General features: G+C 46.3%; 4 protein-coding genes across 4 annotated transcripts in view; 1 reads left to right on the forward strand and 3 right to left on the reverse strand.

Annotated features, from left to right (window-relative positions):
• Positions 1-2047: 2047 nt before the first annotated feature.
• On the reverse strand, positions 2048-25167 carry LOC310799020 (UPF0606 protein KIAA1549; the record flags this gene model as incomplete). The annotated part of the gene is made up of 20 exons (XM_083661591.1): positions 2048-2272; positions 2967-3121; positions 3275-3402; positions 3485-3537; positions 4357-4635; positions 5406-5553; positions 5932-6170; positions 6756-6961; positions 8184-8353; positions 9257-9462; positions 9829-10013; positions 11356-11533; positions 12602-12753; positions 13233-13292; positions 13629-13833; positions 16074-16373; positions 17042-17124; positions 19028-20365; positions 24603-24664; positions 25076-25167. 20 exons carry the CDS (start codon positions 25165-25167, stop codon positions 2048-2050), a joined length of 4464 nt encoding a protein of 1487 aa, XP_083517717.1.
• A 6274-nt stretch (positions 25168-31441) lies between these two features.
• On the reverse strand, positions 31442-48709 carry parp12b (poly (ADP-ribose) polymerase family, member 12b; the record flags this gene model as incomplete). Its single annotated transcript, XM_083656425.1, has 8 exons — positions 31442-33544; positions 36613-36733; positions 39758-39926; positions 40502-40628; positions 41508-41615; positions 42954-43212; positions 45490-45625; positions 48390-48709. The coding sequence occupies 8 exons, from the start codon at positions 48707-48709 to the stop codon at positions 33399-33401; spliced, it is 1386 nt and encodes a 461-aa protein (XP_083512551.1). The 3' UTR covers positions 31442-33398.
• Positions 48710-49279: 570 nt separating this feature from the next.
• kics2 (KICSTOR subunit 2) lies at positions 49280-55275 on the forward strand. The gene is made up of 3 exons (XM_083632355.1): positions 49280-49793; positions 50225-50513; positions 53832-55275. Exons 1-3 carry the CDS (start codon positions 49559-49561, stop codon positions 54649-54651), a joined length of 1344 nt encoding a protein of 447 aa, XP_083488481.1. The 5' UTR covers positions 49280-49558; the 3' UTR covers positions 54652-55275.
• A 9226-nt stretch (positions 55276-64501) lies between these two features.
• The window catches only part of LOC310791888 (SLIT-ROBO Rho GTPase-activating protein 1-like), a gene marked incomplete at both ends in the record, with an annotated part of 63380 nt that continues 55792 nt past the window's right edge, over positions 64502-72089 (reverse strand). The window contains 5 exons of the mRNA XM_083653566.1: positions 64502-64945; positions 65691-66036; positions 68424-68555; positions 70352-70532; positions 70995-71074. Of these exons, the coding sequence (XP_083509692.1) occupies positions 64502-64945; positions 65691-66036; positions 68424-68555; positions 70352-70532; positions 70995-71074 (1183 nt within the window). The remainder of the gene's footprint in view (positions 64946-65690; positions 66037-68423; positions 68556-70351; positions 70533-70994; positions 71075-72089) is intronic.

The raw sequence follows: 72089 nt of genomic DNA on the forward strand, positions 1-72089 counted from the left end.
TGCATCAGCTCCAAATCCAGACATCCACAGGTGTTTTTTCCTTTATAATGGCAGCTCACGTGTGTGTGTGTGTGTGTGAGACACACATGTAACCCCTAGTATGTCCGGGGTGTGTGAGAGTGTGACTGAAGAGGTGCAGACGTGTCCCAGTCATTGAAATAGCACCATAGGTTCCTGTAGGCATGGTCTATAGTCCTACAGCTTGACGGACAGGTGCTAGGTCCAATCAGAAAGTCACTCGCTCCAGTCGGTGAAGAGTTCTGGTTCGCTATTGGTCCATGGAAGGGATGTGTTGGCACCTTTTTGTCCATTCAAATAGAGCAATCACAAATAAAATATTTGCTATGTTTTCTATACAACACCATATCCACTTTTATATATTATAATACCCATTTTTCGTTTAGATTCAAAAATATCATTTAGAAATGAAAAACAAATAAAACCGTGACGCCTCGTACGGTGCATCTTCTTCTACCGTTTATCATCATCACAATGGCCTGTGCTTGGATGGAACAATGGTCGGACGGCACATGATGCCTCACTCTTTGCTCACTCTTTACTCGATGTGGAACAACTCTTCACTTGTTGAACTTTGATTGCAACACCTTTTAGCAGCATGCCTGAAGACAACATTAACGGGCACATCACTAGTAGCTAAAGCCTCAAACTTAATAGTGGAAACATGCCGGAGAAGCAGCCATGCAGCCGTACAACCAGCAGATGGAGACAAAGAGCACTTATTTATATCACCAAAACCTCGCAAATACAGCCCGGCAGCCCCGAATAAATTCACACCCTCGCCTCCTTTTGGCCAAGGCCAGCATTACACATGACTATTTCTTTTTTGGGTGGGAAGAGGAGGCCAGGGGATGCATTATTATTATTCGGGAGCATATGGACACAGCAGCATTACACTTATTACACAACCTCTCGCCTACGATTGCCATGCTTCTCACGCTATCACATCAGTTATTGCAGTCTGATTATTTGTCTTCTATCTTACGTTATTATCCTATTTTCTATGGTTGTAATGCATGAGTGGTGTCCCAGCTCTCCCCACCTCCAGAAACACATCTTTTTACCCACCCACTAGTCAGCACCTGATAAGAGTAACTAATATGGGAGTGTTCCGCCTCCTGGAATATGGTAATGTTACACATCGGTGCATTTTGAGAGCAAAAGCGCTAAAGGGAATGCATTGGCATATATATATAATTTTTTTCATTACCATCTATACATGAACACAAGAGCGAGCAGCTATGCTAAGCAACGTCTCCACGGAGATCAACGAAACACGGCCCGGCTCAAAATCTACAGAGAGCTCAAACACAAGAGGAATACAACCATAGAACAGTATTTTGGTCTTTTTTTGGGGATCAAAATAAAGGATTTAAAGTATACTTTCATATATAGCAATAAAAATAAGTAACATCTCAATACTCCAATAACTCTAACATTAATATTGTGCTCATTGGGATTTCTATCTTTGTACACATATATTTATAGTCATTTTTATAGCTATTTTTGTTATAGACATTTTTCTCCTGTATTCGTGTCCCCATGCCCTAGGAACTGTGCGCCGCCTCCAGCTGTTGACAGCGCAAGACCGCACCAATATGTTTAATGAATGGAGACCCCATCACCTTGGCTGATAGATGTGTGCAGAAGGCAATGCGTGGTCAATGACTAGATACTGTATGAGGCTGACCTAGCACCACAGAAGGTCAGGAGGGGATGGCTCCACTCCAGGAAGCACTTCAATGGAAAGGTGAAGAGAACGATCTCCCATCCGGTGAAACGCTGAGCTGTAGAATGAGACACTTGGACAGAGAGAGACCGAGAAGACCCTGTAAAGTACCGGGAAGTAGTCCGTTTTTTCCAGAGTAATTTGGGCATAGCGGTACAGACGTGTCCGAGCCGATTCGCTCACAATCATCCAGAGTAGCTTGGGGTTTCAATCCAGTTCTGACAGTGGTGGAGAGGGTCACGGTCTGAAACCAGTTCTGCCTGCTTCAAGGGTTCCTGATTGACAGAGGTCCAGCCCCGTCTAGGGGTAGCTGGACACAGCAGCTTGTTTGTGAGCGAGGCGTCGCAGCTCCTCCCTGATAGCCTTGATGAGCGAGGCAGAGCTGTGGGCAGAGGGAGACGCGTCCTCCGGGGGGTACTCCGGTGTGGGCGAGGTCAGGAGCAGAGGCGGGTGCGAGGGGTCCCGCAACGAGGAGCTGGGCATCTGGAACACGGAGGAGGAGGAGAACTCAGGGAACGACAGCACCTGGAGGGAGAGAGAGAGAGAGAGACGTTGAGACTGTAACAGGAACAACTGCCAAGAAATCTCTGACGACAGACCAAGGGGTTAGCTGGTGAGGTTTCTGAATCCAAGTACCCGCTTTACCCACCGACAACATTTTGCTTAGAAAACTACAAGAGAATACAATAGCATAACAACCCACCTTTTGAAGAATATAACATTAAAACATAAGAAATAGAGTGAAAGAGTTGCAATTAGTGCCTCCTGAGCAGATTAATTTTAACGTTTCATTTATTTTCATGATTTATGCTTATTTGTCCTATTTCCCCCTTAAGCTCAAGTACCCTGTAGTACCTCAATGTACCACAGTTTGGGAAGTGAAGCCGAAACTGAGAGATCCCCGGAATACAGGAAAAAGGCGTCTTGTGCCGTATAGACGCTGGACATTCCCACTAGGAATATGACGAGGAATATGTCCGGCGCTGCAACTTTGACGATGTAGTTGGATCCTAGACCCATCCTGACAGTGAGTACGGGTCAGGAAACCTCGCCCCATTGAAAGATTTCGCTCATTTGTGTAAGGCAGTGGTTCCCAAACTGGGGTACGTGGAGCTGAACCGCTAGTTGTAACTTTCTGCACCCAGTTCGGCTCCGCCCACAAAATACGTAATACGCTGTTTACAAAACATAAAAGGGTCTTAATATGCGATGGACTCACGCTCTCTCTGCTGGCTCCAGGTCTGGACAGGTCCTGGTCTGAGTGCTGCTGGTTCCAGCTGGAGCCGGTGGGGCCCGACACGCTGCGGCCCACCCCGGGGTACGCACTGATCTGGCTGGACAAGCCCACCTGGGTCAGGTGGTGGAGCTGGGCACCTGGAGGCCACAACGTTCACCACGGGAGAAATGAGTGCACGCACACTCCAACGTGATAACACGTCAAACACACACTCAAGCACATGTACCGTTGAATACAATCTTTTGATCCGTAAAACACACACACACACACACACACACACAACACTGTACCTGTGCTGCCCCCTACTGGGCGAGGTCTGGATGAGGAGGGCGGGTCCTCGTACTGCCCCCTGCTGGAATACACCGGCTCCTGTAGCTGCTCATTGGTAGATACGTACCCTCCCGAGCCCAGACCTTGCCTATACACAGAAAATCAACAGTGGGTTCATTTCAGCCTGCATACCTAAAGCTGGCAGAATCCCAGCATGCATTGAGACTCACCTCTGCATCAGGCCTTGGACTGACGTGGGAGACATTCCTAACTCAGCGTATCTCTGAAGGGAGAGAAGAGAAAGACGTCAGAAAGACGTCAGACACGTTCTGGAAGCTACAGCATCATTAGATTATTGCGAGTTAAATGTAGCCGACAGTATACTGTATGTAATGAGACTGAATGACTGACCACTCCCACACTACTGCAGAAGCTTGTTGCTTCATTGATCGAACACTAAAGCCACTGTAATCAGATACACTACGCAAAGCTATGTGACTATGTGGGATTATTAAATGCCCACGAAGCTTGTGAATGGATAGTGAGTCTTGGTTTTTTTCTTGGCCCTCTGTTTGCCCTCATATCAATTTACACTCACAACTAGAAAGAAGAAAGACCCCTTTCTATTTGATTCCAGTCTAGGTGTGGCAGTACAATAGTTCTGTGAAGAGAGAAGCCAGCACTCCAAATGTCTTTTCATAGGATTTAATTCGTTCCTCAAACCTGGGCAGCAGACAACGAACGTTTCAGTCAAACACCTTCCTCAGCGTGGCAGTACAATACACACAGGTGGACATTTTAATCTGTTCTTTACACACAGAGGCAAAGGCTCGTGTTTGTGAACAGGTATACCTGGTATACTTTCATTTTAGAAAGTCTGGATGGATGGTTTGAACACTGCCTTTGAATTCAACTATGTGTGATTATAGTGAACATGAAAAATATGATCAGCACAGTGTGCTCAGTGCATGCCATACTGACATTTGAAGAGTAACATTGCAACCTTCAATAAAGAATTGTCTCAAAGAAGAAGAAAAAAAGATGGGGGGGGAAATGGAATCACTTGAGGTGCAGAAGGAATACGACAAGAAGGCGAACTCACGGCGGAGAAGGGGCTGTGAGAGGGGGCTGCCGGGTAGGAGCCCCACTGCCTCCCCGCCGGGGGCCGGGTCTGAGGGGAGGGGCTGGGCAGGGCGGGGGCACTGCCCTGCGAGGAGGGGGACACCAGGGCGAAGGCGTCGTCCAGCAGACAGTGCATCTGCTGCCGCGCCTCCTCGATGGAGGGCTGGGGGGGCATGTAGGGGGGAGGGGCCGCGGCCGAGTCGAACACCTCGTCGTTCGGGGAGGGGCTGCCATGGTCCGGGGGCAGGTCGGGGTCCGACTGGGAGAGAGAGAGAGAGATGAGAGAGAGAGAGAATTCTCTTGTTAAGCTGTGACCTATGACCTCCCGACAATACGACTTCCGGGGTCCAAGCGCCAAGCCTCTCTGCGTTGTCAATATGCCGCAGTGCTGTGTGTGTGTCCCTCATTGTTGGAATAGATCCGAGACTACAAAAACGATTCAACTGTCATTCTACCGCTGTCCTTGCGATGAGAAAGAGAAGAGGAAATGGCTGCAGTTAATAAGGTAAGTTACAATTCGGAGAAAGTGCGTAGAAAAACAAAGTTTGGCGCTGAGTCTAAAAAGATGATCTCTAAAAAGTTATGTTAAATTAAAAAATGTTTTTATAAAAAGATATCTAAAAAGATTCACGGGCTCCGCCATAGTTGTTTTGAATGAGGCGAATGAGGAGCGATGTCGTTTTGCCACAGAGGTGACGTGGGTGGACGTCTTAACAACCGAATAAGTGTGTGTGTGTGTGTGTGTGTGTGTGTGTTAGGGTTAGACCAATACATTAGGCTAATACATTAGGATACCGACCACTCAGAGTGAACCAAGACAAACTCCTATCAACTATGTTGACATGGCAAATACATTTATTGAATCTTGAATCCTGATTGAAACCTTGATGCCTTGAAAAGCGCTATACAAATGCAATCAATGATTATGATTATTATATCAAAGTTTGTATTGTATCACAGAGTTTTTAGATTTTTCTTTGAATATTTGTATGTATTTTTTTGTATGTGTATGCACAGTGTATGTCTCACCATGTATGCCACGTTGTTGAGCCCTGGGTATTTCCTGTATGTTGCACTCTGATCGGTGAGCAGCCGGTCTCTGTCCGTCAGCCGGTCTGTATCAGGCAGGCTGCCAGGTCCTGGCTGACCTCGCCGCCCCCGAGGAGAGCGCCTCCCTCTGGAAGCACACGGACATACAGCTATTCAGAAACTAACACAATGATGCATTTGGCGATACTGAGTCAGAGCATCAATTATTTTTCTCCCATTTTTCATGTGAGATTAAAACGCTGGTGCAGTTTCCTCCAGTTAGGCAAGAGGATGTTCTTCTTCTTCTTGGTCTGTTTGAGAACAGTCAATCACTGCCCAGTTTAAACAGTAATTCAGCTGTCTTTGGCACTGCCCACACTGGCTCTTCTTTGGCCAACTGGCTCGTAGTCAAAATATACAGAACTAACTTTGACAATACACTTGTGAAGAAAAAGTGTTTTCTCTGCCCAGAAGACAAAAACACACAAATTCAGACACAAAGAAATGAATCACACAATGACATCACCTCTTCCTGGAGTCGGTGGGGGTGGGCGGCGAGGGCGCCTGGTCGGCCTGCAGGATGCAGTCCATGTGGTCGTGGGCGGAGCTGTAGAGGCGCTGGGCCACCCCTCCCTGCACGGGCCCGTCCCCAAACGCGTCCAGGATGTCGTCCATGGAGGGGAACTCGCACTGGCCCCGCCTCTTGGCCCGCTGCCGCAGCTTGTTCCTGTGGTGCTCGATCTCGGACTTGTGCCTCAGGGCCACCTGCAGACGTGCAGACAAAAACAGACGGACTCATGGGAATTTGGTAATAAAAATGCAATGAAGTGTGAAACTTGGAATATTGCATAATTATCCATAATTTGGATGAAATTGACAAAAGTAGGCCTAATTATGCGTGGGACCCTTTCGTCCCTCATCGTTTTCACTTTGACAAACATGTCGAAGAGGCTGTCTGAGAGAGCCAAGTCATAAAAAAAACTAAAGCATATCGATCCTAACACCTAAAAAAAAAAAAGTATATACATACATATATATATATATATGGTGGATGAGTTGAGTTCCCTCCACCTCCCTCCCCTGATATGTGAAGCGCTTTGAGTGTCTAGAAAGGCGCTATATAAATCCAATCAATTATTATTATTATTATTATATATATATATATATATATATGTAATATTTAATACACATAGACACAGGCTGGAAGCTCCATGCCAGAATCAACAGAGAACTGATAATACAGACAGGCACGCCATAATCGATAACCCCCTCGGTGCCTGAGCATGTGTTCATGTGTGTGTGTGTGTGTCTATAGGGCCATATGGAATCTTTCAGTGTGTGTTCTCCCACCTCTGTGTTGACCCTCTGGGTGAGCGTGGGGCTGGGCTGGGACTGAGTGCGGGGCGGGGGGCTGGGCCGTGGCTGCATGGCGATGAGCTGCACCTTATTGGCCTGGCGCCGCATGCCGTCTGACGAGCCGCGCGACACACGGTCCACGTGCTCAAAGATGGAGGACGAGGACAGCAGCTCGTCAGGGCCGCTGCCGGAGGCACCCGCTGAGAGGAGAGAGGGGGCAGGTATTGTAAGGAGTGGGGTAGTCGTGCTGCATTCATGTCATCGGGGGGGGGGGAACGCAGTAGAAATGCGCTTTTTGCTAGAAAATACTGTTCACAGCTGTCACATGATAAATAGTACTTGGGAACCTTGTTTTTTAGTGAGTTATTGAATTCTAACATCACCAGTAAGGAAATACCTGCAGTCAAGTGTCGGGAATGATGTTAATTTAGATTTTCTTTTTTTCAAAAAGTCAGCACTTCAACAGCACTTTATTCTCAGAATCCTGACTTAAATTCAGAATAATTTTTTCACATGTGGCCCTAATCTCTTTAAATTGCGTGCGGTGTAAAAGAAAGTAAAAATAATAAAACCAGGTGACCCCATTTGAATTCTATGTGATCCCACCTTGGGGTCGTGAGCTCAAGGTTTGGAACCACTAACATACATATTCATATGGAGAGAGAGGTCTTGACTTACCGATCTTGCTCCTCCCTGTGGTCCAGATGGTGAGTGAAGAGGAAATGACAGTCAGTTGGATAAAGAACAGAAAGACAATAGCCCTGTTCGAAACAGGTCCCTAATACAGAAATAGTGGACTATATAGTGTGTTGGCCATGTTGTACTACTGTCCAAATGCTTAACTGTTAATTTGATTCACTACAGTCCACTATAAAATATCCACAATGCACTGCATTTCCTAGTGATCAGAGAATGTACCCTACATTTTCTCCCATATACCACAATGCAATGCTGTCGTGTTTACCACAGGAGAAGAAGAGTGAGGTAGAGTCCGAAACTCATTTGATCGTTCCCCATATAGTTCACTATATCAGAGGTTGTCAAAGTGGGCCTTCCCAGGGGGGCTCCAAGCAGTTTCAGGGGAGGTTCAGTGAATGAAAGTGAAAAAATATTACTTTAGTTACCGGTATTACATTAGTTATCAAAACGTATATTCCCATAAATAGCCTAAATGTGTGTGAGATAGGCTACAGTAGTTTGGGGGAATTTTGCTGTTTTTCCCAACTTCCCAGAGGTAGAAACGAATAAATGCCACCAGGCACTTTTGGTGTACCAAAACCAAATCATAACCATATAACCTTAACCAAAACCAAATCATAAGCCTGTCACCTTAACCAAAACCCAAACTATCACATGCAACTCACATGCCCTCTCCTCCAATTCTCCTTGACTTATCAACATGCAAGCCCAGCAGAATGAAACGTGTCAGCAGCAGGACAGGTGAGATGAGAGAAAGTCTCTTGCCGTTTTTGGGAGTCTTTCGATGCTGCTTCCCCTCGCTGGGCGTGGCCGCAGGTCTGGTGCTTTCCTCTGCTGATTCTCTGCCGCTGGATTGGTCGCTGCCTAACGAGTCCCCGTCAGACGGGCTGAGCCTGGAAGAAGAGAGAAGCGTGTTTTTTTTATGGTATAGCTGCAGTTTCTGTCCTGTATTCTGTCGGTGTGACGTGTAGGTGTGTGTGTAAAGGGTGTAAAGCATAAATTGACAGAACAATCACATCACTGATGGAGCTTCTTTTTATGGGGGGGGGAGTAATGTTGGCAGGTATGTAATTGCGGAGGTCGTCTGTGATCATAATTCTGACTGAATCTGCCATGTCTGTAATTTGTAAAATAAAAATTCCACCGCAAGTTAACGCTACCTACCGATGATATTTTGCCAAACACAGAGGTCATGTGATAATATTAGTTGCGTGCGAAAGCAACCAGACACTTTCCAATCAATATTTCTCCAAAATAGTGCACAAAAAAGCTAGCTGATTCCTGATGGCAAATGCAAGCAATATTACCAGCTGTTTTCTAGTACTTTTGTGGTGACAGAGTGGGCCAGCCAGGGTTGGGTTTATCTAACTTTCAAATCAAAATGCAATCCTTAGATTTCTTAATAGGTTTGACATGACACTTTTCTTATGCCAACAGTTTTTTAGTACTTCATATCCGGGGGATAATATCAGAAGATTTGAGTGAAATACACACTCGCCTTGTGTGAATGCACCACAGGAAACAGACATGGGGGGTAATGTCTAAATCACATGAGGTCCCCAGGTAATACTCGTCCTGTGGGAATAGACCCTTTTCACGGGGGTCATTTTGTGTCGAAAAGGCACAATAAACACAGGTGCAAGCAAAACACTAATGAGGGTTTCCAAATTCCAATCATGGAAGTTTGAAACCCTCATTAGTGTTTTGTTTGCACCTGTGTTTACCCTGCCTTTTTGACACAAAATGGCCCCCGTGAGAAGGGTCAATTGGGCAAAGAGGGAGTGTGTGCCGCTGACCTGCCCCTGCGGCGGCTGGAGCGGACTGCCTTGGTGGAGGAGCCCTTGGATTTGGGGGTGTTTAAGTCTCCACCGTCGGAGGGCGTGGCCTCTTTGACGGGCAGAGGGAGGGGCCCTGGCTCCTGGATGACCATGATGTCGTCTTTGCTGTGCTGACCCAGATGCAGCTTGGCAAAGTCAAAGCCCTTCACACTGGGAGCCTGTAGCTAGAGAGAGAGAGAGAGAGAGAGAGAGAGAGGTACGCATTCACACACGTTAGGTGTGTGTGTGTGTGTGTGTGTGTGTGTGTGTGTGCACCAGTGGGCAAGCCCACACCCTTCCCTCTGATGATGCAGAAGTGAATTGAAAAGCTGTAGTTCCTCGAATGGCCACTAGGCGCCGGGGGCAGTAGGCATTGCCCCCATGTTAAAATGCCCAACTTTGTAACATGATTAAACATCTTTCCAGTTAGGGGCGAAGCACGGTTTTGGTCTATATTGACTTTTGATACATGGTCCCATCTCTAGTGTGTGTATGTACAGAAGAAAAGGATGGCCTGATGCCCTGATGGCCTGCTGGCCTGCTGGCCTGACCTTCTGTCTCTGCTGGATGGTGTTGATGGCGTCGGGTTGGAACTCCAGCTTGTCGGAGCCACACAGCTTCCAGTAGAGGAGGATGATGATGAAGAGGGCCAGCAGGACGGGGACCAGCACCCCCACCACCAGCCACACGCTGCTGCTCTGGGTCTCAGAGGGCGGGATGGACAGGGTCTCTACGGCTGGAGAGGAGACAGCGGCCAGGGACGGACTTTTCAACTGAACTCATCAAGTCATTTTTGGATGTACATTTACCTCACGTAATAGCGGTCCATATGAATGATATGAAGCATGATATCTCTTCTCCTTACACTTGTGTGGCATAGAAAAGGTTGCCCTGCCACCTAGAGGCGGGGATCATGACTTATCATTCAAAAGAAAAGACGCCGTTTGGATTTTTACTCTACAAACTTGATCACCAAAAGGCCTTAATGATGAACTCCCACTAAATGTTCTGCTCTGATTACTTTAATGATGAACTCCCACTAAATTTTATGCTCTGATTACTTTTACATTCATCCTTATTTTTCTACATGAAGTAACTATTTTGCCCTTTTCTATTTATTATAGTATATTTAAGACTATCCTTTTTAACTCTATGGGTGCTGTGTTTAAGCATGTGTATGTCTCGGCAGTTCGGTTAAGGGGTGTGCCGAGTCGGTGTGCCGAGTATTCTTGAGTGCTAATTGACATGATGTAGGCCAGGGATACTCAACTTGCTTTTCCCGGGGGCCACTTTCGTGAAATGATAGAAGGCCAGGGGCCAGTTAATAAACAATCAATATACATTTTTCTGTAGCGGATTGTAGGTGTCAGACGGAGTTTAGTCTGACAATGTTGTGCACTACAGATAGTTACTTAGGTGAAGTACATACATAAGTGCCTGGGTAGCGAGCAGACGGCGGTATTTGACAATTTAACAGTTAAATCATAGATTAATGAAATATATTCCACAAATGCTATAACAGAAGTGTATTGGCCAGAATTACATGAACATTTGGACACTTATTCAGCGGGTATCTTGCATGTCGCGTTCAGGTGCACTGTGCCCGCGGGCCGCCAGTTGAGTATCACTGATGTAGGCTATTAGTACTCTGAGCTCATACCATACTTGGTCTGTCTGCACTTTAGAGACATTCAGAGCCCTTTTTGTACTTTATTCTCTTCTTTTGAATGTGTATGTGTGTATGTATCACATACCCAAGTGTTTACATGTTCCCTGTATTTATCTATATTTCACTGGGATCTGTCTTTGGATGTATTTTTGTGTGTCAATTTATTATTATGGTCGGGCACCTGCAGTGTCTATTAGGCACTGATTTGTGCCATGGGCTACAACCTAATTGCTTTGTTCCTATTGGTTGACTGTTCTCTTCTGTTTGCCTATATAAACAGGCCCTATTGTTTTTGTATGCATATGCCAGATGAAGGTCGCTTGACTGAAACGTTGTGTATCGTGTAATAAAAGTCTTGCCAAGTGAAGTCAGTGTGCGGGAGTCTTTCTGAACTAGAAGTCAGACTCACGCTGGGCCAGTGGCCTCTGGACTCGGTGGCCCAGGACGATGGCGGCTCTCTGGAGGTCCAGGCGGTTGAGGGTGGCGGCGGTAGCTTCGGCTGGGACGCGCTCTCCGCTCGGACCCTCCACAAAATACAGCACCTCCAGGGGGCGCTGGACCCCCGACAGCTTCGCTACGCGCACCACCTGGGAACAGCACACGTTGTCAGAACACATGCATGCTGGAGAGATGCATTAGAGAATTAGAGAGCAAAAACAGACAGAGAGAGACAGTGAGAAAAAAAGGGAGAAAGAGGATGAATGTGCACATGCCATTATTATAGTTATTATAATTATAAAGAATTATTATAGTTTTGGATTTTTCATTCGTTTTTATTTTATTTTGTTTTTAATTTTTGTTTTCAATTCAGTTTAATATCAGTTCGTTTCCAGAGTAGGTTTGCTGCTTTCAGATTCATTTTTATTGTTTAACAATGTTCCGTTTTATTTGAGTTTTATTAGTTTGAGCATTAGTCAGGGACAAGATTTAATACACAACACTTTGTGAAGGCAGTTGACTCAGTCATGTAGACCAGTAGTTCTCAACTGGTCTAGCCTCAGGACCCACATTTTTCCTTAGTCATTAAGTCGTGACCCAAATTTCAGATATTCTTTTATACCACTCAAATTTATTTCACAAAAAATAGTACAGTAATACACAATGCCTTCATGCACTGTTAAAAAACATGAAAAAAAGTGCAACAAAATTGCAACTAGGGCTAAAAACCCAATTAAATAAAAAGACTTATCTTGAATTACAGACCTATATGTTTTTTAAACAAGTTAAAGTGGTGATGTACATCAAGTTTCAAGAATCTGAATTCTTTCAGCAAAACAAGTCGAGACAACAGCATTTTTGGGAATATTTGAATTTTTTTCCCAACGGGCATCTGCGACCCACTCAAAACGACCCTGCGACCCAGGTTTGGGTCCTGACCCACCAGTTGAGAAACCCTGATATAGACATCCCAGCCTCAATAAACATATGGGCCAATGCCTCCTCATGCTTGCTGTGTTGACAAATTTGACCACATTGACAAAGACTAAAACTAAAGATATTTTCTGTATTTCTAGTAGTTCTAGTAGTTTTGTAACTACACAATATCATTTCAGTTAGTTTTCATTTTTATTGCAGGTAACGAAAATGTTTCCCCCCCACCTAGTTTTAGGTTTAGTTTCAGTTAACTATAATAATCTTGGTGTGTTTGTGTGTACCTGTAAACTGTTGTTGCCCACAATAGTAGCTCTCTTCCAGCGCCGCTTGGTGCTTTCTCCCAGACCCTCCTCGAGCAGCAGAGCTAGACGTCTCTCCAGACGAGCCTTGAAGCTCCGCTCTGTCACCAGCTGCTCCTGCACACCCAGGAGAACTGAAACGCACGCACACACACACACAAACACACGCACGCACGCACGCACGCACGCACACAAACACACACACACACACACACACACACACACACACACACACACACACACACACACACAGACACACACACAAACACACACACACACACACACGAACACACACACACACACACACACACACACACACACACACACACACACAGAGACTAAACTAAATCAAGCTCATTCTCTAGCACATTTTCAAAACAAGTTTTTCTGTTGCCCAAACTGACTTTGTAAGCTTTTATGATTTACTATTTTTAGACTATTAAAGAGGGAATGAGTAGTTTTATTGGCCAAAGTGGCCATTAGCACAAAATTACCATTATCTGTAGTGGTGATTATCTGTGGGGGATTGATAGGTTATCTAGGTCCAGGTTATAAAAAATTCCTTTAACTATACAGCCTACAGTTTCACTAAAAAGAATTGAGGCGGATTTACCTGTGCGAACCCATGCGGAGCGTAGATGGTGAGAGGTATTCAGCTCTGGATAGTGGAAAGCTGTGGACACGCATGCACGCACGCACGCGCGCGCACGCACGCGCACACACACACACACACACACACACACACACACACACACACACACACACACACACACACACTCTCTCAATGTATGAAAATGTATAAATGTGGTTATGAAACAAAGATAATTCCATTCCAGCTATATGGAGGCACTGAATGTCTGATTTGACATAGATCACAGATTCGACTTTGGAAATTCTTAGTCAGGGATCCCCCTACCTTATGAGGTGCATGTATGAAAATATACAGTATACTGTAGGTGTGTGTGTGTGTGTGTGTGTGTGTGTGTGTGTGTGTGTGTGTGTAGCTTACGCTCAGCGATCTGCAGGGTGGGGAAGCCCAGGTAGAAGCTAAACTCAACCACGCTGAGCTTTCTCAGGTGCTCGCTGACTTCTGACCCCGGCAGGTAGCCCCGCCCATCACGCACCGCAAAGGTCAGGTCCACTGGAACCTTCTGCTCCCCCACCGGCCAGGCCACGCCCACCGGCCGGGCCACGCCCAGGGTGATGTTAAGTAGCTGGACAGCACATGCACAGCGTATGAGAGAAATACAATGTATGTGCAAGAGTTCGATCAATGTGGGGTTTTGCTGCATTTGCCCCTGAATGTTGTACTATGGTGGAAAACATCTGAAACAGCATTTAGAAAATCATGGGACATCAAATGTTTCCACTGATGACAATAATAGCAACATATTCATGCATACTTCTCCTATCAAAATACTGGATTAGAATTCAGGTTAAAGCAACACTCCACCAAAGTTGCTTTGAGTAAAGTTGTGGACCAGTGATGTCATTCATGCACAAATTCAATCACTGGTCCACAACTTTACTCAAATAATTTCTCAATAACTGTCAAACAAAATTATTGTCTGCAAAACGGTTTACACTTTTCGGGTGAGATTATGTGCAAAATAAATCAACATTGAAAGTCAGGTGGAGTGTCCCTTTAAGGGTTTCCTATACCTATACCTATACCTGTGAAGCATTGAACAAAACAAACTGCCTCACATCCATCATATATCAGAGGTAGATGATGCTCACTGGACAATATTGATATTTTTTAGTAATATATCAGCCCCATATATCGGCTACATTATTCTGTAGGCTCTCACTAGGACTCTATAGTAAAACCAAATCTAGGGATGTCCCGACGTGTCGACATCATCGACTACATTATTGCGTCGACTTGCTTTAACGTGCATCATGTGTCGAAATTAAATAAAGCAAAGATAATTAATACACTAGATAGTGCTGTTCCAATATCAGATTTCAAAATAAAAGTTGTTGGTGGCTTCTGTGTGCAGAAAGGCTTTTATTTCGGAAAAAGTCAGGCCGGAAGTCATATTGTTGTTCTCGCTATCGGAAGCAAGCCGGCTAACCTTGGGTGGTCAGACCCAACGTCGTATGTCAGCAAGCTTCCAGTGACGGAGGGTCTGAATCAGAGCAATCTAGTAAGAGAGTGGTGTCAGCGGAGGTCCAAAATGCATGACTCAGTAGCCAATGAATAGCCAGGAAGGGGGGTCGCGCTACGTTTGAATGCTAAAATAAAGCTGATACATATAAGCAATACAGTTTGATTCTTTAAACGTCGGACCCTTTCAAAGTACATCACAAACTGTACATTTTGCTGCAACTCGACAGCGCTGCTTAATCCAGGACCTTACTTCCTGGAACTCTTGAGAGTAAAAAACTGGTCCATTGGAGTGAATGGAGATGTCGCGACTCTTCTATATACATGGCTCTGGTCTGACTCACAAGTCAACTTTCCGGGAGACTTCTGGCAAAATCCCTCAAGATGTTGTGTGAGAAATCTGATTGGCTGGGCTGTGACGGAAGTTACGTGTTTTCACCGGGGGTCTATTTAGCTGATGCATGCATTCCGAATGCACCGCCCACGAGGTCTGTGGTTGGTCAATTCATATGTCTGTCACGCATTCTTATTTTTTGTGTTGGGGGGGCGGGTGCTAACCACTTTTCAGAGTTGTGTTTCAGACGTAGATGCATCTACGGCTGGCTACTGCGAGACTAACGTTAGGTAGAGAAGATGGATGCGCCCGTCAAAGCATGGATTGTTATTCCCAAGCGAGAGGACAAGCTGTAGCTACAAAACCTTGTCCACGATCATCTAAACTGGGAGTATTTTAGCCCGAGACCAAACAATGTGCTGCTCTGGAATGTTAAACTCTGCAAATGGAAGATGACTTAACTGTAACATTATGTACACGCGGGGCGCCTCCTGGTGGGCAGCAGACAGCACCAAGTCAGTCCTGTTTAAAGTACTTTTTGGCCACGCATATTACTATTAGGATTATCAACACGCAGAACGTGTTTGTTAGTATAACGTTAGTCACTTACGGGGATGCAAACTAGTCACCTTTAAGTGACAGTCACCTTTTTCATCCTACGAATTTCTGAGTGGTTTTATGTCTCCCCTATGTGTCACCTTTTTCACCCCCCATGACTTTGCATGCCTGCCCTTAAATTAATGTAAGTTCAATCATTTCAATTACTTTCCTTGCAACACACTAATGAAAACATGTATTTGACAGTGATTATCTTAACTGCATATTACTCCAGTTTAAACACTAATCACTAATCCTTTTGAATTTGAGCTTCAGTATATTTCGCACAAAAATCGTTAGATTAATCGAATAATCGAAAAAATAGCCGTCAAAAATGAATCGAGAAGAGAATAGTGGTTTAGGACGGCACGAACCAAATCTTTTGTCCGACTTGATCACCGTGACACACTCACCTGCACAGTGACGTTGCCCGGTTGGTGCGCGCGCCGGCGCATCTCTGCGTAGGCCAGGAGCAGCCCCCTCTCCACTCGCTCGCTGAAGTTACACACTCGCACGTCCACGTGGCCGGGCACAAACTGCAGCACGGAGTGGACCTGGTACCTGAGGTCGGGTATGATGTAGAGCGGGGAGACGGCGGGGACGGGGACGGAGCTCCGTGTGGGCTGGCGCAGGGCGTTGATGACGGACATGGCGGTGAAGATCAGCGGACCTGACACCACGCGGAAGGCAAAGCTGGACGGAGTTCTCAGGAACTGACGGGGGGGAAAGCACAGAAGAAGGTCAGTGCAGGAGGGTCTGAACCAGTGAGTCTTGATCATGTGCCATTGAGAGCCATGTGGATGCAGCATGCACCAAGCATGTTTGGAACGGGTCAATTGAACATTTGTTCATTTGCACAAATAATAAGAATTACATTCAATCTCGGCTAACTACACCAGACGCCTGAAATGTGGCAGTCATCAAAACTCTCTCGTAACGGACAAGCCCGTCTTTTATTGTCACACGAACACCACAATACATGTATGCGGCCACAACACACTCATGCTGACGGTGGCCGGTGAAAAGTGTCCTCTGCATTTAACCCATCCAGGCATGTCCTTTCCTCCGGGGGGCAGGCCAGGAGCAGTGGTCGCTTTCTCGTACAGCGCCCGGGGACCAACTTCGGATGTTGTCGTCACTGGTCGAATGACGATGACGATCTGATCTTCTGCATGTTTTTAGTGGGGGGGTTATATACGGAGGAACCCCCTGGGGGAGCACGGGGGTTAAAAACACGGTTAAAAGCACGGGGGTTAAAAACACAAGGGTTTGTGGGTTTAAGGGAAACCTGGATGTAGCTACATGGCTGTTGATGGCTCATGCTCGAGAACTAGTGCTCTACAGAGGATTATGTGATTCCAGTGTTTTGGTGTTTGTATACCTGAAGCTCTACTGAGCGGTTGAACTCCCTCTTCAAAATGTCTCTGACCTGAGTAAAGCCGGCAGAGGCGCCTTTGGAACCGACTATAGAAGACAAGAAGACAGAGATCAGCTTCCAGTCATTCTTCAGGACAGACGCATTTTGGTGACGTCAAACGGCAGTGAAAGGTACAGTACCTGTTTTTTTAAACTTCAACTCCCACTATAGACCCTTTTCACGGGGGCCATTTTGTGTCCAAAAGGCAGAATAAACACAGGTGCAAGCAAAACACTAATGAGGGTTTCCAAATTCCAATCATGGAAGTTTGAAACCCTCATTAGTGTTTTGCTTGCACCTGTGTTTACCCTGCCTTTTTGACACAAAATGGCCCCCGTGAGAAGGGTCTATTGTGGGACATCTTTGTCTTAAAGTCGATCTGAACCCAAAAATGACTTTTCTTTTCTTTCAGTTCAAATACCTGGGTATGCAGTGCACCTATTTAATAATGTATGCAAAGAAAATCACAAAAATCTAATTTCTTTAGTTTTTCACACTTTTTCACATCAAAAGTTCATTTTTCAAGATTTCATTGATAACAGTAATGTACAGTTTGCTGACATCACCTAGTACTATCACATTTCTACCCCATTTCAACCAATCATATCACGACATGCAGCTGTCAATCAAATCTTCATTTCAGGATAATTTTCTCTTCCAAATGAAGTAGAAAATGGCGCCTAGTGCCTGTCATCAGGAGAATTCCTATCCCACCATAAACTAACTACTAACTTGGCCAATTGTTAGAAACATGAACAAAAAACAAAAACTATAATCTCTAAGAATGCAAAGAAATGTAACTGGCTCGTTAAAACGCGCATTCCAGGGATATCGTATTTACAGAAATAGCGTAAAAGGCGCACGCTTGAGAGCGTGGTTGTCAGGGGTCTGCCCTCGGAGATTCCAGGCGGGCGGGCAGCACCCATGCATCGGATTGTCCGCTCGCTCCGCACGAAGCAGCTGGCTGCCTGGTACTCTGCGGATCCCACATGCGTAGCATGACAACACGCTGAATCCCACTCGATTTGGGGGTGGAACACGCCATGATTGATCAATGCCAATTTGCCAAAGCCAGTCGACAGAATTGTCAAATCAAATCAGCGACATGATACTATGACCCGCCTCTCCCACTTGTCATCTCAGACAGATTATGTTTTCAGTCTGAAACGGACTGCGCGTGATGAACGTGATGAACAAGTTCAGTTCGACTTTAAATGTGCAATGTGTAATAATGGCCACATGATCCAAACTAATAGGGTACATCATTTCACCTCCTACCAAAATCCATAGCCTATAAGAAAACCATGTACTGCAGTTTTCTTTTCTTTGAGCTAGATCGAGAATTAAGATGAGCCTGGCATGGTTTGAAAGCTGCTGGCAGGCTGGGATACATCACCCAAATCTGTATTAATCACCTTACTAACGTTACTAATGTAATCGATTCGCGCCCCCCGTGTTACCTCCGGCTTGCTCGGGTGTCCATACAGACACGATTGGCTGTGTTTGCGGGTCGGAAGCCGGATTTGGGGTATGTGCCCTGGTCGCTGCTGCACTAGCGCCTCCTCTGGTCGGTCGGGGGCGCCTGTTCGGGGCGGAAGGGAACTGGTGGGAATAGCGTGATCGTCCCACGTGCCGGTGAAGCTCCCCGCTGTCAGGTGAAAAGAAGCGGCTGGCAACTGCGCATGTGTTGGAGGAAGCATGGTGCTAGTCTACGGCTCTCCCCGGATCGGCAGAGGGTGGAGCAGCGACCGGGGCAGCAGGGGAAAAATGGACTAAGTACAATTGGGGAGAAAAAATCAGGAACAGGCGACATATAGCAAAAATAAAAACACAGATTTGGGTGGTCTAACCTATAGCTTGTTATTCAGCAGATTATTCCACCTTTCTAGTCAAGTAGGGCTACATCAGATTCCACGGGTACTTAGTCACACTGCTCAGTTGTTGTCTTACCCACTCGGACCAGGTACATCTCAGGTTTGGTGACGTTACACAGGTACTGTCTGGAGGGCGGGTTCTGTGCCACCCGAGGCGTGGTGACCGGGGGCACTCTGGTCAGGCTGATCACCGTGATCTGCGTGGTGGTGGTGAGGGCTGTCGTGGTGGTGGTGGTAGCCTTGGTAGCAGTGGTGGTCGTGGGCCTGGCGGTGGGAGCCCTCGTTACAAGCGGTGGTTTTACCATGACAGGGTCTCCACCCGGGGGCCTCTCGGGTCTTTCGGGACGGGCGGGTGGACCTGGTGGAGGAGGAGGAGGGGCCCTGCTGGTGCTGTTGGAAGGGATATGTGGAGGGCGTGTGCCTGGGGTGGGAGGGTGGCCTTTGGGCCGGGGGGCAGGAGGAGTGGAGGGCGTCCTGAAGGTGGGTCTGAGGGATGGAGTAGGCGGCCCCTCCTCCCCCGGGAGAGTAGGTGAGACAGCGAGGGGCGGGGTGGGCCCCACCGAGGGCCGCTTGGGCTCCCGTCCTGGTGGAGGACCCGAGCTAGGGGCCGGCGACGGGGGATGTGTGTGCGTATGTGTGTGCGTGTGTGTGCTGGTGGCTGTAGGAGTGATGACCAGTTTGGGGTCGGCCCCGTCCTGATCCGGGCTGGTGATTTGCCTGTCTCTCTCCCTCTCTCTCTCTCTCTCCCGGGCCAGCAGGTTGGTGTAGTACTCCAGGCTGTTCATGTCCGGCAGCAGCAGCTCGGTGGGCTCCAGAGGCAGCATGTCCTCCAGGTCGTAGTCCTCCTCGTCCCAGGTGGGGAACACGTCCGGCCGGGCGGGGCGGGTGTGCGGGCCCGGGGTGGAGGAGGAGGAGGGCGCGAGCGGGAGGCGCGAGGAGAGAGGGAGGGTGGGGCGGGAGGGGAAGGACGTGTCGTAGGAGACCCAGTCGCTGGCGTCGTCGTCGTAGGGGTGGCTGGGCAGCGGCGTGGCCAGGGCAAGCTCCTCTCCGTCGGGCACCATGAAGGACAGAGTCTCCAGGTAGTCTCCGGAGCCCCAGGCCTCCTCCAGGGAGGGGCCGTGCTCCCAGGGCGGGGGCGGCGTGAGGGTGGGCTGGCTGTGCGGGGGCAGGGGAGGTGGGTGGCTGGGGGACAGCAGGTCCGGGGGTCTCAGGAGGAGGTGGATGCCCTGAGCGCCCGAGTCCGAGTCCTCGGCAGAGCCTGTGCCGTCGCTACCCTGGTATCCGTTGTCTTTGGGTGGGCTGGCTGCACCCGGGGGTCTGGGAGGGGAGGAGGACAATGAGGACGATGGCGATGCTGATGAATAGGATGGCCGATGCAATGGAGGCTGTGCTGTCCTGTTGAAGTCCAGCCCACCTGCGGGGAGAGAGAGGAGAAAGAGAGACATTGGACAAAACAGCCAGGCCCACAACACAACTGTGTGGCGTGTGAGATAAGGAGAGAGAGAGAGAGAGAGAGAGAGAGAGAGAGAGAGAGAGAGCGTGTCCACACCTGTGCACATGATCTGCTTAAAATTAGACCGTATAAAGATATGGACGTAGCCAACGTGACGTCACCCATTGGTTTCTTTCTACGATTTTGAAGCCTCGAGTTTCACTGTCTGTAACTGTCACCATCTTTCTTTCTTTTCTTTTTCCTTGAGCCAGAAGTGACCATATATGGACGAGAAGAGGATCACCTGCTGTTGGTCCCTGATTGGCGTGCTGTGCAATCACTGGACAGGTGACCTGTCAATCATGCGCCAAAACATAGTCTGCTTTATCATCGATTTGACTCTAAACGGGACCAAAATCCTATAATAAAATTGCCTAAGTGGAGAGTGTCTGTCAGTCACCATTTGCATCAGCCTACATCACAAAGTGGAGCTGCAACACAGAAGAGCACCCCCCCCCCCACCCCACTAAATGAGATGCATCTTTCAGGATTTCTGGATATTGAAGTCTCACAATTTCAAACAGTTAGCTTTTATTGCAGCTTTAAATGTATCATATGTCATTTTCTTCTGCATTTTCTTCACACTCAAAACAATAACAAAAGATGGGGTTTGATGGTATCGTGATGTAGCGTGGACATGGGGTCATGGGAGTTGTTCTTTTGACTGCCATCGCCATTTTATTTTTAGTTTAGGATTCCTTCAGTGTTCATTGTTCACAAGGTTTTTACGGCGGGAACCAATAGCCACAGATGTCTCCCCCTCTCTAAAACAAACAAACAAACCGTTACAAGTTTCACGTTAAAAATCCGCTTTCCCAAAGCACTTGTAGCGAAGGGGGTTGCTAGCTGAGCTCTCGCTAACTTCAGTGTTCATCGTTCCTTCAGTGTTCATCGTTCATCGTTTTCACGGCGAGCCGGATTATAGAAGATTATAAAAGAGGTTGCGTCCTCTCCAAAGCAAACAGACTCGGTAATTAAAACTGGTAAAAACACTGAATAAAGCAGATTGTTAAAACTCACTATTTCTTTCTTTCTTTCTTTCTTTCTTTCTTTCTATTTCTTTAGCAGACACAGCGAGCCCATCTGTTCAGCTTCTCTCATAACTGAAGATCCAGACGTCCAAAGAGTAAAATCCTTCATCCAGTTAAGAGATTAAAAACTAGCAATATCTAAAAAGTGACGTGAAAAAGTATGACAATACTGCTGACAGCCAGTACTCTGATGACACCATAGGCTGAGGCCACGTCTCGTCATAGACGCTGGGTTAGCTGGCTCAGCCTGGCTGGGGGCGGGGTCAGGGTGGGGTAAATTCCCCCGTTCTATCCATTCAGCAAAGTTAGAATTTAGCTGATAGCCCAGCCCAGGCGGACACGATCGTGGATTTAACCACCGCAGTAAACGCACATCTGAGCAGACGTCTTGTGTTCTGCTCTAGAACCCCCAAACATGTAGTTTAGAGCCGCAGCACCGTCTTTTGGTGAGTCAGCCCATGAGATATATCGGCGGTTTTACCCCACTCGCGCACCAGCCGTTTAACATTTTGTCGCCGTTCCCAGACATGCGGACTGTCTCTATTAGGCAACCATTAAATAAAAGTAATCCACCTTATTTCTAGCGGCCATGATGCCTATGCGTTTTTCTTCCCGTGTGATCCTCCCAGCCTTGTTGCTGACAGCTTGACACCCGTCTGGGCGAACGGAGCAAATCACTAATCAGCTTGGCAGAAATCTCGTCGATAAATATCCCTTTAAGAGTGCAATGCATCATGTGTAATCGCCTACTGTGGCTAATGTTAGCGGCTAGCTAGCTATGTTACATGGCAGTAAAACACCACTGAATGACCAAAATCGATATAACATTTAACCATTTCGAGTAACACTGTTTCCATACGGACCCCCATTGGTTAGTTGTTTATAACGTGAGTATATTTATAACTAGGGATGCACCGATCCACTTTTTTCACTTCCGATCCGATTCCGATACCTGAATTTGGATATCTGCCGATACCGATATTATGCCGATACCAATATTTTTCTTGAATATACAGTATAGGCAAAGATTTGGCCAATTAAAGTTTTTTTTTTAAATATACCTTGCAAAAAGCAGACAAAATTAAGAAAATATACAAGGCAAAGAAGGATACTATTATACATTATTACACAAATTACGGCCAGCTGTGTGCTGGAATTGCAATTTTTTTTTTTTTTTTTCCAATTCCGATCCGATCCGATCCGTGAATTAGTGCCATATCGGCACCCGATACCGATATTGGATCGGATCGGCCCCATCCCTATTTATAACGTTTCTAACGTACTCCGGTTTCCGGTTTATAATTCGGGTACAGCCAGAGCCATTTAGATAGAAGAGTCCCGACATCTCCATTCACTCCAATGGACCAGTTTTTTACTCTCAAGAGTTCCAGGAAGTAAGGTCCTGGATTAAGCAGCACTGTCGAGTTGCAGCAAAATGGACAGTTTGTGTTGTACTCTGAAAGGGTTTTTCATCCCTTGAATCAAATTGTACATTATCAGCTTTATTTTAGCATGCAAAAGTAGCGCGAGACTAGCCTGGGTAAACCCAGCCTCCACGTGACCTGCTCTCAGACCTGCTCTCAGTCACTAGTGAAAACTTACTTACTTTCACTGAGAGCAGGTCTGAGAGCAGGTCAGGTGGAGGCTGGGTTTACGCAGGCTAGCGCGAGACCCATTCCTGGCTGTTCATTGGCTAATGAGTCTCGCATTTTGGTCCTCCGCTGACGCCACTCTCTCTCTAGAGGACACTAGGTACAGCCAAAGAGTATAACAAAGGAAATGGCAAGCTGCAACAATCAAGTCACGTTAAACCGGACCTTGTACCCATAATTATTTTACAGCGGGGCATTCAAAAATAAGGTGGATAGGATTTCTCCGCGTTTGAACATTGGGGATAATGTAAGCACACATGGAGAGCTCCATTCGTTAGCTACTGATGGAACACACCTGAGTAGAGCACACCTGAGCGGAGTTGTAATCAGCCAGGGAAATGGACTATGAAAACCCTCTGGGGGAGAGAGAGGAGAGGCTGCATGCCAACTCTGTAAGCGAGGCCAGATATTTTAATTAGGTAATTAGGGCCAATAAATGTCTGAACTTGCGATGGCTGGGCAGCCTCATACACACTGCACGCCGGTATTCTGCTAGTACTGTATCAATGATCTGAGTCAAACACCACAAACCTTTTTCTTTCTCTTGATGAGCTGTACAGACTTCTGAAACAGCATTCAGACCTCATCACAGTCACACTGAAACTCTCAATTGAAATTCAATACACATGAATTTCTTTGAGGCAGTTCCTGCCGTGTGGGAAACACTAATACACACATGCACGCGCACACACACACACACACACACACACACACACACACACACACACACACACACACACACAATGACACACACACACACACACACACACACACACACACACACAATGACACACACACACACACACACACACACACATACAATGACACACACACAAACACACACACACACAGAGCGTGTGCCTCCTCCTCGCCTTGACTGAGACCCTTTCATCTCGGGCCGGGTGTGTTGCCGTGGTGACGCTGTGCTTTGCGACAGCGTCACGTGCCGCATGGACGACGAGCTCATTGGTATGCTGGAGACAACGCTTTCAGCTCAGAGGCAACATCTACACACACACACACACACACACACACACACACGCACACACACACACACACGTGCACACACACACACACACACACACACACACACACACACACACACACACACACACACACACACAACAGTGACATAGTAAGTGTGAGAGGGAGAGATAGTGAGGGAGGGAGCAGTAGGCTGCGAGGACAGTGAGGAGAAAACCGAATTAGCGGGAGAGAACGATAAAGAAAGCGAGGAGAGATCCGACTGGAGATTGGGTTTCTAAGAATAGCATCCCGTATTGCAGCACCATTCAGTCCATCCATGTTGATCATCAATGATCTAATCACCTGAACATCCATCATTCTAAGCCCTCCGCAATCTAAGATCACGTGTGATTTGGAGCGTGTGATGTCTTGAGTGTGAGATCTTGTTACGTGACTACACGAGGAGTCTGGGAAGGTGCGAGGTCCTCCCTGTATCTTGATAGGTCATACGGGGGATGGCTGTGCCTGCTGAGACGGAGGGCTGCAGAGACAGTGGGAGGAGGGAGACGATACTGGAAGAGAAAGTCACAGAGTGGGATGGGGGGAGAAACGCAAGACGCAAATGGCAGCGCTTCATCCTGTACGACAGGGAAGCCAAGAGTAATAATGATACCAGGAAGTTCACGTTTCACTTCCTGCCTCCAACAGGGAGGTCAGAGGTTGGGATCAGCTACATTCCAGAGCCAAGTGCAAAGCTCCCAACAGTGTGAAACGTGATGCAAAGGCTTTTGAGGTACATTTGACTCCATTCAGGGAGATTCAGTATTTTCACTGGGTACATACAAACCAAACACATCCTCATACCCAAATGATAGTAAGTCGATTTGCAATAACTCCCAAAACAACATATGTGAGCGTTGGTTAAGGTTATAGGCAACTACTTCAGGGTGAGATATACTCGAGCGAGGCACCGCGAGGCAGACCTCCGCAGATCACGTGTGAACTCCGCGTTCATGGTCAGATCACGTGTGAACTCCGCGTTCATGGTCAGATCACGTGTGAACTCCGCGTTCATGGTCAGAGCTGCAGCCAAGTAGCAGCCAAGTGATCATTGTACAGTGATGATAAGTGAGAACTTATCATCCATGGGACTACAGGTGGAAACTAGCCCTTGGGCTATAACCTGGCATATTTACTGTACGGCTGTACTGTTCATTAATGTGTAAAGTCCCATTCTTTAAATAAATGAATCTGAGAAACTGGCCACTAAAAGTGACAAAAGCCATTATGTGCAGTAGTGCGGTTTCACTCTGAAACGAATGTATCATCAGCACACGCAGATTCACCACGTTTCAGTTCTCAGCCCTGTGCTGCTTCTCTCTCTCAGTCTCAACACAGCCCATTTACTTCACGCGCTAAAGGTCGTGTGGCTGAGGAGGCCTTGCCCCCGACGCGACCAGTGCGAGGACATCATATTTGGCTTGCGCCCCCTTGTGCCTGGCTCACTACAGCGAGTATAAACCGTGCCCTGAGGCCCAATTATACTCTACGTGAAAGACGGAGATGGACAGAGCCTTCTGTCCATACTCTGCGTTCATTTCGTCCGTTTTCTGTCCGTCATCTGAAAGCTTACGGATATGCATGAAACGGAGCAAAACCACACACACACTCATGCATTTGACTCTACTGCCCACTGGTGAACGTATTGCTTAACATGATATCAACGTGAAAGAGGCATGGGAGTATGTGGGCAGTGACTAGAGCTGCCGAAAATAATCGATTCAGAGATGCATCGCGATGCTTAATAGGACGATTCTGAATCGATTAACAAATATCAAAAAATGATTATTTAATTATTATTATTATTTTTTTAATAATCAAATAAAATAGAATGTAAGTACATGCAGTTGTTTATTTTAATTATGGATCATAATACAATGCAATTCCAAATGCACTTTTATTTTAAAAGTAGCCACACAGTGAGAAAAAAGAAAGTGAGAAAAAATCAATCATGTATTGCGGAAAAAGTGATGCATCGATTTAAGATGCATCGTATAATCGAATCGAATCGAATCGTAGACTTGTATAATCGAATCGTATCGAATCGTGAGATCAGTGAAGATGCACAGCTCTAGCAGTGACCATAATAACGTTTGAAACACATTTATTTTCGTATGAAAATGGAGTATAAATGAGCCTTTAGGCAACAGCTTGTTTGAGGTCAGGGTTATGGTTTGGGTCACAGTTAAAAACGGAAGACATCGGGAGGTGATCCGGGTCGCCGTTACTTCCTGGCTACAGGTCCCGACTCGTGGCGTATGCACTGCACAAATGACTCGTGGCGTATGCACTGCACAAATGACTCGTGGCGTATGCACTGCACAAATGCACTCACTCACACGACTGCAAGAGGTTGCACTCATAAACATCAGTCATTGTAACCAGCGTAGGGCAACAAATGCCACAAGAAAGATCAGAATGCCCCTAAAAACCGTGATCGCGGGGCAAAAATTGCCCCCAAGATTTTGATAGTTTTATTTTCATTTAATTTCCCATTCCATCTCTAACACACACTCAGCACCTGCAAGTGTGGCCGACCGCCAAGGAAAACAAAAGAAGATGACAAAGTAAAACACACTCACACAAACAGCGATGTTTTAAAGCAACGCTTTAGCAACTTCGTGCACTACTATTTTCCCTTAAAAAAAATTGTAAATGCCCCCATTTCTTTAGACAGATGGGGCAACTTTTGCCCCCCAAATATTTTTTTATTTTCCTACACTGGTTGTAACCACCTTGACAATCGACTAATGTTGTTTTCCTTGTGAGGATGGGCTGGTACAACTGGCATGTCACATTATGTGCATTATATGCATCGAAAACATATATTTTATTTTTTAACGCTTTTAATTTTTTTGTAACATTGTCTCTCTCGTCTCGTGCTCTCCCAGCTTTCACTGATTATTTATGGTCACCTGAAAACATGTTTGGTGGGGATCTTTTAAGTTGAATCGACTTCAAATTATATTCATATGACGCGAGTATAATCGTGATATGAAATTTTCATATTGTTTCATCTCTATTTTGCACAAAAGAATCCAAGCGCAGAGAAGAAATCCAAGAGCAGAAGTTTCAAGAGCTCACAGAAGCAGTTTGACTGCACAGTTTGAGCACAAGCATAGCAAATGTGAGCGCGAGCAGGCGCTATTTGAGTGCGAGCGCATGAAATCTGTCCAACCATACTAGTTTTGAGTGTGTGCATACAGTTTGATAACCTTGCTTGCAAGATGGATAACCTTGCGAGATCAAAAGAGATTCTCTCGACGTAGTGAAACGTAATGTGAAGCTAAACCGTCCATCTGGCAGCGTCAGGTTAACAGTTTGAGCACAAGCAGAGCAAATGTAAGCGCGAGCAGGCGCTATTTGAGTGCGAGCACATGAAATCTGTGCAAAAAACATAATCGTTTTGAGTGTGTGCATACAGTTTGAGGACAAGCAGAGCAAATCTAATCACACAAGGGGGCTATGTGAGTCCAAGGGCGGGGTTACTTACAAAATCTGAACGTGAAATCTATAAATCATGCTCTCAAATTGCTAGACCGCGCTCCTGATTCAAGATAGGGATGTATAATTACATACTGGTGGGCATATATATAGTGTCTTGTTCAAGGACACTTCAGTGAGGTGGATACTTGCCGGGCTCGAACCCGGGTCCTTGGGTTGAAGAGCCATTTTAGAAAGGTTTTCTATAGCACCGTAAAGGAACCATTTGAGCATGGTGTTATATATAAAAAAAAACTTACAAAATGAATACAATGTTCCACATCTATAAAAGCACTTATTGGTTCTTTACTCTGGTTTTAACAGGTCATTTGAGTCATTTTGGCCCTTTATAGAACTGGATTTGCTTGGTCGTTGCTGTCTATATTTGATCAAAATGACAGGATCAAATTTGGACTCACTCTTGTTGTAAAGGGACGTCCAGTTTCCACCTCACAATGACCATACCCTATTGATGCTTGGGTTAGACCAGGCATGTCCACCTCACCATACCCTATTGATGCTTGGGTTAGACCAGGCATGTCCACCTCACCATACCCTATTGATGCTTGGGTTAGTCCAGGCATGTCCAAAGTCTAAATATACTATGTGGCAAGCAAATTAACTTTGCATTTTTTCCGGTCACCTAACGATGACAATAACAATGCAGGCCAAACTGTTTTCAGATGGCAAACAAAATCCTTAGAGTACAACTGTATTGTATGTGATTATTATTATTATTATTATTTTATAACCCATATGATGCGAGAAGCAGCTGGCCCCACGGTATTTTCACATCATCTAATCTGGCCCCCATTCAAAAAAGTTTGGACACCCTTGGCCCTGGGTTAGACAGATTGATATTTAGATTTGCTGATATTGGGTCACTGTTGGCATTTTATTGCCCACCAATGACAGAGGTTCAACCTCTGATAACCAGTCTGTAAAAACCTCAATAAACCCTGCCTTAAGGAGCTGCTAAGCTACCAGACAGAATAAAAAAAAAATAGTGGGGGAAAAAAAGGTTAGGGTTATATTTGCATAAAATATCGGCTATCAGCAGTTTCAATCCAAAAATATCAGTAAGCCTCATGTTGGTCAACAGTGACTCATCCTATAATAAGAATGCAACGTGTCTGACCATGTGATCAGAAATTGTGTTCGGCCACAGCTATGCCATTTACATGCAATCATGCTGAATCTGCCAGGAAGTAAACAAAGAACACCCTTGCAGGTGACCTAATGGTAGCCTGGGTAAACCCATCCCCCACGTGACCTGCTCTCAGACCTGTTCTCAGTCACTATGTGACTGGGAACTGAGAGAGCAGGTCACGTGGGGGCTGGGTTTACCTAGGCTAACCTAATGGAGCCAGATCTTTTATTAGGTAATTAGGGCCAACAAACAGGCAACATTGCAGAAATGGCTAATCAGTGGCCAAAATGACTCAACACGGGCTCAGCACCATGGAGAGCTCTAGCCTGGGTAAACCCAGCCTCCGACCACGTGACCTCTATCTACGGTAAGTGCTATCAGTCAGAGGTCACGTGGAGGCTGGGTTTACCCAGGCTAGGAGAGCTCCAGAGTGTAGGAGCCACATCCATGGTAGGAGCACACAGGTGAGCAGAGTTGAATCAGCCAGGGAAGTGGACTATATATAGCCTATGCAAAGCCTCTGGGGAGAGGAGAGGCTGCAGTGCATGCCAACTTTGTGAATGACGCCTGCGAATGCGGAGGCTATAACCTACTGTCTTTAAAAACTGGTGCTATGACGACTTACCTGCAACAGGTGCGCTTGAGGTGACCATAGAAACCAAGGTGCCCGCGACCAGCAGCGCGCCAAATGTGCGCAGGTACGCGGGAATTGTGGGGTACATCCTCGTGCCTGCGCCCGCCGGGAACACAGGTTCCATCCCTCCTCAATGTGCCGCTCTGCGCCCGCCACAGCGCGCTGTGGGCCGCTCAGGAGGCCCTGCATGGATTAAAAAAAAAAAGCACAAAAAATACCTGTTGAATATTATGTCGCCAAGTTTAATTTTACTCTAACAGCAGGCAGGCAGCAGCAGTCTCTATACAGGTAGCCAGGTACAGATAGCCTACAGATTCAAGGCAGATTTTAGCTGTTTAAATACCCCAGAAGAGGCTAGTAGGCTATGTGGGTAATCACGGTGAGGGTAAACCAATGGCTACAGGAGTCGTTCCTATATAGGCCTACAGTAGCCTACACCGATTTAATTGATCTCAGTTGACTTGTCTATAGGTCCTATAAGTCAAGTGAGATCATTTATAGTCAATTAAATAGGGTGTACTGTGAAATTAAACAACGCTATTTATTATTTTGCAATATGACCCTTGGAGCCCACTAAAAAGTCTCCTGAGGGACCCGGACTCCACTTTGAGAACCGCTGCTAGGTGATGCTGCAGGAGGTAGAAAGGATGCTAGCTCACGTATGATAAAACAGTAAAGTCAATAGAACTACCGCAGACGCAGTGTAACTCCCATATAGTAGGGTTATTATGGGGATATAAGGGTTATTATGGGGATATAAGTGTTTTTGCGTAGTGCAGTGCAGACAGGCCACTCAGACATATCTCCGCTGGCCTGACACGGTCCTCTAGCACTAATCGCTGGCTGACTGACCCCATTATAGCCATGATAGTAGCCCATACACAGCCTATCTGACTGCCAATCTACAGTAGGCTATCTCACATAGGCCGTTTCCCATCACAAACCTGTATCTGATGCATAGAGCTGCGGCTCCCAACGAGGCTACAGCCCGGTAGCGGTTGTTTAACGTGATAATGTCGGTCATGACACAAATTCTAATTCAACCCTAACCCTTATAATTAACGGAGGCGCGGATTTCCCACGGTGGAACAGACGCATTACCAACTCACCCCGCCTTTATCGCAACGTTAACGATGAAAACGGCAAGCATGGTGTCAGACCCACCTCCGTAGCCTCCCATGCATTTAGCATTTGTATTAATAGGCACCGCACCAGCCACAAACGAGCTACACTCGGCCTGCAATAACGCGTAAATCGAATAAAATAAGAGAAGCGTTGCGGTGGAAAAAATGGTTCGCACTAACGGTGCAATCAGTAGGCTACCACCAGTAGTCTCTGAGGTTTGAGTAGGCTATTTGATCTCCCATGCAGTCCGGTGGTGAGACCTACCTGCCATCCTGGAGATGCGGTACGGGCGCGTCACGCCTCTCCCGCCGCCGCCGCTGCGCGCTCCCTGCACGGAAAAGGAGAAATCTCCAGGCTGCAAAACCAAACGTTCCGCTGCTGGCATATAACACAAACAGGCTGTCCTCTGTCTGACTGACTGCATAGACCCGTTACAGAGATATGGTGCACGCACAGGAGGGCTGCAATGCACACCTTCATGCGTTGAGCCAGCAAACGTCACCAAAATGAATGACCCACCCCCCTGTAACGTGTTGTCAAGCCCCCAGCGCTGCTGGTTTGAATCAGTCACATTCAAGGCACGTCTCGTCCGTACCAGGCCCGGTACCGTACCGTACCGACCGCCCGCTGCCGATCAGTTGATCAAATCTACAATTCAAACGACATCTTGTTTTCTTTATTGATTTCATCCACAGTGTCTCGAGATGATCATTTAGGTCGGAAATCGATTTCTAACCCTGAAATTCCTCTTTCAAAATCAATTGCCAGCTTAGATGGATACTGAATTGGCAGAGTGGGGAAATTAAACTCTAATAATGTAGTGTTGACAAGAGGGGAGAACTGGAATCAAAAATCAGCCAAACACAAAACAAGTGGTTTTTGGGAAAAGTTTGCATTTCTTGAATAGGCTACAATCATTTACACACACATATATAGCCTATATTGTTGTATACTGTCAGGAGACATGACAATTACAGACAGGTTTTCTTTGCATTTCTTCTTCAGAACTTACAAAACAAAATCATAAAAGTGTTCATCCATCCTACCACTGTCGGTACATTACCAAGCTGTTTCAGGGGTGTCGAGCTCATTTTAGTTCATGGGCCACATGGTACCCCAGTTTGGTCTCAAGTGGGCCAGACAAAGAGAATCAATGCACAATAACAACACCTCCAAAATGTCCCCTTTCTTTTAGTGTAAAGAATGAGGCATACAGAGAACATGTTTTCACATAGGTTTATCTCATCTACTAAAGGCCTATCATATCAAATCTACTGTCTGTAACTGCATTACAATGACAATTCATCTCTATATTCAATTGGGTATAATCAAAATAGTTGATCATTTAGTGATGCATACAGAAAATATGAATAATAGGCTACTTAACTCATTGAGTGCCAAGGACGAGTATAGTCGTCAATTCGAATAGTAACGTAGAGTGCCAAAAACGACTAAAGTCGTCAAATGCGTTTTTTGACGGTGGGACGTGGATCAAAGCCTCGTGCATCTCCTGTAAAAATATTGTAGCTATTGAAGGTGTATAACCTATTTTATGGACCCATTAGGTGGCGACAGTGCTCTCCAGATTAGAGAAAGTTGAGGGAAAAAAGCAGAAAAAGCCCCGTGATGAAAGAGAAACCGATGCATGAGCCAGAGCGGCACAGATTGCTCTGGCTGCCTGGAGCCAACGTTAGCTGCGAACAGCAGTCAATCCGCTCCCACAAATGAGCCCCTCTGTCTCTGCTGCATAGTTTCTCCACACGATTAGCCGCCAGAAAATAAAACCAAAGCCAAACCATTCTCATGAGAATGGTTTGGCTTTTCAGTGTCGCACTGGGAGCCGGTGCACAAGGCTGAGCGCTCCGAAAATAGACTGGGTGCAGCGCACTTTGAAACGCGCAGCAGAAAGCCTATAATCGGACGCAGCTTCATCCCAGCTCACAACCGAAACCCCAGAAACGCAGACGAACGCGAGCCCGATCCAGACTCCCCCGACGAGCGGCCGCCATCCGAACGTGGATCCGTAAGGCAGCAGAGCCTGCCATAGCAGGCAGCAGAGACTCGCCCGACACACGCAGTAGCCAGCAGAGCGAGCAGAGCCACTCCCACGGAGGAGGAGTTTGGAGTTGAGGGGTGTGTGGGTGCTGTTTATTGAAGGAAATTACTGTTCAGATGTTTCAGGTCAGAAAATATTAGCTTCAGAGTCAGTGAATGTGCTTGAAATGCTTCATTTCACAAAAGGCTGAATATCTCAGCTTCTAATTTGAAACGCCTGTTTTTGCTGAAAACAACCTATCTTCTCCGGCTCATAACTAAAGAACGGAAAATGGTATCAATAAACTTTTTTTTGCTGATGATACAATAGTCTCCTCGTTCTTTGTGCGTGTTCGTGTTTACATAGTAATATCACACAATATTCTGTGGGCCTCGAGAAATCACTGAAAACGCTCTGAAACTCTGGCACTGGGAGCGTCCGTTCTCCAAAAGTGGCTGGCACTCAATGAGTTAATATTGTAACTTGCTCATGAAACCTGGTAGGATCAATTTTAAGTGTCAAATCCTGAGCTTGAAAAATTGGATTGAAGGACTTCTCAGTGCAATTTTCACACTTTTCAAAGTCATCCTGTGGGCCAGATTGGACGCTTGGGTGGGGCGGTTCTGGGCCCCCGGGCCCTATGTTTTACACCCCTGTGTTAGATGCTCCAAATGTAACAGATCCATCCAAGTCAGAAACATGAATACAGTAGCCTAAGAGTCAGAAACTAGCTAGACAAGTCTATTATTGATATCTAGTCTATTGATACTGTGAAAACGTGTGGAGTGGCACAAAGAGAAAACTTGTTTCCGGCTGCGTTTAAGGCACTCGTTCATTCGGACGGGACCAGGTCTCTCTCTCTCTCGACCGAGCCACCTGCTTCTCCACCTCGCTGATGGAGAAGAAGCGCGGTCGGCGCCGCACCTTCCTCTTGGTGTTGTGTTTAGGGTTCCGCTGGTACATGTCTGTAAATAAAACAGAGGAGAGGACTCTGTTGGTACATGTGTGTAAATAAAACAGAGGAGAGGACTCTGTTGGTACATGTGTGTAAATAAAACAGAGGAGAGGACTCTGTTGGTACATGTGTGTAAATAAAACAGAGGAGAGGACTCTGTTGGTACATGTCTGTAAATAAAACAGAGGAGAGGACACTGTTGGTACATGTCTGTAAATAAAACAGAGGAGAGGACTCTGTTGGTACATGTCTGTAAATAAAACAGAGGAGAGGACACTGTTGGTACATGTCTGTAAATAAAACAGAGGAGAGGACTCTGTTGGTACATGTCTGTAAATAAAACAGAGGAGAGGACTCTGTTGGTACATGTGTGTAAATAAAACAGAGGAGAGGACTCTGTTGGTACATGTGTGTAAATAAAACAGAGGAGAGGACTCTGTTGGTACATGTGTGTAAATAAAACAGGAGAGGACTCTGTTGGTACATGTCTGTAAATAAAACAGAGGACAGGACACTGTTGGTACATGTCTGTAAATAAAACAGAGGAGAGGACTCTGTTGGTACATGTCTGTAAATAAAACAGAGGACAGGACACTGTTGGTACATGTCTGTAAATAAAACAGAGGAGAGGACTCTGTTGGTACATGTCTGTAAATAAAACAGAGGAGAGGACTCTGTTGGTACATGTGTGTAAATAAAACAGAGAGGACTCTGTTGGTACATGTGTGTAAATAAAACAGAGGAGAGGACTCTGTTGGTACATGTGTGTAAATAAAACAGAGGAGAGGACTCTGTTGGTACATGTCTGTAAATAAAACAGAGGAGAGGACACTGTTGGTACATGTGTGTAAATAAAACAGGAGAGGACTCTGTTGGTACATGTGTGTAAATAAAACAGAGAGGACTCTGTTGGTACATGTGTGTAAATAAAACAGAGGAGAGGACTCTGTTGGTACATGTGTGTAAATAAAACAGAGGAGAGGACTCTGTTGGTACATGTGTGTAAATAAAACAGAGGAGAGGACTCTGTTGGTACATGTCTGTAAATAAAACTGAGAGGACTCTGTTGGTACATGTGTGTAAATAAAACAGAGGAGAGGAGTCTGTTGGTACATGTCTGTAAATAAAACAGAGGAGAGGACTCTGTTGGTACATGTGTGTAAATAAAACAGAGGAGAGGACTCTGTTGGTACATGTCTGTAAATAAAACAGAGGAGAGGACTCTGTTGGTACATGTGTGTAAATAAAACAGAGGAGAGGACTCTGTTGGTACATGTCTGTAAATAAAACAGGAGAGGACTCTGTTGGTACATGTGTGTAAATAAAACAGAGGAGAGGACTCTGTTGGTACATGTCTGTAAATAAAACAGAGGAGAGGACTCTGTTGGTACATGTGTGTAAATAAAACAGAGGAGAGGACTCTGTTGGTACATGTCTGTAAATAAAACAGGAGAGGACTCTGTTGGTACATGTCTGTAAATAAAACAGAGGAGAGGACTCTGTTGGTACATGTGTGTAAATAAAACAGGAGAGGACTCTGTTGGTACATGTGTGTAAATAAAACAGAGGAGAGGACTCTGTTGGTACATGTCTGTAAATAAAACAGGAGAGGACTCTGTTGGTACATGTGTGGAAATAAAACAGAGGAGAGGACTCTGTTGGTACATGTCTGTAAATAAAACAGAGGAGAGGACTCTGTTGGTACATGTGTGTAAATAAAACAGGAGAGGACTCTGTTGGTACATGTGTGTAAATAAAACAGAGGAGAGGACTCTGTTGGTACATGTGTGTAAATAAAACAGAGGAGAGGACTCTGTTGGTACATGTGTGTAAATAAAACAGGAGAGGACTCTGTTGGTACATGTGTGTAAATAAAACAGGAGAGGACTCTGTTGGTACATGTGTGTAAATAAAACAGGAGAGAACTCTGTTGGTACATGTCTGTAAATAAAACAGAGGAGAGGACTCTGTTGGTACATGTGTGTAAATAAAACAGGAGAGGACTCTGTTGGTACATGTGTGTAAATAAAACAGGAGAGGACTCTGTTGGTACATGTGTGTAAATAAAACAGGAGAGAACTCTGTTGGTACATGTCTGTAAATAAAACAGGAGAGGACTCTGTTGGTACATGTGTGTAAATAAAACAGAGGAGAGGACTCTGTTGGTACATGTCTGTAAATAAAACAGGAGAGGACTCTGTTGGTACATGTGTGGAAATAAAACAGAGGAGAGGACTCTGTTGGTACATGTCTGTAAATAAAACAGGAGAGGACTCTGTTGGTACATGTCTGTAAATAAAACAGGAGAGGACTCTGTTGGTACATGTGTGGAAATAAAACAGAGGAGAGGACTCTGTTGGTACATGTCTGTAAATAAAACAGAGGAGAGGACTCTGTTGGTACATGTGTGTAAATAAAACAGGAGAGGACTCTGTTGGTACATGTGTGTAAATAAAACAGGAGAGGACTCTGTTGGTACATGTGTGTAAATAAAACAGGAGAGGACTCTGTTGGTACATGTGTGTAAATAAAACAGGAGAGGACTCTGTTGGTACATGTGTGTAAATAAAACAGGAGAGGACTCTGTTGGTACATGTGTGGAAATAAAACAGAGGAGAGGACTCTGTTGGTACATGTGTGTAAATAAAACAGGAGAGGACTCTGTTGGTACATGTCTGTAAATAAAACAGGAGAGGACTCTGTTGGTACATGTGTGTAAATAAAACAGGAGAGGACTCTGTTGGTACATGTGTGTAAATAAAACAGGAGAGGACTCTGTTGGTACATGTGTGTAAATAAAACAGAGGAGAGAACTTTGTTGGTACATGTCTGTAAATAAAACAGAGGAGAGGACTCTGTTGGTACATGTGTGTAAATAAAACAGAGGAGAGGACTCTGTTGGTACATGTGTGTAAATAAAACAGAGGAGAGGACTCTGTTGGTACATGTGTGTAAATAAAACAGAGGAGAGGACTCTGTTGGTACATGTGTGTAAATAAAACAGGAGAGGACTCTGTGAAGAATGGCTGTGCAGACAGCAGAGGGGTGAAGGAGGGTCTGGTCTCTGGAGAGCGTTACCGTAGAAGCTGAGATAGTACTGGCGGTGGCCCTTGACGATTTCCACTTCAGCCGATCTGTCCATCATGTAGGCCTCCTCCAGGTCCTGGGACGCCATCGATGTTGTGCGTTGCTTATCATCCTGATGATAGAAATTGAGAGCTTATTTGAGTGTGAGGCCCCAATATGCAACTATTTTATAGTTTAATATCACATTCTAAATCCTTTTGATGGTATGCCTGCTGTTGCCTGCTGATCGCTTGGTGCTTGCAGTTTGATTAGCTGTCTTGCTGTATTTCCGTCTTCAATTTGTCAATTTCAAAATGGCCCCTCCTCTCATCGCTGCCATCCGCCACTCGATGCCTTACAAAGCATGCTGGGATACCTGGCTACGCGATCCAATACAAAGTGAATGGGCAGCAGCGACAGCCTGCTTCCAACATCGTGCAAGTGTGGCCACACCGTAATATGGAGAATATATCATTCCCACTGTGCACCCCGAACACCTGTTGGACATTACCTGGATATAACCCCATTTCCTGTTGCAGCTCCATATTAAAAGCTTTCCTCGAACAAACGAACGGTATGCTTTTATTGTGCAGAACGTACAGGAAGTGAAATGTGTTCGCTCTTAGTGTATCATTCTGAGTTAGTCAAATTGATTAGCGGCGCTATTCTTGAATAAAACAAACATGTTTGCATAGAGACACGAGACAGCCATTACAACCTCATCCGCTTTTGAAAGATGCCGTTTATGACCCCCTTCACACCTGACGTTTGCATGCAGATTCAACCAGGAAGATTGAGCAAATCAAACAGTTGTCAGGGCAGCTCAGATAGTGACACGCTTCCAGGGGTCCGTTTTTGGCTGGTATGGTATAGTAGTCCAGCAGATTAGAATATCAACGGTGAAAAGCAGGGACGTGGGAGTGTTTTTTAGGTAGGGGGTGCTGCAAGGAAGGGACCTTCGGTTGCCGGCTAAACATTTTGTCCGTTTGATGCCAGATAAATAGAGGAATATGTCATTCTAAATTAACGTTAGGATTAGACTGTTGTGATGTCATTATTCAGTCTTAACCATCAACATTTGCACCTTTTCTCACTCACTGTCCCCACCTGCTCTCCCTGCCATCATCATGCCCTCTCTCACCCTCTTTGCTATGAACACAGCAGTTAACACAGCTTTAATGCTGCGCAACATTCATGATTTTAGTATTCATTCGAATAACTATTTCATACCAGTTGTAGAACATTTTAGACTACAACACAGTAAACTTGTCTCCACAACAACCTCTCCATCTCAGATTTTTCATTTGTTTTGTTTTCTCCACTATAGTCCCCTAGATGCACACACTTTATCTTTAGTGGTGGCATCGTTTGAATTTGTAATAAGATTGAGAAGACGTTTGATTTCGCCATTCCATCCAGGAGAAATAAAGATCTGTGTCTGTCTCGAGCGAGCGCCTGCATATTATGTTTGCATGGAGGCGGGGACTGACTCTTTAGAGCGAGTGCTCAGAGACATGTCAACATGTCAACACAGAGACAACACAACACAGAGACAACACAACACAGAGACAACACAACACAACACAGAGACAACACGACAACACAACAGAGACAACACAACACAGAGACAACACAACACAACACAGAGACAACACGACAACTCAACAGAGACAACACAACACAGAGACAACACAACACAGAGACATGGTGGGAGAGAAGTAGCGCTGAAAAGTGTCTTTTATAACATTTCCTCAGTAGAATCGATGTTGTTTCCTTAACACAAGTACGGCAACGTTCGCTTGAAACACAAGAAATCCGTCTAAACACTTAGCGAGGTGCATGAAATAGATGCGGACAAACGCAGCTCTCCTCGAATGCATGGGTAACAGGGGTGTGTTTAACCCATAGACATAAATCATATGGGCGTAGCTACCCCATTACATTTCTTCTACCTGGCGGAGTTCAAACGTTGGCCGTCCCCATCTTGATTTTTCATCAGCAGAGTGGGAGGGAATGGGTTGAGTCCTTCCGCACCTCACGTGAGATGGGAGTTCCCCAGAGCCGCAGCTCCGCCTGCTATTGGTCCGTGATCGGCAAGCTGCGCGATCACTGGACAGGCGACCTGTCAATCACCCCCTTTTCTATCATCTATTTTACTCCGGGTTGAACGTCATGTTTCCTCGTACGTTTTCAACACACCAGCGTTTAAATAAACATTTTGATAAGTGTTGTCAGGGTAACGTTATGTACTGTATGCAGCCACGGAGTTAACGTCCATCCTCTCTTGCTCTCATTTGAGCACTGAAGCATGTGGCACTACCATGGCATAGCTGTGCAGTTACAGCTTCCCGACCAGAGGGGATGCGGCAGCCCCATAAGCACCCCTAGTTCCACCCCTGGTCAAATATTATTTTGGAAATATGCCAAAATAAGAGCACCCCCCCCACCCCGATTTTTTATCCCATTTTTATCCCCCTTAGTGCTAATTTACTTTTAATTATCCTGGTTGCTACTCCACCCTCTGCCGATCTGGGGAGAGCCGAAACTGGCTCCATGCTTCCTCCGAGACATGGGCAGTTAGCCAGCCGCTTCTTTTCACCTGACAGAGGAAGCTTCACCGGTAGGACATAGCACGTGGGAGGTTCATGCTATTCCAACCAGTTCCCCTCCCTCCGAACAGGCGCCCTTAACGACCAGAGGAGGAACCACATTAGCAACCAGGATATTGCATGTTTTGGTGTAGGGGGTTCCTATATGAAGGAAACCCCCGGGAGGCACGGGGAGAACATGCAAACTCCACACAGAAAGGCCCTTTTGACGACCCCACCCGGGCGGTGGGCACTCGAGGACATGCGGACGGGCACGCATTCCTTCAGCGTTTACAGCATCCCAGGTGAGAATCGAACCCAGGACCTTCGAGATGTGAGGCGACAGCGCTTACCACTGCACCACCGTACCCCCCGTAAATAAGAGCAATTTTAAGGACCTCTTTATAAATCCAAGGCTTTCAAGTACTTGATTTTTTTCTTTTTAAATTCAAGCACTTTCCAGATGCATTGGCAAGCAACCCTGCATACACACATGTGGTTCATAAACCATGGAAACATACCATGAATACAACACAAAATAAAATAACTAAGTAAAAGAAGTCACTCACAGGCTGTCCGTACTCGATCCAGTTCTCGTGGTCACCCTTGTAGAACCACAGCCACTGCGTTGTCAGGATGTAGTGGGGCGGCTTGGTGACCGAAGACACTGTGGAGAGACGGCGAACGGGGTCCGCCTCGCGGGTCATGGACAGGAAGTCCACGGGCCGCGCGCCCGGGCTGCAAACGCCACAGAGAACAGGGTCCCCACACATTTTCATGGATACAATTTTCAAAACCTTTCAAGGAGACATGTAATGTGAGGCAGCGACTCTGAATCGATACCAGAAAATTAAAAATTATTACTACACTGGACACAGGCACACCTCTTTATATTGGATGTTACATGGAAGCTATTAAAGTAAAATGTGAATTTTACATAAATATGTCCTATTTTTTGAGTAATTTCTGGCATTGATTTGGAGTCACTCAGTCACATTCCATGGAAGCTAATGGGGGGGGGGGGGGGGCGGGGAGTATATATTTTCCATACAAATAATAATATAAAATACTGTGTACAAGAAGAAGCTCTAAAATTTCATTAACACAACAAAATCCAATGACTTTTCCAAAACTTTAAAGGAAATTACTAATCCCATGACTTTTCCAGGCCTGGAAAACAAGATTTTGATATTCCATGACTATTCCAGGTTTTCCATGGCCGTGGGAACCCTGAGAGAAGAACAAACAACCGTTTCCCTCCTCGGCAGCAGATGAGCGTCCAGAACTGAGGGCGGTGAGAAGCCAAGTCTCACCTGTGGGTTTGACGTGGGTCGCAGAAGGCCCGCTCAATCTCCTCCATGTGCCTCAGATCCCGCCAGGTGTCGCCATCGAACACCTCCCATTTGTAGGGAAGGTTGAAGTGCACACGGATGCACTTGGCTACAGAGGAAACAAGGATCTGAACTACCGCTACATTCAAAGCAAAACGTCACATAAAACACAGCATCATTTAAATCATTGGTTCCCAAACTGTGGTCCACGGACCACCGCCTGGTGGTCCGCCAGAGAATTGCAAAAAAACAAACACAATTCTTTTTTTTTTTTTTACATACAACAGTTTCTACATACACATTAACCCTGAGCAGTTGCCAGATTTGGCCGATTTTCTGAAATATCGTGATATTTGGGAAACATCACAATTTTGAACATTTACTTTCAGAGGCTGCAGCAGGCTCAGTTTTAAAGCCAGAGTGCAGTTTCTGGTATCATATGAAACTAGAAGACATAAGGAGTCGATTTGTACCAACCATGTCATGCTAGTTTGTCAGGAAGGTAGCTAAATAACACTCCAAATTTTGGCGAGGGAAAAGAAAACACTTTCAAAGGTGTCCGCTTTTTCACAGCCTAATGTTGGCAGGTGTTTGTGTGTGTGTCCATTTTGAACCAGCTAGTAGCTTTATATTATTTAGCCTTTCTACTGCTCATTGCATGGTTAAATCAGCAAATGGGGTTGGGGGGTCGGGGTTGGTATACGCAGTGGAAGTGGTCCCTGGGAAATTTGGTTTGGTACGTAGTGGTACTTGGGACGGAAAAGTTTGGGAACCCCTGATTTAAATCATGAAGACTAAGGAGCTGGTTATCACCAGTTTATTGCACGTTAAAGTCCCTGGAAAACAAAGATGAATGTGTTTTGAGTTTGTCACACTGCAGAAAAATGTGTTATTAACCACCCCAGCCAAAAATTTGAAGGATTAAAAATGTGGCCAATCTGGCCATTGGCTTTTGGCTTGCTAACAGAAGCCCTGCAGCTGAGCTCACCTTGGAATCGGCAGCTACTGCGGATGAAATGAAGACAGATCTCATTCCTCTTGTCGGTCTGGCTGGCGGGCTTGAAGAGTGGCTCGGGCATATTCTCCGACATGCACACTGAGACAGACAAAATCATCACTATTTGATTACTTTTACACCAAGCATGTTTGGACGGGATAACATGTGATAACATGCAGGGGAGGCCGAGCATAACATGGATAACATGTGATAACATGTGATAACATGCAGGGGAGGCGGAGCATAACAAAATGAAGCGAGGACAAACTGCACTGAGGCTCATATTAGGGCTGCAACTAAATGATTATTTTCATTAACGATTCATCTGTTGATTATTTTCTCGGCCAATCGATGGGTCGTTGGGTCTATAAAATGCCACAAAATGGTGAAAAATGACGATCGCTTTTTCCGCCAAAGCCCAAGATGACATCCTCAATGTCTTCTTTTGTCCTGGCCAACAGTCCACAACCCAAAGATAATCAGTTTACTGTCATAGAAAACTAAAGAAACCAAAAAATATTCACGCTGGAATGAGAGAATTTTAGTATTTTCTTCTTAAAAATTAGTCTAAACTATTAATCATTTATAAAAAAATACAGTTGCCGATTAATTTTCTGACGATTGACTAATCAATTAATAGACTGATTGTTGCAGCTCTAGCTCATATTCAGCTTTTTCTTCATGTGTTCTTAACGGGTATGAACACCAGAGAAGGAAATGACAACAAAGAGAACAGACAACAGACAACAGACAAGACAGTCCATCACGCTTAGCTAAAGTGACAGGAACTGGAATGAGGTGACTTCTGCTTACAAGCCCTTGTTTAGGGCTTAGTGGCTGGTCAATATATCGATAGTATATCATTATCGTGATAAGTGGGCGATAAGGGGCGGCTGTAGCTCAGGAGGTAGAGCGGGTCGTCCACTAATCGCTTTGGATAAAAGAGGTCGGTGGTTCGATTCCCGGCTCCTCCAGTCTGCATGTCGAAGTGTCCTTGGGCAAGACACTGAACCCCAAATTGCTCCCGTTGGTGTGCCAACACCCTGCGTGGTAGCCTGCCGGCATCAGCGTGTGAATGGGTGAATGTACCTACCGACTGTAAAGCGCTTTGGATAAAAGCGCTATATAAATGCAGGCCATTTACCATTTACATACAGTTTTGTTTTCCTGGTTTTAAAAGCTGCATTGCAGTAAAGTGATGTAACTTACCAGAATGTTCTAGCTGTTCTATTGTTTGCCTTTACCCACTTAGTATATCCTCGTTACTGATGATTATTTTTTATAAAAAAATCTCATTGTGTAAATATTTTGTGAAAGCACCAATACCAGTAGTCATGCCTTCAATATTGTCGCAATATCGACATTGAGGTATTTGGTCAAATATGGTGAAATTGGATTTTGTCCATATCGCCCAGCCAGCCGTAGCGTCAGGCTCACCTGTGGGGGAGTAGGCGAGGGGTGTGGCACCGTGGAGGAGGTGCATGTTCTGGTAAATGTAGGGCAGGTCGTGGATGATGTCCCCGCTGAGGCCCCTCTCCTCCAGCATGCGCTGCTCGATGACGTGCTGCCTCTTGCACTTGTGGCCGAACACGCAGTCTCCCTGGACGTAGTGCGCGCACATGTGCACCTTGGTGCACTTGTCCTGGAAGGTGCAGGCGCCGTGCGGCCCCACGCCCTTGTTGTAGTGAGCGCACACCTGTACGAGGAGCACAGGACGCACGGTGAAGACGGCAGGTGTGGCAGAGAGGGAGACACACGCTGGCAACCAGAGGGATGGGCTGAATCAACACGGAAAAACAATCAAACCTCACACACCAAAGTGTTCTACTTTACCTCTGCGGAAACGGACACCTCCCTCAGGTCAAACGCACATCAACTGGATTTTTTTTTTTTTTTTTTACATTTTCTTTTCTTTTTCTTTTCCTTTTTTGTTTTTATTTTTTATTGTTGTTTTTATTTTTATTTTTTGTTTTTGTTTTCTTGTTTGTTAAAAATACAGGGTTCTCCCTCAGGTTCCTTCGAGGCTTCTCTTCATCCGCTTGCTCTTCACCGCATCGGGGCTCTACTGTTTTCTCGCTGAACTATTTTTAGCGATCGTCTTTGGACCTTTCCCCCCGTTATTGCATTACTCTCAAAAGTCGCACATCTTGCCCTCACATCTTTTGTATCGTCTTTCCAGAAACTGCTCTTCGGTTTTGCAAATGCACCATCCAATCAGAGAGCAGGATTCTCGCCTCATTGGTGCTGCCTAGGCAGGATGTAAGCTACTCTGGTTCGTCCCTTCTCCGGAAAAAGGAAAAAGGAAAGCAAACAGTGCTACGTGTCACGTTCTCCAACGGCCTTAACGGCAAACTTAGAGCACTGATACACTGGCAGAGAGAAGAGCCACACAAATCTGCAGAAACACCTGTAACGCAAAAATGTTCCACATTTAAAAAGGAGGTCACACTGGATGGAAAATAGAGCATGTGAAATAGTAGGGGGGAAGGAGGTGTAGACACATTATTATCTGACCAAACCAGTCTCACGGGAAATTGTTTAATAGTGACGTTTGTCTACAGCGCAAAACGTAGTTCCACAATAAGGGCTCTGAAATTGTACCATTGACTGCGTTTATATGCCGGGGTATCCCGTTTTTGTGTTTGTGCATGCAAACATCCTGATTTCAGAAACCTGGATAAGCCCTTATCCCGGTTTTGAGAAACCCGATTATGCTAGCTGGTAGGGGTGGGGGAAAAAAATCGATGATTCACCTAAGTATCGCGATTTTTAATGTCACGATTTTTTGAATCGATCTTTTATTCCAGAATCGATAATCGCAAAAAAAAAAAAAAAAAAAAAAAAAAAAAAATTGGGTGCTTGCAGTCAGGCCACTCACTGAACAGCAGGCCAGACGCCGCCTACTGGTTTACTAGTGGTTTTATTACTTTATTAGTAAGTCTGAAGTAATAATTACACTTCAGGGTTAAAGTGGGTGCATCTCATTGTAAAATTGGACTTCAAACGGCCCAAATCTGGCTTCAAACGGCCCAAATTGGGCTTCAAACGGCCCAAATTTCACGCGCGTCGGCCCATATCGGCCTGGCCTGCTTGGTATCTAATGCCCGGCCTGAATTATGATCCCAGTCCGCCCCTGTTTTTAACTATATCGCCCAGCCCTACTCATGATATAATATACAGTCTCTAGTGTATGATTCAACTTCCATGTTCTAATCTAGTGTAAAAAAGCAAACAAACTGAAAAAAGAAAAGAAAAAAATAAACAAAAATCGTAATAAATCGGAATATCGAATCGCAATAATCGTAGAATCGCAATACTTAAGAATCGCAATATAAATCGAATCGGCACCCAAGAATCGTGATAGTATCGAATCGGGAGATAAGTGAATCACCACAGCCCTACTAGCTGGAGTACTCCGAAAGAAACCGGGATACTGTTACATGCATACATCTTATCCTGGTTTCTAACTGCAGCAGACTACCTGCGCAGGCGTGGCTTCAGCCAAGTCTCACTTCTGGAGCGATGAGGAAAAGGAGTTTTGTCTTTCGGTGATGAAAGAATTAAGTAATAGGCTACTTGGCAGTGCAGGAGAAGAGAGGGCACACACACTAGGAATGGGCATCAATAATCAATAAGGAATCAATAGGAATCAATAATCGTTTTCATATTAAAGTTCAAATTTATGTTGACATTAAACGTTTGCAGTCTAAATGTAAAAAGTGTTGCCATGTAACATTTACAGCCTTTATTGTGAAAACTACAAAGAACATTACAATCTGTAAAAATTTCTGAGCCGTTATTGTGAAAATATTCTATTTTTGTGCTGTGGACAATATGCTGTGAGACTGCATTGATCTGACCAGCATAGGGCAAAGGAAACAACTGGCAACCTTGTAGCAAAGGCAATGTTTGGTAGGTAGGTGAAGTACAGATTGTTTGTGTGTGTGTGTGTGTGTGTGTGTGTGTGTGTTACCTCAGGGAGCAGGGAGGGGTCATTCTGAAGCAGCAGGAGAAACAAGTCGTCCTCGTTCAGCTCGTGGAGGGTGCACTCTCTCAGCAGGGGGTAGTTATGCTCTGATCGGATATCATGGGAGAACTTGCATGGTTTCCTGCAACACATCAAAGTTGTGTCTTAGAGACAAAACAATACAGAAGCCAGCAAAAACATCTCAGTCATATCTCCTGAATCTGCCCCGGCCTAGACCAAGCATACCCACACTGTAACAGGCCCCTTTCACAGCAACTGTTTTGAGGTGGTAAAGCAGGAAGTAAAGCAGGTGTAACCCATAACATTAATGATGGCCCTGGCACACCTAAATGGAATGGAAGCATCATTAATGGTATCGGTTACACCTGTTTTACCACCTCAAAATGGTTGCTGTGAAAAGGGGCGATAAAACATGGTACCGCAATGAAGATGCTGATCTGGTTCCGTGACCAACAATCAGCTAGCCACTTTCAGGGAGACCATAGACTGAAAAATACATTTGATATAGACGGTTTTCACGGAATGGTCAGTCGTGTCGCAGCAGTCCTGTCATCCCCGTCCAAATGCACTAGCAAACACTGCAACAGGAAGTGAGCTGGGGTTCAATTTAGAATGTTTATGTTGTCAAGTTAAAACCGTCTATATTGTTATGGCTATCGCCATTTCTTGCAGTATATGACTATTTTTGTATACACATTCATCCTTCCTGTCTTTGTGAACCCCCCACTGTTTGGTCCAGTGCACTTTCATGTGGAGTGAACTATCTTTCTCCTCTAGGACCGTTTCATTGACATTGTCATCTCCTGCGCTGATTGGTCAGATCCTGGAGGTTTGGCGTCGCATGGCCATCGCTGGTTGGCTACTTTTGTGGCAAGCGCCTGCACAGCTTCCTGGATTTCAACATGACTTCGAAGGCTGACAGTTTAGCTGTGCAGTGTTATCTGTCACAACTAGGGTTGGCACCATGGACGATGGCATCGACCATCGTCGATGGGCCGACCCCCATCGACCTCTGACCCTTCTACATCGGACCATCGTGATTATCTGTTCGAATTAAAATTTGGCAGATTTAATAATAAAAAAGTCTAACTCCACTCAACCGCGACACACAGGGGATGCACAGGTAGCATTAAACAAGCGGCAAAGCGTACCTTATCCCCAGTTCAGAGAAGCGGTAAAGCGGAGAGGAAGATAAGATAAGCAGAAGTCGGACTCGGTTGTGTTGTGAAAATGTTAAGAAAGAAGAAACGTCACGTTCTTTCCTGTTTTCAACCCAATGTGAGTACGGTAATGTTACAAGTCTTCAACTATGAATTCAACTCGCCTGTTTCCAGGAACTCTCTCCATTACATACTGTGTAGGCTGCCTGCTGCTGTGTTTCTATCTCTCCTTAACGTAACCTAATGTTAGGTTCAAAACTGAGCCCACACAAATCTAACGTTAGCTAACAGTAATTCTGCCCCTTTTCTGCCAGCTAGTTAAATTAAACACACACACGTTGTTGGTCACGATCTGTAATGTTAACGTTTGATTGTTTTGCGCCTTTCAATATTGCTGGTAGTGATAGCCTACTGTTTGAATCGCCTGGCTCTGTGCTGTAGTAGTAGCCTATCCAAGCCCGCTGGTCTCTCATGTAGAGCTCAGCTGTCCTGTTGTAAACGTGAACGTACATTGCAGTGGCGCAGCCAAACGGCACCGCATGGACTTCATAAATCATGAATTAACCCCACGCCCCATCAACGACAATGCCATCGTCCATCGCGATGTTTCACTGTGGAACCATCGCGATGGTTATTTAGGTGACATCGCACAACCCTATCGAGTCACATGCCACCACTGTAATCCGCATTGCACTGCAGCTGGGGATCGAACTCGGAACCTCTGGCATGGGAGGTGGACACGAGCAAGGAGGCTTAGCCCATGGGCTCTAGGGTCTGTCGCTAGCTAGAGCGGCTCTTGAGGCGTCGGGGTAGACTATATATGGCCAATATGTGATTATGTTTACAAGGATTTTTCTCTGTTTATTTCCCTATTGTGAACCTGAACATACCAGATCCAGGTTCACAGATTTTGGCAAACAAAAGAAGGGAAACTATGTTAAGTGATATAATTCTGTACATAAATGTAAGCATTCTTATAAAGTAAGTCTCTATTATGTCTTGTGTTTAAGTAAAGCAAACAGCAAAGGTTCAATTCAAATGTCAAATAACAAGAAAGCTATGAAAACGTATGCAATTAATCTCCATAAATTCTATGGAATTCGTCCATCATATTCATTGGTGCCATGTAGATCTATTAGTTTCCTTTTCTTCTCTGCCACGGTGTTCAATTTTGATGTGGACTTTCCCCTCTGTATTAATTATTGTAGTGTTTGTGTTAATATAAAAAGATGTCCGGGGACCGCCAGGTGTCCTTCAGGATGTCCCAGGCAAATTGATTAATGATTCAACTTCACCATTATTTAATTGACAAGAAGTTTGGTCATAGTTTCACTGTTATCTCTCTCCCTACAATACAGATAGTCATGGAATTCTGGGCAGATTTTCATATTTGGGTCTGAGACACAAAATGTCATCAAATGGACCAAATTAGCTTTGGGTCCTTGATGTGAAAAGGTTGAGAATCACTGTTACAGCCAAAGTCCCATTCAATGCAACAATTGGTAGTCAACAATGGGGAGCCTATAACTAGCTTATGGTAAACGTCAGCTTCTTACTTTGGCAAATAACTACGTTATCAATGAGTGCGTTTACATGCACACCAATAAACGGATTATTCCCAGTTATCACTTTATTGTGTGCACGTAAACGCACTCATTAATAGGTTTAAGACTCTACATAGGCCTTAATGGGGGCAAAAATACACTCCTCGACACCGTAGCTTACCTGCCTTTTCCAAAGCGACAGTTTCCATAAACAAAATACTTGCACAGGTGTAGATCCTGGCAGTCTTCGCAGTGCTGTTTGGTGTAATCCTTGCAGAGTCTGAGGGATGTTTTAGCGACCACAGTGCAGTCGGTGCCATCCCTGGTCCAGGTCCCCACCACCACGAAGCGGGGGCATTTCTTCACGATGTACCAGAAGTCCTCCTCGGTGATGTCGAAGCGCTGGAAGACCTTTTTGTGGAGCTGCAGCAGCACCATGGCGCCCTTGTTGCTGCACAGAACACTCGTAGCATAGTGAATCACTCTGGCATAGCTGGACATGTTGGCAGCTAAAGACACATTAAAGAGAAGTGGAATCAGATTTATTTTGGTTGGTTTTGCGTCCCGCCCAGCCAGCCACCTAGCTTCCGCTAGCGAGAACAACAATGAAGCTTCCGGTCTGGCCTTTTCAGAGTAAAAGCAGAGATAAAAGCGTGCTTTGTGCGTTATTTCGAAACCCACGTAGGTTACGCCAAAACCACGCCCTGTGCCCGCCTACGCAGCAGTCAAGCGCCGGGATTGGCCAGGCGCTCATGCTCATGTTGGGCTCTCTGTAGCTGGGCTGCGTGCCGTGCAGTGTTTGTGCTGTGGGAGATTCGAGCTGTCAAAAGAAGACAAAAGACTTGCTCCTGGCCAATCCCGGCGCTTGACTGCTGCGTAGGCGGGCACAGGGCGTGGCTTTGGCGTAACCTACGTGGGTTTCGAAATAACATTGTAGGAGTTAATTAAATCCAGAAGGTGGCAGTAGTGCTCGCTCAGTGGCTACAACCAACACCTTTGCACGTTTTGTTGTGCTCTGTGCTATTTGGTACTCTTGACTTTCCGTAGTGTTGACATCATGATGGCGTCGGGTGGTTAGCTACCTAGCTCGGTTACACGTACAATTTTAAATATTGTCGTTTTATGTAACGCTACATCTTTGGAACTACTGCCAACACATTTACGTTACATGTGTGTGTGTTTTTATTATGTCGGGTTGTTGTGAAAGCGATCAACACTGTGCATTTGGACTTGGAGATAATGGTGTTTTCTTACCCGTTCGGCTAACGTTGCATTCTCTTGCTGTTAGCTAGCTCGTCAGCCAGCAGGCCACCTACTAGCAGTTCTAAGCGGTGCTAGTAGTTGTGAGTCATGACCGAGGTGGAAGAGCTGCGGCCCGTGCCACGGGAGCGGGCCATCCTGGAGAGCTTCTTCACGCAGCTGGGGATGTTTTCTTTCGACCGGGCGAAGGACTACGTGGAGAAGGAGAAGGACAGCAGCAAGAGTGCAGGCGGGGCCATCTGGGCCGCTCTGCTCGCCGCGCTGGCTCACCTGGCCGCGGCGGAGAAGGCTTACCACAACATGACATTCCTCGGACAGAAACTGGGTAAGATCGATCTACAACCGCATTTCCTCAGAGTTCTTAATAAGGGTGTGAGTGAATTATATCCAGAACATGCGTGTAGCTACATAATGTACCAGGACATAACATGATATGAGGGTATTACATGTAGTGGTAGACTTTCATTCTTTGTAATCCCGTAAATTGCTTTTAATTGTAAAGTGACAGTGGAAAATGTGCACTGCGCAATTCTCATTTCAATATGTGTGAGGTAAAGCCGCTCAGATAGCTACACATTTATAACGACAGATGGCGCTACTCCCTATGAATGATTAACAAGTCAACCATTTTCATTTGATGATGATGATGATGATGATGGTGTGTGTGTGTGTGTGTGTGTGTGTGTGTGTGTGTGTGTGTGTGTGTGTGTGTGTGTGTGTGTGTGTGTGTGTGTGTGTGTGTTCCTCTCCCTGTAGGGGGCCAGTCGTTCTTCAGCCGCAAGGACTCCATCCGAACCATCTACACGTCTCTGTACAACGAGCTGAGAAAGGTGGTGATGATGGGGCGCCACACCCAGCCGGGCTCTGCCTCCTACCTGGAAGACCTGCTGTCGCACCTGTCAGAGCAGCTCTGCCACTTCACCCAGGCCCGCATGGAGATGGCTGACTTGTATGAGAAGATGCATTCATTGGGCAGCCAGAAGAGCATCAACTCGGACGAGCTGGTCACCACCCTGGAGGCCGTCCTTCACAAATACAGCTCCAGGTGTGTGTGTGTGTGGTGGAAGGGGGGGGGGGGGGGGGCTTTTAGACCAGGGCTTAGGCTGGATTTAATGACAGGGTTCCCACAGGTCCTTGAATTCCTTGAAAGTTTGTGAATTTGAGAGAGAGAGAAATCAAGGCATAGACATATGGGTCACAATGGGTCATTGAAAGTGCTTGAATTTATATATTTTCTGCAAGAATAGAAATTGAAGTTCAGTGTTTCCCCCGAGCATGGAGCTGTAGCAGTGGTGGTGAAGTACGCGCGAAAACATGTATTTATTTATTTTTAATTTAGCTTGCAAAGCATGCCCTACTTACCTAGTCCGGACCTGTCTAGTAGGAGATACAGTCAAACTGTATTTGGCAATAGGGATCTAGTATTCCTATAATATTCCTACAGTATTCCCATAATATTCCTGTCCCCCGCGCTTCCTGCATGTGCTGACATTATCAGGTAGGCTAAGCACAAAGTTTCTTCTTTTTATATTATCTAAAGAAAAAACATAAAAAAATACAGTGTAATTCCTGCATATAGGTAGGCAAGCATATAGGGGAATAATAATAATATAGGGGAAACACTGAAGTTCTTTTGATTTTTTTATCTTAACATTAGTAAATAGGCTACGTTCCTCCGTCTGCATGTGTCTTCCACCGTCTGTGAGTCTGTAGCTGTGTTCGGAATGGTTCACTCATGCACTCACTCACTATTCCCCATGTAGTGTTTATCATATAGTGAACTATATGTAGTGTTTATCATATAGTGAACTATATGTAGTGTTTATCATATAGTGAACTATATGGGGCACGATCAAATGAGTTTTTGATCTTCAGATTTTTTTTCTGAAGATCATTGCGTCACATGATACACTGGGTACTCATGACGCAAGCAGTCTGTGCCCAGTCTCACGTAATGGCGCATACTGGGCTTTACGAAAATGTACACAAGCTAGGCTGCTAACGTGTTAAATACAGAAAAGGCAGCTATTACTTACATTTATAAACGAAATTAGCAGTGGCAGCTAGGGATGGGAATTTCATGTATTTCCCCCAACTGTTAGTTGCCAGACATTGCCGACAATTAACCGGTTAATTAACGCACTTATTGACATTTGGAGGTAGCAGGCAAACTCTTCTTCTTCTTTTTAAACAAAGTGCAAGTATGAGCCTCCCTGCATTCCACAAACGAACGTTGCATGTCGGCATTTGTAATAAGATCGATGTGTGAGCATCGTGGCATTGCGTGGCAAGTACTTTTAATTGGTGGGTGCTGTGGAAATGGCGTTCTAAATGCCATCTCGGGGCGGGGGTGTTGGTACTGGCTCGTGGAACCAGATTTACGATTACATAAGGACAGACGCTGTCGTTTACTCTCGAATAAAAAATAGGCTCCACACCATCGACATAATGCTCCACACACACGAGTAGCGAGGCTAAGCTTTTCAGAGGAAAAAAGCAGCATGGAGATTCTGGAATAAAACAGGAGGAGACAGCTGTCAAGTGCAATAGCGATATAAGCAAGCACTTCCATAATGACAGACACGTCTTATCCTTCTTTGTTGGTTCCTTGCCCTGCTAGAACCGCCCAACTCTTCCTTTGATTGGGTTAGGTTAGTGTCCTCTAGTAAGAGAGTGGCGTCAGCGGAGGACCAAAATGCGAGGCTCATTAGCCAATGAACAGCCAGGAATGGGTCTCGCGCTACTTTTGCATGCTAAAATAAAGCTGATAATGTACAATTTGATTCATTTCAAGGGATGAAAACCCCTTTCAAAGTACAACACTGTCTATTTTCCTGCAATTCGACAGTGCTGCTTTTTTTACTCAAGAGTTCCACTTTCTACTTCCTGGAAAAAAACTGGTCCATTGGAGTGAATGGAGATGTCGGAACTCTTCTATTATACGGCTCTGGGTTAGGTTTAGGCATGAGGAGTGACGATTGGTTAGTTTAGGTTAGTAAGCCAATCAAAGGCAGAATAGGGCGGGTCATGCTGTTGGGAGTTTTCTGAAACGGGAGGGGAGGGGATTGACTGGATGGACTGGAGGTATAACGCAGTGAAAGCTCTGGAGAGATTGAAGTCAGGCAAAACGGTTAATTGCAGTTCATTAATTTTAACCGGTTACGTTCTTAACGGCAGTTAACCGACTTTCGGTTAACTGTTTACATCCCTAGTGGCAGCCCTTAATTCTTCTGCTCCCGCCATCTTGCTTAAAAACGTTCTTCTTACCCTACATTTTCACCGGACCCTCAATGCAATGCGACCGTCTTTACAGAAAAAGTTGTTATTTTTCGGTAAAGACGGACGCATTGCATTGTGGGTCCGGTGAAAATGTAGGGTACATTCGCATTCACTGTTCACTAGAAATCGCTGTGCATTGTGGGTAGTTTATAGTGGACTAAATAGTGAATAAAATTCGGACACTATAAAAAATGGTGACACACTAAATAATCCATTATTTCTGTCATAGGGACCGATTCCGAACCGGGCTTTTGTTTCATGCGCCACCTGCCTTGAGAAAGTGCGACGGTCACGTGCGTGCGTGAGCGACTGAAGTCGAATGATGCAGGTTAAACAGAGGCAAGCAAGCAAGAAAGCTAACGTTAAGCCAACTTTCAGCTATACCTGGAAAATATGAAAAATAAAAAATAAATCTCAGTGTTGATCGGTGTCTCAAACTATGCCATGTTGGTTCCTTGAATTTTGAAGGAATTCTGCCTGGTGAGAAAAGTCCTTGAATGTTATGTTTAAGAATGCCTGGAAACCCTGGAAGGAATAGAAAGGATGTTTGTGACCAGTGGAGAGGGAACAATGAGAGGGATACCAGGAAATGGGAGTGACATATTAGGGTCGGAGGAGGAAAACGTTCTGCTGAATGCAGCAAATGCAGAAGGCCACCGCTTCCCTGGAGACACGTCCGCTAAACCATCTCCAACCATCGTAATAGGCATACAAACTGCATAGTCCAGCTGTTGAGTCATCTGCAGCAGGTCACAGTTTGACGCACCGCACATTACTGACTTGGCAGTCCATTGAGGAGTGAAGGTGATGCTCTCCCCCCTGCAGCCATCAGACCTGTGGAGAGAGAAATCAGCGACGTGTGCGTGCGTGTGTGTGTGTGTGTGTGTGTGTGTGTGTGTAGATGTTTGTCTGACCTGCCACTCTGGCCACCCAGGCACGCTCACTTCCAACCTTAACATGCAAATGTATTCTCAGCACAGCGATGAGACGGCGGCTTTCAGGTCACTGTAAATTAGGCCAGCCCCTGTCATGACACTTGTTAGCTTGTGCTTGTGTTTATTAAGTGCATCTCCCCCTCTCGCAGATTCCACCACCCCATCCTGGGCCGCGTGGAGGAGGGCTTCCAGACGGAGGTAGACGTGGTGACCCAGTTACTCCGCTGCCAGGCCCAGGTGTCTGAGTGGCACTTCCTGCCCGCCCTGCTCAGTCTGCACGGCGCCAACTCCAAGCTGGCCGCCTGGGGGCAGCTCTTCCAGCGGCAGAAAGAGACGCGCAAGCACCTGTTTGGAGGCCAGTCTCAGAAGGCGGTGCAGCCGCCCCACCTGTACGTGTGGCTGCAGCGCTTCCAGGCGGCCCTGCTGGCCAAGTTCAGCTTCTACTTCCACGAGGCGCTGAGCCGGCAGACGGCCCCGGCCGACATGAGGGCCCTGACGGCCCGCACGGCGCCCGACTACCACGGCAAGATCTGCTCCTTCGTCCGCAAGCACGACGCCAACAACGTGTCGCTGGTGTTCGACAACCGCGGCTCGGAGAGCTTCCGGGGCCACGGCTACCATCACCCGCACTCGTACCGCGAGGCGCCCAAGGGCGTGGAGCAGTTCCCCGCCGTGGTGTCCCTGCCGTCCGGCGAGCGGCCGCTCACGCACTGGCCCAACGTCATCATGATGATGGGCGACCGCGCCGCCGAGCTGAACACCCTGGACAAGGTGGTGCACTTCTACGACGACAAGGTCCAGAGCACCTACTACCTGACGCGGCCCGAGCCCCACTTCACCCTGGTGGTCATCTTCGACGGCAGGAAGTCGGAGAAGGATTCGCACATCGCCACCTTCCTGCAGGAGATCTCCGGCTCGCTGCGCAACTCCAAACCCTTCAGCATCCTCAAGCCTGGCTCCAAGGGCTGAGCTCCAACCTGGCTCATACAGACTGAACAGCACATACATACCTCCTCTTCCCAAAACGGTTTAAAGAAAGACTAGAAATATCACTCGCTCAACTGTTTGAGTTGAGCAGGTGTGCCGCGCAGAACCGCCGGCCGCCATATTATAGTAGTAAGATATGAGGAGCAGTGGTTATTTGCTGGAGCCTGTTGGCTCAAATAATTTCTTATAGAAAACGAATATGCTTGAATTTTTGACCTTCCTTTTGGAAATTGTCCTCCAAATACTTTTATTTTAAGGATTTCAACCTGCGGTCCAACGGTTCATTTAGCAGTCGCTCATTTAGCTGTGAACCTGCTGTTTTGCCAAACCTGATGCAGACCAAAGAGATGCACCGCTCGTGTTGTGCGTCCCTCCCATAACAAAGCGCTGTGTGAAATCATTTGACACACTCTCATTCTTTGGCCATAAACAGTATGGCGAACTCCCTCAACCCTGTGAGGAGATCCGCTGCTAGCACTAAGACGCTTTTCTGGGTTTAATTTATGAAGTATTTTAATTATATTGCAGCAGTTCCTATTTTAACATGTTTAGTTTTTATTTTTAAATTGTTTATACTGTGCTGCACTTGACATCATTTAAATAAAGTTCTGAGATGCACATCTGCCAATAACTATAACTAACATACACTACAGGCATGAGCTGTGTGTGTGGGTATTTTATGCTAACAGTGCACTAACCCAATGCCTCTAGTGCAGGGGTTCCCAATTTTAGGGTCGCGACCCTAAGTGGGGTCACCTGGAATTCAAATAGGGACCCCAGATTTTTTTTTACACCACACACAATTTAATCCTACCGAAGATTATTAGGGTCACTTGCGATTTCCCCCCTAAATTTAAAGTGATAATCTCTAAGATTTCAGCTTTGTTCTCTTGGGTGACACCTATGGCGATGAGTGGTAATTGCAGGTGACGTCCAAACATTACGTGACATTACTAATGTCACATAATGTCACTATATATACTGCAAAGGCTTCCAAATGGACCATAGCCTCAATCAACATTGTGAGTGACAAAAAATCTTTTTAGATGAAAATCTGAGATTATAATTTTAAATCAGGATTCTCAGAATAAAGTCAGAATTCCGAGTTACTGTCAGAATTTTGAGAAAAAATGAGTTTTGAGATTAAAGTCAGAATTCTGCGGGGGGGAAGAAGCATACTATGTGACATCACTGACGATGTCACTGATGACATTATCGAGGGTGTCCCGGAATTTGAATGTCGCGGGTCCCTAGATCTTTGCGACGTCAAAGTAGGGTCACGAGCCAAAAAAAGTTGGGAACCCCTGATCTAATGGTTTAGTGAAGACTTTGTGTGTGATCATCATCAAGAAAGAGTGGGGTGTGTTCAGTCAACCACAAAGCTTTAAAATGGCCTCATTCATATCAATAAATAAATACGGGATCCGTTTATGATTGAATGCTAATTTATTCAGGTTTATTTATAATATAAATACAACACATCGATACAATCCATTTGGCTATACGAGCTCATCTTTAGGAAGCTCCGTTTTTCAAATACAGCAACACTAACAGACGAAACCATTTCCTTTATTATCAAACACATTCAAAGAAACCTCCCTTTTTAGTTTAAAATGCACCAACATGTTGTGATGCTACATGCCAAGTACACGATCCTATACATCAAAGTGCAATGTCACAATGGGTTAAACGCTAGAATTCATAATTCAGTCATCTACTAAAACACTATGATTATTTCATTCGGAGTGCTGCTGCTCTTCGCTCAGGACATGCTTGAATGGATTCACAACTCCCCAAAAAAGACGAGGATAAAAAAAGGCACTTTCACATATACACACACACACACACACACACACACACACACACAGATCCATAGCCCATCTCAGCGACTCATATCCCATTGCTCATCACACTCGCATCAGTTAGCAGCCCAGTTGGAGGCCACATTCAGTGTGCTGTTCAAGTGTTTTTGGGCATTTACACACAGAGCCCCACACCCTGTTAGCTTACTGTGAATATTTAAGGTTAACTAGTGACTTCAGTGTAACAAGCAGGTAAAGCGGTTGGTTACACGGTAACCCAGGTTCTGTGAGTGGAGAGTATCTCTCCCCGCTACATTTCCAATGTATGGGAATGACCCTGATCGGCGGCAGCGGACATGAATTAAGACACCTTCACCCCTGTGCTCAAACGAAATGAACCCGTTATGAATATGCAGTATGTACACACACACACACACACAGTGCTGTACAAATTATTATTATTATTAAGTCAGCATCAGACCTAATGACTCCCAGATGGCTGTCCATACCATCACAGATCCACCACCATGTTGACCAGCTGGCAAAATAAATTGTAGGTTGAAAGGCTGCATGTTTTGCACTCCTTACACCAGGCTATGTATTGGTGCATTCAGACTGGATAAAAGCTGGAAATAAGCATAAATAAACTTTTAGTCAAACTTAAATATCTGTAATAATACGTTCAGGAATGGAAACCATGCCATAAATACCAGCTTTGTAAATCACATGAGTTTTGGTTGAGACTGTCAGAGGTGTAGATTCAATTTTCACTCAATTTTTGAAGTCGGGGATCAACGATAGCCTATGCCTTATTATAGACTGGAGAAGCAGGGCTGTGCCAGGGTCGCCAGTTTGAATCCTCAGGCTCAACAGCTGCTGTTCCAGCGTCCTTGAGCAAGACATCCAATTGCTCCAGCAGAGCTGCTCAGTAGTCATTGCGGTTGTACTGGCCCAGGTGTGAACGTGTGAGAGCAAGCATGCTCAATGGACAACCACTGGTCTGCTTTTCAGGTGCTTTCAGGTTTGTACATTTGACCTGCAAAAGGTCTCTTTTTAAACCTAATCGTTCAGCTTTGAAGACCCCACATGTACAAGTGACGATTGTTCTTCTCCAGAGTGACTTAAAATGAGTGCAATGATTTTAAAGATGGGTCTGCTCATTGACATGATTCAACTTAATATTATGACTCGTGATATGGTGGCATAACGTGCAACCTCCACTCATGCTTCCCTCCCTCCCCTGATTTTCCACTTCGTTATTCCATGTGTGGTTTGAAAGTGTTGACATTGTTGTCAAGTGATGATGGCGTGGCTTGTCAAGTTAGATTGACGGACACGCCTACATTATTCAAATGACGAAACCTCACTCAAATACAGCAGGTCCTATAGCTATTGCAAACACTACTGGCAGCGAGAGGTAAGATTAATGTCAAATTAAATTATTAGCTGGGTGTTGCAACAGAAAGAATCATTGATGTGTTTTTCACTGATTATTAATAACATCCGTTTCATTTTGTTTTTGTTTTGTTCCTTTTTTCAAATTTCAGAAAAGCAAGCTCTGGCGAATCAAAATGTTTCACTTAATTAACACCACCGAGTGCGTCAACGCAACATTTTCGCTTTGTTACTTTGAAAGGTGTGAGAACAATTTGACAGGTGTTTTCTTCTGGATGTCTGTCAGTGTCGTTTCCTTGGTTCTCGGGGTGCCCGCGGGTCTTGCCATCCTCTGGGAAATGTTCCTCAGGAGGGGAACCCCCTTCACCTCCAACGACGTCTTCATGTTAAACCTCACTGTCATGGACGTCATTTATTTGGTCTTGAATCTAGCGGAGGTGTACAACTATCTGTTCGAGCATAACTATGTGTACGAGATATTTACGATGTTCCTGTTTTCATTCAAAGTGTGCGGGAGACCTCTCTTTATGACTTGTATGTGTCTGGACTGTTATCTGGCTGTGGTTCATCCGGTCGTCTATCGGGCGAGAAAGAGTCTGACTCCCAGGGTGCTGATGGCTGTTGGTGTTTGGACCGTCACCTTCGCCGAGGGCTCTTTATTTGCTGGGTTTTACGCTACAACCTTGCCTCCTGCCGTCCTCATCTTGGTCATCATTTTGACCATCCCGGTTATTGGATTTTGCGACTTCTCCGTCCTGTGGACTTTGAAGAGGTCCAACCCCGGAGGAAGAGACCTGCACCCCCAGAAGAAGAAGGCTCTCCAGATCATCACCAACAACCTCGTCATTTCATTTATGTCCTATATTCGTCCAGTGCTAGTTTACTTAATGGCCGTCCTTGTGAATCTGGGTGGGGAAATATTCTTCTATTGCTCTGTGTCGATTCCAGTACTGTCAATCACTACAGTAGCAAGTGCAATTCTGCCAATGTTGTATTTGAACAATCTAGGAAAACTGGACTGGCTCAAATGTCGGAAGAGAGAATGAACTTCAAGTAACTTTGTTTAAGTTACATGAGGTCCATTCTTTTACTAATCTATTCTTTTTCTTTTTGTTATTTGGATAATTTCATTTATTCTGGGTGAAGTGAACATCACTTCCTGCTTCAGCGCTGTACCAGCGATTTTCATCCGCCATTTATTTTCCCATAGACATTACGCAAAATGCTTATAAAAATAGTTTTACTTGTTCAAACCAAATGGTTCAGAAATATTTAGAAACAGGAGAGACTGCATAACATTTCACTTGGACCAAAACGTAAAAAAATTGCAGATTTAAAGAAAAAATAAATCGATGTGTGTTTTTTTTAGGTCCAAGTGAAATGTTCTATGGTCTCTCCGATTCTTCTAAATATAGCCGAACCGTTTGGTTTGACCAAGTAAAACTATTTTTATAAGCATTTTACAAAATGTCTATATGGGAAAATAAATGGCGGATGAAAATCTCTGGTACAGTGCAGCTGAAGCAGGAAGTGACGTTCACTTTGGCTCTCTATAGCTCAGATGTTACTGTGCCCCTACAGCAAGGACAGTATCAAGGAGTTTGAGTTCAAGTTTGAATATACAAATTTGTATATTCGCTGGCACACTTACAGTACATTAGTCAAATGAACAAACCTCGCTCAAATACACCACTGGCAGCACTGTCCTTCACTACAATGCCAAGTGCAACTCTGCCCATGTTGTATTTGAACAACAAGTTGTAAGCCTATTTGTCACTTTGTTGAATCATTCGTCCAATATATTTGAACGGAGTTAATGCTGTTCTATATCTCCCTGCTTTCTTTCCTATTCATATTCAACATATTATTTAATAAAGCTAAAGCTGAAGGAGGATGAGTATGAAGTTACAGCAGTTCTGTCTTTTTGTCTGTTTCCAATGTATAAAAATACTGTTGAGGATTCCATCTTCGGATTTTCTCCCCAATTGTACTTTGTACCAATTCCCCCTGCTGTCCCGGTCGTTGCTCGACCCCCTCTCTGCTGATCGGGGGACAGCCGCAGACTAGCACATGCTTCCTCCGATACATGTGCAGTCGCCACTCGCCAGCCGCTTCTTTTCACCTGACAGTGAGGACATAGCGCATGGGAGGATCACGCTACCCCCCCCCCCCCCCCCGAAGTGCCCATTTCCCCCTGAACAGGCACCCTGACCAACCAGAGGAGGCGCTAGTGCAGTGACCAGGATTCATACCCCACCGGCTTCCCACCCACAGACACGGCCAATTCAACAATTGTGTCTGTAGAAATGTCTGCCCACCCGCAGGGGAATACTAGGAATTGAATCGGGGTGTTTTTACCTCTCCACTGCCCAGATTCCTCCCCATCCAGATGAATTCATGGCCCTTCATAGGCAAGAATAGCTTGCAGAAGCAGGGCTGAGGTCACCAGTTTGAATCCTCGGCCTCAACAGCTGCTGTTCCAGCGCCCTTGAGCAAGGCACCATACATCCAATTGCTCCAGCAGAGCTGCTCAGTAGTCATTGCGGTTGTGCTGGCCAGGCGTGAATGTGTGAGAGCAAGCATGCTCAGTGGACAACCACTGTTCTGCTTTGCTGCTTGTCCATGGTTTGTACATTGAGCCATGGTTTTTGAGACTGTTCACCTCACCACATCATTTTGGACATTTGTTTGGACCAATGCACCTGCAAATGGCCTCTTTGTAACTCGAATTTGCTTTGAAAACCCACATATACAAGTGGCGATTGTTCTTCTCCAGCATGACTTACAATTAGTGCAATGATTTTAAAGATGGCTCTGCTAACTGACAGTCAACATAATATGACTTCTCTGTAGAGATGATTATGTCGTGGAACCTCCAATCATCACTCCGTCTCCCTCCCTGATTTTCCACTTCATTAGTTTGTTGGAGAGAAAAAAACATGGCTGCTGACAGGGTTGTCAAGTGACAGATGAAGGCGTGGCTTGTCAAAATATATGGACTGACACGCCTACATTATTCAAACTAGAACTTGCGGCCCTCGCTGCCTAGCACGCTGAACTGGCAGCACTCATTTCTACCGTGCCTATGGGTTTGCCCTCGAGGTCTCGCCTGCTTTAACTGGCACGCGTGAAGTTGAGCAATTGTGCGCCGCGCCATCGGCCGCCCAACTATACTAGTAAGATACTCTGTGAATCCCAGGGGAAAAATACACCCATTTACCCCTCATATATTCAACATGCAGAAGTCAAGAGGACCGGGCAGGTGCGTCAGCGCAATTGCTGCTACTGACAATATACACAGCATGTAAGATGTGAATGTTTGTTGTGATTCAGGGGGAATACAGTATGCACTAGTGGCTTGAATCACCCCTCATACTTTTGCTATAGATTTGACCCTACATTCCACAGACACACTGCAACCTGGAAACAAGTAAACACGGCTTTCCCCTCTGTCGCTTCCTTTCTCCTCTGAGAAAACACCTGTGATGTATGTATATATGTATGTATGTATGTATGTATGTATGTATATATATATATATGTGTTTGTGTGATGTATATCAAACACTATATATATACTGTGTATGTAACGGTGTTGTGTTGGTGGTAATTGCAGAAACCCATGTTTCTGGTGTCGTTTCTGGTGTCGTGGTGTGGGTTGTCTTTGCTGGTTAATTCTGTACATTTACAACACATGTATTTGTATTGTATAATATTGAAGACTTGTACCATGTAGTGACAATAAAGTTTATCTCATCATCATCTCGTGTTAAGGGCTTGCCCAGGGGTGGATTCGAACTGCCGACCTTCGGCTTGCTAGACGGACACGCTAACCACTGCACCAAGAGAGCTAGCTCCCTTGCCAGAGCTGATTAACGTGCCTTTATACTGGGGGAGTGAGGTTAACCAACCTACTCGCTACCACTCGGGATTCACATTCATTCGGTTACATATACACACACACAGTATGTATCCGTACGCGTCCTCTGACTGGTCAGGGTCCAGGCAGGATTTACGGCTTGTGTCATCAACAGCCTTGCTCTCGAACCCAACAATCCTCATCAGCCTGGAGGAGTAGCGCCACAATGCCAAGATACACCTCAAACTGCCTGACAACCACACACACGCTACCATACAACACAATGCCAAGATACACCTCAAACTGCCCGACAACCACGCACACGCTACCATACAACACAATGCCAAGATACACCTCAAACTGCCCGACAACCACGCACACGCTACCACACAACACAATGCCAAGATACACCTCAAACTGCCCGACAACCACGCACACGCTACCATATAACACAATGCCAAGATACACCTCAAACTGCCCGACAACCACGCACACGCTACCACACAACACAATGCCAAGATACACCTCAAACTGCCCGACAACCACACACACGCTACCATACAACACAATGCCAAGATACACCTCAAACTGCCCGACAACCACGCACGCGCTACCATACAACACAATGCCAAGATACACCTCAAACTGCCCGACAACCACGCACGCGCTACCATACAACACAATGCCAAGATACACCTCAAACTGCCCGACAACCACGCACACGCTACCATACAACACAATGCCAAGATACACCTCAAACTGCCCGACAACCACGCACACGCTACCATACAACACAATGCCAAGATACACCTCAAACTGCCCGACAACCACGCACGCGCTACCATACAACACAATGCCAAGATACACCTCAAACTGCCCGACAACCACGCACACGCTACCATACAACACAATGCCAAGATACACCTCAAACTGCCCGACAACCACGCACACGCTACCATACAACACAATGCCAAGATACACCTCAAACTGCCTGACAACCACGCACACGCTACCATACAACACAATGCCAAGATACACCTCAAACTGCTCGACAACCACGCACACGCTACCATACAACACAATGCCAAGATACACCTCAAACTGCTCGACAACCACGCACACGCTACCATACAACACAATGCCAAGATACACCTCAAACTGCCTGACAACCACGCACACGCTACCATACAACACAATGCCAAGATACACCTCAGCAGGGTGCTGGCACAGCCATTGGGAGCAATTTGGGGTTCAGGGTCTTGCCCAAGGACACTTCGACATGCGGAGTGGAGGAGCCGGGGATCGAAGCACCAACCTCCTGATTGGTGGATGACCTGCTCTACCTCCTGAGCCACAGCCACCCCGGTGAGGGCATGGTGCTGATATGTCCTCGGGCCAATCAGGGCGCGGCCTCATCACAGGAGTGAAGGTTACAGAGTAATTCACATCAGCTCAGGGTCATTCCTATACATTGGAAAAGTATTAGGGAGATATAGGCTCAACACGATAGAGAACGTTATTTCCACACACACACACACACACACACACACACACACACACACACATACACACACACACACACACCTAAGTGGCATGCTTTTTACATCAACCCACACACACTTTCCCAACTTGCACGCATTCTGGCGCTAAAGGCAGGCATGAATAATCTATCATCTATCACTATTCTAGTGCTTCTGCACTTAAAAGGGGACAGAACAAGGGCAGGCAGGCAGGGCACACACACACACACACACACACACACACACACACACACACACACACACAGACACACACACACACAAATGGGAAAGAAATCATACACCCACCCCATTGCAGAAAAAGTTCTGCAGAACACCCCGCCCCTCCCCTCCCCTCCCCTCCCCTCCCCCAAGCACTAAACCGTTGCACCCTGTTTGAAACTCTGGTCTGGGTATGGGTCTCCTCATAACACAAGAAGGCTGTTAAGTTTAGTGAGTGTTAATGCCATCACAACAACTCACTGAACATTCAATAGATGGCCGAACAGTCGTTAAATACTGGAAACATTCATTAAGTAGCTGGACGTTGGTTAAATAAGGTGATTTTTTTCTCTTCTTTGTCACTGACTACCTCAAGAGGCTTGGTTTGAGGCGTCGTGAGCGTAGCAGCTCAACCAAGTGAAATAGGAAAAAGCTAAAGAAAAGCAAATAAAGAGTCACATCCCAAAACTGTGTCGCCTTCCCTCTACAGTGTCCACCTTCTATATGGCATCGACCAATCTAATCGCATCGTATACAGATACAGCAGCCAATCGTAATAAAGTTAAGGATACAGCAGCCTTCCACAATAGGCTCCTCGGCTAAAGCGGGCCTATCTTTATGACAGTACAGCCAACATTCACATCACTGAAACTACATTTTTACTGGAGTCAAACTACACTCCCCATGTGTCTGCCTACATCTCTTATACAGGACAGGATGCTCTGCCTCAGCACGTTCCTCCTCCCTATCAGCAGTTCTTTTGATAACCTTTGATAAATGCTTCAATACATGGAGAAAGTAAACTCCTACACACCAAGAGAGTACACACCAACCTGACAACACGTAAATATCATGGCATATCATATCATAGATCATGTCATATATTATATTTTATTACTACAGTAAAACCCTCTTTGTCTGTCCTACCATTTCTACCCTCATGTTGATTATAAACAGTAAGCAGTACCCTGATCTCCTCTTCTGGCCCATTTTTGGCCCGGGTCGGCCTGATTCGGCCTCGTCTCGGGCCTTCGTTTGGCTCACATGGTGCAAGATTTGTCCAGTGGCGGGGGCAGAGGGGGGGTGCTGCTCTTGGGCGGGACCATGGGTTTGGGCCTCAGGGCAGGGGGGCGCAGGGGAGCCCCCATCCGGGCGGCCGCCACCGGCTTGAAGGAGCCCAGGGCGTCCGGAGAGGGGTTGGCCGGCCTGGGAGGTCCTGGAGGAGGTCCGGGCAGCGGGCTGATGGGGCTCAGCGGGCTGAGGGGACTCGGGGTCCCCGGGGTGCCGGGAGTCCCCGGGGTGCCGGGCGTCCCCGGGGTGCTGGGGGTGCTGTGGGGGCTGGGGGACTCGGAGGAGCAGGTGGTCATGGGGCCGTTCTTCACCTGCTCCAGAGTGTCCAGCACCACGTCAGGCGCCGGCCTGCAGCCTTGCCCAGCCAGCTGCCGCAGCTCCCCCAGGGCCACGCTCACCGTCTCCTCCATGTCCTGCAGAGAGGAGGGAGAGGAGAGAGGAGGACATGGAGAGAGCAGCAGGGAGAGAGACATGCTGCTTTACATGTTGGCATGCTAATGGCAGCCAGAGGTATCTGTCTGCTGAAATGTTCCACCATGGTCCAGTGGTACTAAATATGGATGCTATTTCGGCATAACCTCCGCAAAGAGGTGGCCTCAGCAGCGGCGGTTGGAGAGGAGACTTGGCCGACTCGCTGCTCAGGGCTGGGGTCTCCCTGCGGACCGGGGTGTCCCCCGCTGTCACCACTGGTCCGGCCGGCTGGTCCATCCAAGGACGTTTTCCCTGAGCTCCGAGCAGCGACCCATGGGATTGATTTTCTGGTTGAAAACACTGCTGTGTTTCCTGGTTGTGTTTAGGCAAGTAAAACAACTTGGTTGAGGTTAGGGTTATGGCTTGGGTTGGGTTAAAATTCTATAAGAAACATTACATGTGACTTTGAAAGGCGAGTGTTACACCTCCGCCATCCCAGACCACTGCACCCTACGGCCTATTTGAATCCCGCACTCCTGTGGTGTCACTTTCAGCCATTGTGTGACTTCTGCTGGACTGCCATGCACATCCAAAAATGACAAAAAAGGACAACCTTTTGCCTCGGTATAGTGACACCATAGGACTTGACATATCCAACTTCCGCTGCTGAGGTCACCGTGGAGGTTCCACCATTTTGTCTGCGCCCCCAGGCCCCCCTCAAAAATGTGTGTGTGTGTGTGTGTGTACCTGTGCCAGTGTGTCGGGGTCCAGCACCCTGGAGCGGTGGGCGTCGGTGAAGCCGTGCTGGCCGCTGCAGGAGCGTCTGATGGGCGTGTCGTCGGGCCGCCGCAGCGAGTCGTGCCGGCTCACCGTCATGGTCACGGCGGTGGAGCGGCGGCGGCGCTCGGGGCTGTCGAGGGGCGGAGTCAGAGTCAGGCCCTGCCCCCGGCCCAGCAGCAGCTCCCGGGGGCTGAAGTGACCCGTGACCGGAGGAGAGCTCCTCTCCAGCACGCCCCCGTTGCCGTGGCAGTGGCTGTCGTTGGAGCGGCCCAGCGGGCGGCGAAACAAGCCGTCGGTGCGCTTCCTCCGGTGGCTGTCAACAGGAGGTGCACACATTGGCTGAAGTTAACACTCGCCCATTAGATGACCCACACCATCCTAGAAAATCTCAGATTTATGGTGGCATTGTTGTGGTACAAAGAGGGGTCTACTTTGCTGGACATTGCTAAAGACCAGATCATCTCAGATGTTCTGCTCTGGAGACTTCCCTGCCCATCAAGAGGGGGCAGACCACTCACATTTCCAGATGTTCTAACTAGGGATACAGGACTGTGAATGAACTGGGGGGGATGAGAAACAGAAACCAGTGGCGACAGCGTGTGTCTCATTGAGGGCACTCCAAGGATGATGATGAGGTGACTTAAAGGGATATGCCAACATTTTGGGAGATTTTCCTATTTGCCATATTGCCAACAGTAAATGGAGAATGTGGATGCCTTTATCGTCACACTGTGCGTGCCCTACGAAGAGCGGTACAGCCCTCAATGCTAATTAGCTTAGTGCTACAGCTGCCTACTCCCGTTCAGTCCACCAAAATACACATTCCCAACAGTGCCAGAAACTCACACTTACAAGAACGTTACAAGAACGTCACTTCCATGTTTGCCATGAGGCGCATGCGCTGTACTGATAACTGCACACAGCGCATGCGCCTCATGGCAAACAAGGAAGTAACTGCAGTTACTCTTGGTTAGTTTGGTTAATCTTTGTTAGTTTTTCCAGTAACTTTGGATTATTATTTCATCGCGTGGTGAGTACACGAGTCACAACATGTACATGTGAGTGTTTGTGGCACTGTTGCAATGTGTATTTTGGGCGACTGAACGGGAACAGGGCCGATTTTACCAACGGGCTTACCGGGGCTGAAGCCCCGGGGCCCGGGACATCAAGGGGCCCAATTTTTTTTATTTTTTTTTCTTTTTTTTCTTTACAGCATAACAGCAATAATAAATACTAAATAATAATAATAAAAGTGCTTGTTGTGACATCTCAGTGGCAATGTTTTCTTTCCAATCAGGCTGTTTATGAAAGAACATGATGGCTAAACCTACAGTTTGTGTTTGTAAGTTAGAATGCTGACAGGAGAGCAGGTGGTGACATGAAAGTTAGTGAGAAAAGGAGAAGATACTGAATAATGACATCACAACAGTATAATCCTAATGTTGATTTAAAATGAGATATTCCTTTAAATACGGCTAAAAAAGGTTAAAAAAAACCACTCAAACCTTCCGCTTGAGGGGGGGGCCCTGCAGAGATGAATAGCCCCAGGATCCATGAAGTGTAAAATCGGCCCTGAACGGGAAGGCAGCCTAAACTCCCAAAATGTTGGCGTATCCGTATGAATGTGAAGCCCATTTTCCAGACTGCCCTTCCTCATATGGATTTTCAGTTTTTTATGTTGTAACCTGTAGAGGGATTTCATAGATGTCATACATTTGACCTTCTCAAATGCAAAATGGGTCTTGTCACTGATAAGACACGCTTTTTATTGTCATCATGAGGTCCGATGTGCGCTGTCAAATAGTAAAGCTTCTTACCTAACAATCCATTTCATAGGAACTACTTCTAGGTGGAAAAGTCGAGAGGGTTGAAATGAGACAGACTTCAAATATTAATATTATCTGATATTAAAGATAGTTTTGGATTAAACTAGCCGAGCATTTGGATTTTTTTTGTTCTTTTCTGAATTTGATGTTGCAATGATGAAGCTGTGCTGGAACACAACTGTATCATTGCGGTTTTGCCTGATTCTTTCTTCCTCTTACCCCATTCGTCCAATGAGGGCATCAATCCAGAAGCATCCAAATGCATTTGGATAGGAACTGCTTTTCATTCACCATTTTTTAAATACTTCATTGGGCCTTAAGTTAAGTTTAGTTATCCTTTATTTATCCCCATGGGGAAATTCATCCTCTGCATTTGACCCATCCTCTACTAGGAACCTTCCTAGAACTAGGAGCAGTGGGAAGCCACAGTGCAGCGCCCAGGGAACAACTCCAGTTCTTTTGCCATTGGTCTTGGTCAGGAGCACTGACAGGAGTATTAACCCTAACATACATGTCTTTGATGGTGGGAGGAAACCGAAGCACCCGGAGGAAACCCACACGAACACGGGGAGAACATGCAAACTCCACACAGAAAGGACCTGGGACGGACCGGGGGTTCCAACCCGGGACCTTCTTGCTGTGAGGCAACAGTGCTAAACCACTGAGCCACCGTGCCCTCCTATCGAGGGCCTATCGAAAAGAGTTGAAAGAAAGCGAAAGGCATCGGAGCTAAAGAAATACCGGTAAAAGTCACATGATAACTGTTTTCTCCTATAATGGAATGAAAAATCCACATGCATTTTTAGAAGGCAGAGAAGCCACTAGACTTCTCCTGTAACCCTTGTGATGCTGGACGCTGTCTTACATGACAGACCTGTTATAGGTCTCAGGTGGTCTGATGTCGGTGGGGGAGCTCAGCTCACTCCTGGACCTCTTATCGTCGGTGCTGCTGCTTCCTCCGTCGCTGTCCGCTTTCTGACTGAGTGTGTCCGACATGGCGTCCGGCCTACATGTAGGACCATAAGCACAGACTCTAACCAGAGATAATGGACTATATATAGATAGCTCATTCCGGGGACATCTCGGCATTCCGAAATGTCGGCACTCCGAAATACCGGCATTCCGACAAAATTGAGATCTGTCTCGCCATTGCGAAAGAACCCTAACCCTAACCCTAACCCTGGGGACCGGCTGGAGCTAACCTCTCCCAGCCCCCACGTCTAAACCTAACCTCCCCCAGACCCTAAACCTAAACCTAACCTCTCCCACCCCCCACGTCTAAGCCTAACCTCCCCCAGAACCTAACCCTAAACCTAACCTCTCGGCGAAACATTTTTTGGAGATAAAAAGGGCCGCCTCTCCGAAAGCATAGAAGTCAATGATCGGAATGCCGACACTTCGGAATGGCGAGATGACCCCGCTCATTCCAGGCTCCGCCAATAGTATGAAATGGTATAACTTGAGCTAGAGATTGTGAGTTCCAAAAACTGAATAACATATCTCTATAGTTCAAAGCTGCCCCTTGTTAGCTCAATCTAGTTGTAACTAAGATATCCACTTAAAAAAATACATTTTCCAACCACAGATTTAGCTACTAGATCTGTGAACTTTTACATGTAGCTTTAGCTAATCGCTACCTGCTAACGTTAGCTCCTGTTGCCAAATCTCGCAAGAGTGTGTTACAGAGACAGAGACACGTCTCCAACAAAGTTAATTTTCTTCTGATCTGAAAAATGTAATTTTACTGTCAGAATGTTCAGAAGATATGTGGCTTGTGGGAAATGGGCCCAATATTAATTTACTTTAAAAGAAAGAAATCTGTCATAATCTGAGATTACTTCTCTCATTGACTCCAATAGACTCATGACCTGCTGCTCGTCTCCTAAGGGGGCGTGGCAGTGGTGAGACCCACGTGACACAGATACAGGAATTGAGTGGAAGTTGAGCAATCTCTATAGTTCATTATCTCTGCTCTAAACGACCAATCAGGACAAATCACCGCTACAGACTCTGGAAACAAGAGAGCTGAGCTCACAAAGCAGACCAATTATCAATTAACTGATCGATCAATGGCAAGTGGTTAGTGACTCCTTCGGTCAATAAGTCCATTAATCAACAAGGTGTGCAATCCAGTGATCAACAAATCCATCACCACAACTCGTCAATGGATCAAATGGGCCGCTCAGGAAGTTAACAAGGCCTAAAGTGGTCTGTTTTCTTAGCAAATGGTTTGCAGGCTGTATGAACATTCTGCAGACTTATTGTACAGGAGGTATGTGTATGTGCTTGAGCATGTGCATTTGTGTCAAGGTTACTACTACTAGTCCTCCTACTACTACTACTACTACTACTACTACTACTACTACTACTCCTACTCCTATAATTAATACTACTATAAATAAAACTAAGATAGAAACTAGTACTAATACAATTGGGCAAAAGTTGACGCGGCGCACAATTGCTCAAATGTGATGTCACTCAAGCAACTGTGATGTAGTATGAGCCGATGGCGCACAGTTGCACGATGGCGCCTAGGTGGGTGGAAAATTGCCTCCATAGTCTCCACCCTAGAAATCGAACGCGAGTAGCAACCTCTACAAAAAATACTAAAACTACATGTAGACTAACCGTTTGTGAAAAAGAACGAACTAAAACAACTGAAATTGAATATAAATGTAAAAATACATAAAAACGATGCTCATCCTGGTGTGTGTGTGTGTGTGTGATTGTGTGTGTGTGTGTGTGTGTGTGTGTGTGTGTGTGTGTGTGTGTGTGTGTGTGTGTGTGTGTGTGTGTACTTGCCTGTCCTTCACCATGATGTACTGGTGCGGCACCAGTCCATGGGTGCCGTTGTGACGCCCCTCCCACCAGTCGTGTGAGGCGCGCTGGAACAGCTGCAGCGACGCCCCCTTCTTAAAGGACAGCTCCCGTCCCGAACGGCCCACATAGTCAAACCTCGCCACCGCCTCCACCGCCTCACCCTCTGGGAGAGAGGGGAGGGGGGGATTAGGGAGAAGAGGAGGAGATGAAGACAAGAGCCAGATGTGAAAATAGAGGTGAACCTGAACCTGTCCATCACCTGTCTCTGAGGCATTGTCTCCCCCAAACTCAACCAATGAGAAAACAGCAACGTCTATACTGTGTGTGTGTGTGTGTGTGTGTGTGTGTGTGTGTGAGAGAGAGAGAGGGTGGGGTGAAGATGGGGGGAGGGGGGGGGGGGGGGGGGGGGGCGGTCTCCATAGCTGCTGTTGCCATGGCAACCGCTCTCCACCGGGGAGACCGAGGGGACGGAGCGCAATGGGAGAGAGGTACTGGGTGTGTGTGCGTGTGTGTGCCTGTGTGCATGCATGCGTGCACGCATACGTGCGTGTGTGTGTATGTAAGTGTGTGTGTGTGTGTGTGTGTGTGTGTGTGTGAAGGTGAGGGGTCGTGTAGGCAGGCCTACCCTCCTCGCTGGTCTGGGTCTCGGTGCCGCCGTCGGGTTCGGCCTCCTCCAGCGCTCCTGGCTCGCTGAACGGACTCTCACTGAGGAAGAGTGGGAGGGAGGGAGGGAGAGAAGGAGGGAGGAGAGGAGGGAGAGTGGGAGGCGGAGAGGGAGGGAGGAGAGGGAAGGAGGGGGGTATGGAGGGAGGGGGAGAGGGAGGGAGAGAGGAGAGGAGGGAGAGACGGAGGGAGAGACAGCGGGAGGGGTAGAGGAGGGAGAGAGGGAGGGGGAGAGGGAGGGGAATACGGAGGGAGGGGGATACGGAGGGAGAGAGCGAGGAGAGGAGGGAGAGAGGGAGGCAAAGAGGGAGAGAGGGAGGAGAGGAGGGAGAGAGGGAGGCAGAGAGGGAGGGAGAGAGGGAGGGAGGGAGAGAGAGGGGGAGGGGAGAGGGATAGGGAGGGAGGGAGGGAGGGGGAGAGGGAGAAGGAGGGGGAGAGGGAGGGAGAAGGAGAGAGAGGGATAGGGAGGGAGAGAGGGAGGGGGAGGGTGAGAGAGTAGGAGGGAGAGAGGGAGGGGGAGGGAGGGGGAGAGAGGGAGAGAGAGAGGGGGGAGGGGGAGAGGGAGGAAGAGAGGGAGGGGAGGGAGAGAGGGGGGAGGGGGAGAGAGAGGGAGAGAGAGAGGGGGGAGAGGGAGAGGGAGGAAGAGAGGGAGCTACAGTCAGCAGCGGATAGGCACACTGTCCATTGAACAAAGGCAGCAGGATACATGCACAGATGGAGACAAGACTACTTGTCCCAGTCCCATTTCTTATTTTGACCCTTATTTACCCCTCGTTAATGAGTGCCCCCTCCTTTTGCCCCTTGCCCTTTCAAATGAAGCCACAGGGGGAGGGGTTGAAATCAATGATCCATCAAGGTCCCTGCAGGGTCATTGATTCCACACAGTAATGGTTCATCAAGCAAGTTCACTTTCACCTTTTCCATTCACCTTTTTTTTAGTGGGGGGTTCCTATCTGGAGGAAACATGGGGAGAACATGCAAACTCTACACAGAAAAGCCCTTTTTGACGACCCCACCTGGGCCGTAGGCACTGAGGACATATGGGAATGGGGATACC

This window comes from Poromitra crassiceps, assembly GCF_964638095.1.
Source record: "Poromitra crassiceps genome assembly, chromosome: 2".
NCBI lineage: Eukaryota > Metazoa > Chordata > Actinopteri > Beryciformes > Melamphaidae > Poromitra > Poromitra crassiceps.

Excerpts from the sequence above, each read along its gene's own strand:
- kics2 (XM_083632355.1), top strand. The coding sequence starts at position 49,559 with ATGACCGAGGTGGAAGAGCTGCGGCCCGTGCCACGGGAGCGGGCCATC. Across the intron at positions 49,794-50,224 it reads ATTCCTCGGACAGAAACTGG|GGGGCCAGTCGTTCTTCAGC; the intron begins GTAAGATCGATC and ends CTCTCCCTGTAG. Across the intron at positions 50,514-53,831 it reads CTTCACAAATACAGCTCCAG|ATTCCACCACCCCATCCTGG; the intron begins GTGTGTGTGTGT and ends CCCCTCTCGCAG.